Raw genomic sequence first — 69,794 nt, 5'->3', positions numbered from 1 at the left:
TTAACCACATACCCAATTGATCTGGTCAAGTCCCCGCCGTCATCGTTCCACGGACAACCGCCTGTCGTGCTTTTGACACTAAGGCCGCTGGTGCTAGCTATGCCACCAGCTTCACCGTCGATAAGCGCCGCGGGATCATCCTCACCAATCGACATGTTGTCAAGCCTGGACCTTTAGTTGCAGAAGCTATATTTGTGAACCAGGGGAAGAAATTCCAGTGTATCCTATATACAGGGATCCAGTCCATGATTTTGGCTTCTTTTGTTATGATCCTAGTGAAGTACAATTTCTTGTTATCCTCTGTTTTCCTCCTCTTCGAGGAGTTTCAGCAAACACCTTGCGTGCAAGGAGAAGGAACAAAGAAGAAACAGAGGGCGAAAAGAGTTCAATAGCTGCCAAGACCGGAGCTATCTGTATTTGCTTGCAATAGGATGGAGCTGGGTAGTACCACTGCACATGATTTGCAGGTGCAAGTGCAGGTGCAGGACATCAAGAAAAAGAGGGAGTGCAGCAACATTAGTAAGGAACAGAAAAAGTGGAAGCTCCACTCCACCTTCCATCGTACCCAACAACAAAAGAAGAGACAAAAGGAATAACAAGAAAGTGGAACGGGTTTGGTGGGAAATATCCCACACCCCATTGTCGGCCAAGGAAAGAAAAAGAAAAGAAAAAAAAGAAAGAAAAGAAAAAAGAAGAAAGAAAGAAAGAAAAGAAAAAGCAATGTCTGGAGAAAGCAAAATAAAAAATAAGATGCAGTGGGAGCAAAAGTAGAAAAGAAAAAGGAAAAGGAGGAAAGGGTCTGAAGAAGTTTGTGGAGATGGCATGCGCCAATTGCACACCAGTGAAGCAATCCAGCCACCATGTCACTAAGAAAGCAAAAATAGAAAAAGGAAAAGACAGAGACAGAGATAATGGATGGGCACGACCAAAGCAAGTGGGTTTGGCAAAAGATACCTTACAAATCAAGGTGGACAGAAAAGGAGCGGGGAGATCAAGAAAAGCATCAGGAAAAAAAAGAAAATAAAAGAGAAAGTAAAAGCAAGGAATAAACACCCCATCAGAGGGTAATATGTATAAACCCCATCAGAGGGTAAAAAAAAAAAAAAAAAACGGCAAAGCCCAAAGTAAATGGGCTGGAATGTTGTGTAGAGGGCGAAAACCCATAAGCCCAAAATAGCTCCAACCAGACGATCAAAAGTACGCCCAGTACTTCAAATCATACATGAACATTACTCATGTCAATCATACATAAACATTCATGAGCATCCCTCATATCAATCATACATAAACATTCATGAGCATCACTCATGTTAACATTCATGAGCATCACTCATGTTAACATCCATGAGCATCACTCATGTCAATCAACATAAACATTCATGAGCATCACTCATGTCAATCAGCTTCAAAGACTTCATTTACAGAGCTCTAGCTTCAAAGACTTCATTTACAGAGCTCTAGCTTCAAAGACTTCATTTACAAGAGCTCTAGCTTCAAAGACTTCATTTACAGAGCTCTAGATTCAAAAGCTTCATTTACAAAAGCTCCAGCTTCGAACGCTTCATTTACAGAGCTCTAGCTTCAAAGCTTCACTTGCAAAGCTTCACCTACAAAGCTTCAGTGCAGGGTATACAAATACCGCCTCCGAACAACCGCCACTTCGGCCCATACATGGATTCAATTTGAAGTCTCCAGCCAACAGACTCTATTGACCGAAGACTTGGGGGACTACATTATGTACCATATATTGGGCCTCAACTGGGCCTCATGAAAAATACTTGGGGGACTTAGCCCATTATCTATGTATTGAGGAGCGAGCCCTTATTCTATAAAAGGAACTCCCTCACTTTCATTAGAGAGCACCAATTGTTCATGTACTGAGGAGCGAGCCCTTATTTTATAAAAGGGACTCCCTCACCATCATTAGAGAGTAACACCGCCAGCTGAGCAACCGCCTCGCCGCGAGCATCACTCTAGCCCATCATTCATGTATTGAGGAGCGATCCCTTATTCTATAAAAGGGACTCCCTCACCTTCAACACCACAAGCCGAGCCAACCAAGGCAATATAAGCCACAAGCAGAGCGGCCTCGCAACAGGTGCTACTTCTAGTTGAGCATCATTTCAGATTGGGCACCGCCTCATATCAAGCACCAGTTCAAGACGACATCTAGTTACTTCGGCCCACACATGGACTGAATTTCAAGTCTCCAGCCAAAAGACTCTCTTGACTGAAGACTTAGGGGACTACTGTTTATACCATATTTAGGGCCTCGTATTTAGATCTCGTACAAATACTCGGGGGACTTAAATGTAATTATGGGATAAAGGAAGGGGCAAATATGTAATAAGTGAGGAGTCCTTATTCTATAAAAGGACCCCTCACCCTCACAATTGGGGGATGCCTCACTCTCACTCTCAGAGGCCATTTCTGAAGCCTCTCACCCCCTCTCAAAGCTTCCTCACACCCCCTAAGCTCTAAGCTCTCTCTCTCCCTCTTCAACAGAGAAATATAATACAATCAGTGTGGACGTAGCCCAAACCTTGGGGTGAACCACGATACATCTTGTGTTATTTACATTACTTGCAGATTCACGGTCGGATTTACGTTGTACCAAGACCATCCGGTTTTGTGCATCAACATTTGGCGCCGTCTGTGGGAAACGACACGAAAAGCTGTGTCAGATTCTTTCTCAATTTTTCATCTCACCACCGTGAATCTGCAAATCTGCAAAAACCGAAAAAACCAAAGGAATCAAATCTCTCCTCTCTCTGTCTAGTAGAGCCTTCAAGACCCACACGGACTCCAACCCGTCCAAAATTCCTGAACCATCACCAAAATCCCAATTCCAGAAGAAAACAAGCTTTCTGTCTCTGCAGGTGCGCCAATCCATTGTGCCCCAGTGGCAGTTTCGAGGCTCGGAGATGGAGCCAAGGATGGTTTCGAACCAGGCAGCAGCAACATCTCCAGATCTGGAAGAGCGCGAGCCCAAAGAATGGGTGGCCCAAGAGGAGCCCGAAGTTCTCATCACATTCGGCTCCCTGCCACGTGGCGGGAATGATCTTAAGAGCATTCGGTGCAGTCGAGAGGTTTTCAACACATGGCAAGCTCAGAGATCCAAATCTCTCATCTCTTTCCGTATTTTCTAACCCAGATCTCGCCAGTAGCGTATTCGGATCTCGGGTTCCGAATTCAAACCATCCAATCTGCCGCCCGAATCAGTTGATTGATCGCTGTTGCTGTTGGGTTTGCCTCCCATTTACGGATCCAATTGAGCTTTCGCGGAGCTTTAACCACATACCCAATTGATCTGGTCAAGTCCCCGCCGTCATCGTTCCACGGACAACCGCCTGTCGTGCTTTTGACACTAAGGCCGCTGGTGCTAGCTATGCCACCAGCTTCACCGTCGATAAGCGCCGCGGGATCATCCTCACCAATCGACATGTTGTCAAGCCTGGACCTTTAGTTGCAGAAGCTATATTTGTGAACCAGGGGAAGAAATTCCAGTGTATCCTATATACAGGGATCCAGTCCATGATTTTGGCTTCTTTTGTTATGATCCTAGTGAAGTACAATTTCTTGTTATCCTCTGTTTTCCTCCTCTTCGAGGAGTTTCAGCAAACACCTTGCGTGCAAGGAGAAGGAACAAAGAAGAAACAGAGGGCGAAAAGAGTTCAATAGCTGCCAAGACCGGAGCTATCTGTATTTGCTTGCAATAGGATGGAGCTGGGTAGTACCACTGCACATGATTTGCAGGTGCAAGTGCAGGTGCAGGACATCAAGAAAAAGAGGGAGTGCAGCAACATTAGTAAGGAACAGAAAAAGTGGAAGCTCCACTCCACCTTCCATCGTACCCAACAACAAAAGAAGAGACAAAAGGAATAACAAGAAAGTGGAACGGGTTTGGTGGGAAATATCCCACACCCCATTGTCGGCCAAGGAAAGAAAAAGAAAAGAAAAAAAAGAAAGAAAAGAAAAAAGAAGAAAGAAAGAAAGAAAAGAAAAAGCAATGTCTGGAGAAAGCAAAATAAAAAATAAGATGCAGTGGGAGCAAAAGTAGAAAAGAAAAAGGAAAAGGAGGAAAGGGTCTGAAGAAGTTTGTGGAGATGGCATGCGCCAATTGCACACCAGTGAAGCAATCCAGCCACCATGTCACTAAGAAAGCAAAAATAGAAAAAGGAAAAGACAGAGACAGAGATAATGGATGGGCACGACCAAAGCAAGTGGGTTTGGCAAAAGATACCTTACAAATCAAGGTGGACAGAAAAGGAGCGGGGAGATCAAGAAAAGCATCAGGAAAAAAAAGAAAATAAAAGAGAAAGTAAAAGCAAGGAATAAACACCCCATCAGAGGGTAATATGTATAAACCCCATCAGAGGGTAAAAAAAAAAAAAAAAAACGGCAAAGCCCAAAGTAAATGGGCTGGAATGTTGTGTAGAGGGCGAAAACCCATAAGCCCAAAATAGCTCCAACCAGACGATCAAAAGTACGCCCAGTACTTCAAATCATACATGAACATTACTCATGTCAATCATACATAAACATTCATGAGCATCCCTCATATCAATCATACATAAACATTCATGAGCATCACTCATGTTAACATTCATGAGCATCACTCATGTTAACATCCATGAGCATCACTCATGTCAATCAACATAAACATTCATGAGCATCACTCATGTCAATCAGCTTCAAAGACTTCATTTACAGAGCTCTAGCTTCAAAGACTTCATTTACAGAGCTCTAGCTTCAAAGACTTCATTTACAAGAGCTCTAGCTTCAAAGACTTCATTTACAGAGCTCTAGATTCAAAAGCTTCATTTACAAAAGCTCCAGCTTCGAACGCTTCATTTACAGAGCTCTAGCTTCAAAGCTTCACTTGCAAAGCTTCACCTACAAAGCTTCAGTGCAGGGTATACAAATACCGCCTCCGAACAACCGCCACTTCGGCCCATACATGGATTCAATTTGAAGTCTCCAGCCAACAGACTCTATTGACCGAAGACTTGGGGGACTACATTATGTACCATATATTGGGCCTCAACTGGGCCTCATGAAAAATACTTGGGGGACTTAGCCCATTATCTATGTATTGAGGAGCGAGCCCTTATTCTATAAAAGGAACTCCCTCACTTTCATTAGAGAGCACCAATTGTTCATGTACTGAGGAGCGAGCCCTTATTTTATAAAAGGGACTCCCTCACCATCATTAGAGAGTAACACCGCCAGCTGAGCAACCGCCTCGCCGCGAGCATCACTCTAGCCCATCATTCATGTATTGAGGAGCGATCCCTTATTCTATAAAAGGGACTCCCTCACCTTCAACACCACAAGCCGAGCCAACCAAGGCAATATAAGCCACAAGCAGAGCGGCCTCGCAACAGGTGCTACTTCTAGTTGAGCATCATTTCAGATTGGGCACCGCCTCATATCAAGCACCAGTTCAAGACGACATCTAGTTACTTCGGCCCACACATGGACTGAATTTCAAGTCTCCAGCCAAAAGACTCTCTTGACTGAAGACTTAGGGGACTACTGTTTATACCATATTTAGGGCCTCGTATTTAGATCTCGTACAAATACTCGGGGGACTTAAATGTAATTATGGGATAAAGGAAGGGGCAAATATGTAATAAGTGAGGAGTCCTTATTCTATAAAAGGACCCCTCACCCTCACAATTGGGGGATGCCTCACTCTCACTCTCAGAGGCCATTTCTGAAGCCTCTCACCCCCTCTCAAAGCTTCCTCACACCCCCTAAGCTCTAAGCTCTCTCTCTCCCTCTTCAACAGAGAAATATAATACAATCAGTGTGGACGTAGCCCAAACCTTGGGGTGAACCACGATACATCTTGTGTTATTTACATTACTTGCAGATTCACGGTCGGATTTACGTTGTACCAAGACCATCCGGTTTTGTGCATCAACATTTGGCGCCGTCTGTGGGAAACGACACGAAAAGCTGTGTCAGATTCTTTCTCAATTTTTCATCTCACCACCGTGAATCTGCAAATCTGCAAAAACCGAAAAAACCAAAGGAATCAAATCTCTCCTCTCTCTGTCTAGTAGAGCCTTCAAGACCCACACGGACTCCAACCCGTCCAAAATTCCTGAACCATCACCAAAATCCCAATTCCAGAAGAAAACAAGCTTTCTGTCTCTGCAGGTGCGCCAATCCATTGTGCCCCAGTGGCAGTTTCGAGGCTCGGAGATGGAGCCAAGGATGGTTTCGAACCAGGCAGCAGCAACATCTCCAGATCTGGAAGAGCGCGAGCCCAAAGAATGGGTGGCCCAAGAGGAGCCCGAAGTTCTCATCACATTCGGCTCCCTGCCACGTGGCGGGAATGATCTTAAGAGCATTCGGTGCAGTCGAGAGGTTTTCAACACATGGCAAGCTCAGAGATCCAAATCTCTCATCTCTTTCCGTATTTTCTAACCCAGATCTCGCCAGTAGCGTATTCGGATCTCGGGTTCCGAATTCAAACCATCCAATCTGCCGCCCGAATCAGTTGATTGATCGCTGTTGCTGTTGGGTTTGCCTCCCATTTACGGATCCAATTGAGCTTTCGCGGAGCTTTAACCACATACCCAATTGATCTGGTCAAGTCCCCGCCGTCATCGTTCCACGGACAACCGCCTGTCGTGCTTTTGACACTAAGGCCGCTGGTGCTAGCTATGCCACCAGCTTCACCGTCGATAAGCGCCGCGGGATCATCCTCACCAATCGACATGTTGTCAAGCCTGGACCTTTAGTTGCAGAAGCTATATTTGTGAACCAGGGGAAGAAATTCCAGTGTATCCTATATACAGGGATCCAGTCCATGATTTTGGCTTCTTTTGTTATGATCCTAGTGAAGTACAATTTCTTGTTATCCTCTGTTTTCCTCCTCTTCGAGGAGTTTCAGCAAACACCTTGCGTGCAAGGAGAAGGAACAAAGAAGAAACAGAGGGCGAAAAGAGTTCAATAGCTGCCAAGACCGGAGCTATCTGTATTTGCTTGCAATAGGATGGAGCTGGGTAGTACCACTGCACATGATTTGCAGGTGCAAGTGCAGGTGCAGGACATCAAGAAAAAGAGGGAGTGCAGCAACATTAGTAAGGAACAGAAAAAGTGGAAGCTCCACTCCACCTTCCATCGTACCCAACAACAAAAGAAGAGACAAAAGGAATAACAAGAAAGTGGAACGGGTTTGGTGGGAAATATCCCACACCCCATTGTCGGCCAAGGAAAGAAAAAGAAAAGAAAAAAAAGAAAGAAAAGAAAAAAGAAGAAAGAAAGAAAGAAAAGAAAAAGCAATGTCTGGAGAAAGCAAAATAAAAAATAAGATGCAGTGGGAGCAAAAGTAGAAAAGAAAAAGGAAAAGGAGGAAAGGGTCTGAAGAAGTTTGTGGAGATGGCATGCGCCAATTGCACACCAGTGAAGCAATCCAGCCACCATGTCACTAAGAAAGCAAAAATAGAAAAAGGAAAAGACAGAGACAGAGATAATGGATGGGCACGACCAAAGCAAGTGGGTTTGGCAAAAGATACCTTACAAATCAAGGTGGACAGAAAAGGAGCGGGGAGATCAAGAAAAGCATCAGGAAAAAAAAGAAAATAAAAGAGAAAGTAAAAGCAAGGAATAAACACCCCATCAGAGGGTAATATGTATAAACCCCATCAGAGGGTAAAAAAAAAAAAAAAAAACGGCAAAGCCCAAAGTAAATGGGCTGGAATGTTGTGTAGAGGGCGAAAACCCATAAGCCCAAAATAGCTCCAACCAGACGATCAAAAGTACGCCCAGTACTTCAAATCATACATGAACATTACTCATGTCAATCATACATAAACATTCATGAGCATCCCTCATATCAATCATACATAAACATTCATGAGCATCACTCATGTTAACATTCATGAGCATCACTCATGTTAACATCCATGAGCATCACTCATGTCAATCAACATAAACATTCATGAGCATCACTCATGTCAATCAGCTTCAAAGACTTCATTTACAGAGCTCTAGCTTCAAAGACTTCATTTACAGAGCTCTAGCTTCAAAGACTTCATTTACAAGAGCTCTAGCTTCAAAGACTTCATTTACAGAGCTCTAGATTCAAAAGCTTCATTTACAAAAGCTCCAGCTTCGAACGCTTCATTTACAGAGCTCTAGCTTCAAAGCTTCACTTGCAAAGCTTCACCTACAAAGCTTCAGTGCAGGGTATACAAATACCGCCTCCGAACAACCGCCACTTCGGCCCATACATGGATTCAATTTGAAGTCTCCAGCCAACAGACTCTATTGACCGAAGACTTGGGGGACTACATTATGTACCATATATTGGGCCTCAACTGGGCCTCATGAAAAATACTTGGGGGACTTAGCCCATTATCTATGTATTGAGGAGCGAGCCCTTATTCTATAAAAGGAACTCCCTCACTTTCATTAGAGAGCACCAATTGTTCATGTACTGAGGAGCGAGCCCTTATTTTATAAAAGGGACTCCCTCACCATCATTAGAGAGTAACACCGCCAGCTGAGCAACCGCCTCGCCGCGAGCATCACTCTAGCCCATCATTCATGTATTGAGGAGCGATCCCTTATTCTATAAAAGGGACTCCCTCACCTTCAACACCACAAGCCGAGCCAACCAAGGCAATATAAGCCACAAGCAGAGCGGCCTCGCAACAGGTGCTACTTCTAGTTGAGCATCATTTCAGATTGGGCACCGCCTCATATCAAGCACCAGTTCAAGACGACATCTAGTTACTTCGGCCCACACATGGACTGAATTTCAAGTCTCCAGCCAAAAGACTCTCTTGACTGAAGACTTAGGGGACTACTGTTTATACCATATTTAGGGCCTCGTATTTAGATCTCGTACAAATACTCGGGGGACTTAAATGTAATTATGGGATAAAGGAAGGGGCAAATATGTAATAAGTGAGGAGTCCTTATTCTATAAAAGGACCCCTCACCCTCACAATTGGGGGAGGCCTCACTCTCACTCTCAGAGGCCATTTCTGAAGCCTCTCACCCCCTCTCAAAGCTTCCTCACACCCCCTAAGCTCTAAGCTCTCTCTCTCCCTCTTCAACAGAGAAATATAATACAATCAGTGTGGACGTAGCCCAAACCTTGGGGTGAACCACGATACATCTTGTGTTATTTACATTACTTGCAGATTCACGGTCGGATTTACGTTGTACCAAGACCATCCGGTTTTGTGCATCAACATTTGGCGCCGTCTGTGGGAAACGACACGAAAAGCTGTGTCAGATTCTTTCTCAATTTTTCATCTCACCACCGTGAATCTGCAAATCTGCAAAAACCGAAAAAACCAAAGGAATCAAATCTCTCCTCTCTCTGTCTAGTAGAGCCTTCAAGACCCACACGGACTCCAACCCGTCCAAAATTCCTGAACCATCACCAAAATCCCAATTCCAGAAGAAAACAAGCTTTCTGTCTCTGCAGGTGCGCCAATCCATTGTGCCCCAGTGGCAGTTTCGAGGCTCGGAGATGGAGCCAAGGATGGTTTCGAACCAGGCAGCAGCAACATCTCCAGATCTGGAAGAGCGCGAGCCCAAAGAATGGGTGGCCCAAGAGGAGCCCGAAGTTCTCATCACATTCGGCTCCCTGCCACGTGGCGGGAATGATCTTAAGAGCATTCGGTGCAGTCGAGAGGTTTTCAACACATGGCAAGCTCAGAGATCCAAATCTCTCATCTCTTTCCGTATTTTCTAACCCAGATCTCGCCAGTAGCGTATTCGGATCTCGGGTTCCGAATTCAAACCATCCAATCTGCCGCCCGAATCAGTTGATTGATCGCTGTTGCTGTTGGGTTTGCCTCCCATTTACGGATCCAATTGAGCTTTCGCGGAGCTTTAACCACATACCCAATTGATCTGGTCAAGTCCCCGCCGTCATCGTTCCACGGACAACCGCCTGTCGTGCTTTTGACACTAAGGCCGCTGGTGCTAGCTATGCCACCAGCTTCACCGTCGATAAGCGCCGCGGGATCATCCTCACCAATCGACATGTTGTCAAGCCTGGACCTTTAGTTGCAGAAGCTATATTTGTGAACCAGGGGAAGAAATTCCAGTGTATCCTATATACAGGGATCCAGTCCATGATTTTGGCTTCTTTTGTTATGATCCTAGTGAAGTACAATTTCTTGTTATCCTCTGTTTTCCTCCTCTTCGAGGAGTTTCAGCAAACACCTTGCGTGCAAGGAGAAGGAACAAAGAAGAAACAGAGGGCGAAAAGAGTTCAATAGCTGCCAAGACCGGAGCTATCTGTATTTGCTTGCAATAGGATGGAGCTGGGTAGTACCACTGCACATGATTTGCAGGTGCAAGTGCAGGTGCAGGACATCAAGAAAAAGAGGGAGTGCAGCAACATTAGTAAGGAACAGAAAAAGTGGAAGCTCCACTCCACCTTCCATCGTACCCAACAACAAAAGAAGAGACAAAAGGAATAACAAGAAAGTGGAACGGGTTTGGTGGGAAATATCCCACACCCCATTGTCGGCCAAGGAAAGAAAAAGAAAAGAAAAAAAAGAAAGAAAAGAAAAAAGAAGAAAGAAAGAAAGAAAAGAAAAAGCAATGTCTGGAGAAAGCAAAATAAAAAATAAGATGCAGTGGGAGCAAAAGTAGAAAAGAAAAAGGAAAAGGAGGAAAGGGTCTGAAGAAGTTTGTGGAGATGGCATGCGCCAATTGCACACCAGTGAAGCAATCCAGCCACCATGTCACTAAGAAAGCAAAAATAGAAAAAGGAAAAGACAGAGACAGAGATAATGGATGGGCACGACCAAAGCAAGTGGGTTTGGCAAAAGATACCTTACAAATCAAGGTGGACAGAAAAGGAGCGGGGAGATCAAGAAAAGCATCAGGAAAAAAAAGAAAATAAAAGAGAAAGTAAAAGCAAGGAATAAACACCCCATCAGAGGGTAATATGTATAAACCCCATCAGAGGGTAAAAAAAAAAAAAAAAAACGGCAAAGCCCAAAGTAAATGGGCTGGAATGTTGTGTAGAGGGCGAAAACCCATAAGCCCAAAATAGCTCCAACCAGACGATCAAAAGTACGCCCAGTACTTCAAATCATACATGAACATTACTCATGTCAATCATACATAAACATTCATGAGCATCCCTCATATCAATCATACATAAACATTCATGAGCATCACTCATGTTAACATTCATGAGCATCACTCATGTTAACATCCATGAGCATCACTCATGTCAATCAACATAAACATTCATGAGCATCACTCATGTCAATCAGCTTCAAAGACTTCATTTACAGAGCTCTAGCTTCAAAGACTTCATTTACAGAGCTCTAGCTTCAAAGACTTCATTTACAAGAGCTCTAGCTTCAAAGACTTCATTTACAGAGCTCTAGATTCAAAAGCTTCATTTACAAAAGCTCCAGCTTCGAACGCTTCATTTACAGAGCTCTAGCTTCAAAGCTTCACTTGCAAAGCTTCACCTACAAAGCTTCAGTGCAGGGTATACAAATACCGCCTCCGAACAACCGCCACTTCGGCCCATACATGGATTCAATTTGAAGTCTCCAGCCAACAGACTCTATTGACCGAAGACTTGGGGGACTACATTATGTACCATATATTGGGCCTCAACTGGGCCTCATGAAAAATACTTGGGGGACTTAGCCCATTATCTATGTATTGAGGAGCGAGCCCTTATTCTATAAAAGGAACTCCCTCACTTTCATTAGAGAGCACCAATTGTTCATGTACTGAGGAGCGAGCCCTTATTTTATAAAAGGGACTCCCTCACCATCATTAGAGAGTAACACCGCCAGCTGAGCAACCGCCTCGCCGCGAGCATCACTCTAGCCCATCATTCATGTATTGAGGAGCGATCCCTTATTCTATAAAAGGGACTCCCTCACCTTCAACACCACAAGCCGAGCCAACCAAGGCAATATAAGCCACAAGCAGAGCGGCCTCGCAACATGTGCTACTTCTAGTTGAGCATCATTTCAGATTGGGCACCGCCTCATATCAAGCACCAGTTCAAGACGACATCTAGTTACTTCGGCCCACACATGGACTGAATTTCAAGTCTCCAGCCAAAAGACTCTCTTGACTGAAGACTTAGGGGACTACTGTTTATACCATATTTAGGGCCTCGTATTTAGATCTCGTACAAATACTCGGGGGACTTAAATGTAATTATGGGATAAAGGAAGGGGCAAATATGTAATAAGTGAGGAGTCCTTATTCTATAAAAGGACCCCTCACCCTCACAATTGGGGGAGGCCTCACTCTCACTCTCAGAGGCCATTTCTGAAGCCTCTCACCCCCTCTCAAAGCTTCCTCACACCCCCTAAGCTCTAAGCTCTCTCTCTCCCTCTTCAACAGAGAAATATAATACAATCAGTGTGGACGTAGGCCAAACCTTGGGGTGAACCACGATACATCTTGTGTTATTTACATTACTTGCAGATTCACGGTCGGATTTACGTTGTACCAAGACCATCCGGTTTTGTGCATCAACAGAACATATAACTTACATATCCTATTCGGGAAGATCCATACGTCAGATTCCCGATCCGTAAGTTTCTAATATCCTCAAATATTACGTATTATAACGTATCAAAGTTTTGTGACGATCCAACAGTCGGATCGTCGATTGCTATAATAATCAAGCGGCATACCTTAATGGAACTACATTCAAACGACGGAAATTTGTTAATCGGACCTCACAAATGGAATCAGGGTATTCAAATTTAACCTAGGAAGGTCAGGGGACGTCTTGGCCCACGCGCCGCCGCAGGTGGAGGTCGGCCGCCTCGACTTGCCGAAAAATTCAACTATTTCTAAAAATTCTCAAGTTTTACAGGAATGAAGATCTCAATGAGTGGAGCAACTTTCATACATGTGACTAAGGCCAATTTGGCCGGCAAAAGCCTAAATTTCATGAAAACCCGCCGAAAACCCTTAAAATTGGGTAGTTGTTGATTCGCCACCAAAACGAACTCCGATGCCTCCACCAAAGCTTGGGCCTTTCTTCTGGGGTTGAGAGGAGTCTTTTGGTGGTGATCATCAATGGTGAAACTTGCCGGAGTCACCAGAAAAAGGTTAAAACCGCCGGATGCCTGGGTTTGTGGCTTCGATTTGTGAATTTGGGTAAGAAATTTGGAAATCTAACACTATAGAGATGTAGGGCTCGTCAAGGGCTTTCCATGGACACCAAGATCACCTAAAACGAAGTTCGTACGAAGGAGATATGAGCAGGTCAAGTTAGCGGGTCGAGTGGAGAAACCGGGTTTGGCCGGTTCTCTCTTTCTCCCTTCCCTCATTTTCCCTCATTTCTCTCTTCTCTGATTGGCCACCCTCTCATCTCTCATTTTCAGATTAGTTCGGTTCCTCCCTCATTTCTCTCCTTTATACTCCATCTCAACCGCTCATTCTTTCTGCCTTTAAATCTGGGCCACACACACGTGGTTTTCCAAATTTGGCTCCAAAAATCTGGAGCTTTCCAGATATTAATTAATTTATTAAAATGCCCCCAACTTTAAACGTTAATATCTCATTAGTTATAACTTCAAATTGCATTCCGTTTGTACCCACGCATCTGTAGCGACGAGTACTATGAGGATATGCCAAGAAAATGAACCATACGTGACACGACACGACATTTAACAAGAGTCAACACTTTGCCTCGAAGGGCATTTTCGTAAATTCATTTATAAAAATCATAATTTTTAGGAACGGGTCGTTACAACAACAATGGCTTCTTAAAGCCTTACAAAGTAATTGAATGGAAATGCAACACCCACGATTTTACAGCACCTAGAATCGTGGTATTTGACTAGACTTTAAACTGAATGTGCAACAATACTTGGTCCTTAAAAACAGGAATTATTAACAACTACATAAGTAGACCTGAAAACAAGGAAGGCTAACTCTAGTGGCTAAGAAAATCCTAACAACTTTAACATCATCCCTTAAACTGAATGCCGTTGTCATTCAGTTTACTGCTGGATAAGAACAAACACCAAGCAAACCTCACAGCTTTAAGAAAACATCAAGCTTAAAAGGTTTTGTAAGAATATTTGCAACTTACTCCTGGGTTGAACACTGAACCAACTCCACAATTTCCTCATTCGTAAGATCACGAAGAAAGTGAAAGTGAACATCAATGTGTTTGTTACGACCATGCAAGACTAGATTCTTTAAGAGGTTTGATGGCTGATACGTTGTCATAATATAAAATTGTAGATTTGCATTGATCATGACAAAGTTCCTTTAAAATTCTCCTTAACCAGACAACTTGACAAGCACTAGATTCTACAGAAATAAACTCGGCCTCAGTGGTGGAAAGAGTGACCACTGGTTGTTTCTTCGAAGACTAGGACACAAAACTTGAACTCATCAGAAACACATACCTTGAAGTGCTCTTTTTGTCATCCTGATCACCTGCGTAATCACTATCCGTGTATCCCAAAAGCTTATGATTTCCTCTCTTCTGGTAAAACACCTCGAAGCTAATAGTTCCATTCATATACCTTAATACTCTTTTTGCCGCCTATAGATGCATCTCAGTGGGACGCTTCATGTACCTACTGATCAAACTAACTATGAATGTCATATCAGGACGTGTAGCAGTCAGATACATAAGGCTTCATGTAACTTGTTTGTAGAGTGTATTGTTTACCCTTACTCCATCTTCGTCCTTCATGAGTTTAAACCCATAAACTATTGGATTATTCACTGGATTGCATTGATCCATATTGAACCTGTCAAGCACCTCCTTTTCATATTTTCGTTGCCCAATAAAAACACCATCTGGCCTTTGCAATACCTCAATACCAAGAAAATACTTCATCTTTCTGAGATCAGTCATATTAAATTCAATCATCATGGACCGTTTGAAATCTTTGAACATAACTTCATCATTTCCAGTAAATATGAGATCATCAACATAAAGAAAAACAATCAAAACTTTACCTCAATCCACTGTTTTGATGAAAAAAGTATGTTCATATGGACACTTCTTGAAACCTTCATTGGAAATATAAGTCTTTATACGGTTGTACCAAGCTTGGTGAGCTTGTTTAAGACTGTACAAGGCTTTCTTAAGCTTGTACACTTTGTGTTCATGTCCCGTTTTCTCATAGCCAGGAGGTTGAGTAACAAAAACTTCTTCATTTATCTCTCCATGTAGAAAAGAAGACTTGATGTCTAGTTGATAGATCATCCAACCCTTCTGAGCAGCAAGCGAAATCACAACTTGAATGATGTCTAGCCTAGCCACAAGTGCAAATACCTCAGCATGGTCTACTCCATACTTTTGACTGTACCCTTTTACAACAAGTCGCGCCTTGTACTTATCTACTTCTTTATTCTCATTGAGTTTTGTCTTGTAAACCCATTTCACCCCCAATAACTTTGTTGCCAAGTGGTAACTTTGTAAGTTCCCACATATCATTTCTTTCTATTGCCTCGATTTCTGAGTTCATGGCTTGCATCCATTTCTCATTCTTTACTGCATCTTCATACAATATAGGATCATTGTCAGTGAACAAAGTCAAGTAAGCAATGTTTAAGTCTTATTCCTTGGAGAACCTTGCCCATTCTCATAATCTCTCATCCATGCTGGTGGTCTTCGTGTTCGTGCCTCATAGGGTGAGTTATCACCAGTCTCCTCATGAGACTAGTTTTCTTGGGCAACACTATGATCCGTTTCTTCACTGCCCTCATTTTCTTCAGTGCTGTTAGCTTCCAATTCCTCTTCATTGTCACTAACTTATGTACCCTCTCATTCATCTGTTTCCCATTCAAGGTCAGCCACAATGGCTTTCTTATAACAAGTCTCCCAATCCCAACTTTGATCTTCTTCAAAAACAACATCCCGGCTCACAATTATTTTCTGAGAAATCGGGTCAAATAATCTGTAAGTTTTCGACTTGTCACTCACCCCTAAGAATATGCATTTCAGACTCTTGTTGTCAAGCTTTACTTTTCTGTTATCAAATACATGGGCTTCAGAGATACATCCAAAAACTCTGAAATGACTCATTGATGGTTTGACTTCATTCCATGTCTGTTCTGGTGTATTGCTTCTCACGGCAAGTGTGGGGCTTCTATTAAGAATATGCACAGTCCAATTAACTGCTTTAGGCCCAAATGTTTTTGGAATGTGCTTTCCAGAAAGCATGCTTCGAACCATGTTCATAATTGTTCGTTTTGTTGAGGAGTGTATGCAGCTGTCAGTTGTCTTCGAATCCCATTCACACCACAAAAATTAGTGAATTCTTGTGATGTGAATTCACGTCCACGATTAGTGCGAAGGGCCATTATGTATGCTTCTGTTTCTTTTTCAACCCTAGCTTTGTAGTTTTTAAAAACAACGAAAGCTTCAGACTTTTCCACCAAAAAATACACCCAAGTCTTTCGACTGAAGTCATCTATGAAGGTGATGAGATACTGCTTTTTACAATTTGATGTTGGATTTATTGGCCCGCAAATATCAGCATGTACCAACTGAAGAATTCCAGATGCCCTCCATGTGCTTTCCTTTGGGATTGAGTCCCTTCGTTGTTTCTTACCAAGCAATCTTCACAAACTTTAAGAGGGCATTTGAACTGTGGCATACCCTCCACCATCTTATTTTGTTGAAGAACTTTGAGACCATTCCAGCTTAGGTGTCCATATTGATAGTGCCAAAGTTGGGATTGGTTTATGATAAGGGAGACAAGGCATTTTTGTTCCTTTAACTGACATCGAGCAATGATAATGAACATTCTGTTATGTGACATGGTAGTTTCCATGATTAAACCCCTCTTAGGATGAAAGATCTTGCAAGTTATGTGTTGCATGAGAACTGCAAGACCATTCTCCTGTAGTTGCCCAATGCTCAATAGGTTGTTCTTCAAGTCTGGCACATAGAACACCTCAGTAATCACATGCATGGTCCCATCTATCTCTATTTGAATGCTGCCATTTCCTTGTACTTTCAAGCTTGCGTCATTTCCCAATTTGACTGAATCCTTGAAGCCTTCATTAAGATCACAGAAGATCTCCTTCTTACCACACATATGGTTGCTGCACCCTGAATCCAAGAACCATATGCAATCACTTTTAACTTTGTTGTCATCCACATAAGCCATGAGCAGCGTTTCTTCACTTGTCTCGGCAAAGTTTGCCTGCTTTTCCTTTTTAGGGCACTTCCATTGAAATTAGAACGAAATAATAACTAAATATGCGATTGAAATGTTTTAAAAATATTAAATGGATTACTAGTGCACTAAATATCTATCTATTATATATAAGGAGAGAATAAAAGGTGAATAGTGTTTTGGTGTCACCAAACTTCAACAAAAAAATTGGACAAAAATGCCCCCAAAACAAAAACTTCAAAAGCATCAAATAAGGCAGGGCATTTTCGTCATTTAATAGTATTTTTTTAATAATTAAATTATTTTGTGGTTTTTTTTTTAATTTACCTCACAATAGGTTAGTAATAATTTGATTTAATTTATCTATTTCTAAATACGTTCAAAACATCTTAAGAGACATATAATGCTAACATACAATATTATCTATACTAAGGGGGAGGGAGGTGAGTTTAGCCTCACAATGGACTAGCAACAATGTGATTCAATCAGTTGTTTATTAAATATTATTTTCTCTATTTTAAACACGTTCAAAACATCTTAAGAGGTGTGTAATGCCGATTATAAAAAAAATATTTTGCACACGGATAATAATATGATTAAATTAGTTGTTAAATGATTTTTTTTTTAACAAACGATATTATTTACACTAAAGCGGAAGGGGTGAGCTTAGCCTTATAATGGGTAGCAATAATGTGATTCAATCAATTGTTTATTAAATATTATTTTCTCTATTCTTAATGTAAATTCTATAGAGGCCAATTTTATTATGTGAAGTCAGATGCTTTAATTGATTTATGAGACGTTTTTTCATTTAAGATTATTCATTTACTTCAAATATTTAACTTTTCTTTTGTTAATTTACACATATATATATATATATTTAAAATATGTAAGTCACATATATCACATCGTGTTGAAAAAATACATTCTGCTTGAGCGCATGCATGAAGGCTAGTGAGGAATAAAATGTAAAAAATTGTGTGCAATCGAGTAAATAGCCCTAAAAAATGTAAAGATTTATGCGAGTTATTCCTTTCGTCAGCATTTCGTGGAGAATCGTTAAAGGTGAAAAGCCAAGAAGTTGAAAAGACTTGCTAACTTCAGGCTGAAGGACTCACAGATCGCATCTATCCCTCCAACAAATTCCATCCATTTTCTAATATAATCAAATATTAACTTTCCTTTCGATCTCTCCTCCTCACTTCTCACTTTTCACCGTTTTCAACTGTTCAGTCATTTCCTTTCGTTTCTTCCAAAATTAACCGTAATTTCCCCGCCAATTACAGCGATTTAGGTCCAAGAAACTCCATGGACAATCGCGCTCAAGATGGCGACATCACCCGCGGCGGACGATTCTCCACGAACCGGGGAGGTCAAGCTCCACAAAGCCTCCGAGGCGGACGTTTTCCTACGAATCGCGGAGGTCAAGCTCGAGGAAACCAACGACGTGGCCGACGTTATCCTCTCGCCGCCGGCCACCCTTCCAATCTCCACAGCCCTGTAAGTTTATCGCCACCCCTATCTATTGACAGACTTGATTTCTTGGTTTTTTTTTTTTTTTTTTTTTTGCATCTTTTCTATGATTATGATCTTGTTAATCATGGGATTTTTGTGCATTTTATAATGAACTTTTGTTAGATTTGAGTGAAAGACTCTAATTTTACATGCTTTGAGATTTTTGAAATTAAATTGGAATGTAATGTGAGTTCTGGTTGAAAAGTTTGGAACTTTTTCTTACTTTTGCACTTTCAAAATGATTCATTTAGGGTTTTAGGGTTTAGAATGTGTTATGGGAACTGGGTGTTAGTAAGAGAATTTTCAAGCATGTGGTGGTCAATGGTTTAAAAGTGTTTACTTTGAGCAGCATAGGTGTTTAGACAAATCATAGTTGGTTTGTGTTTTGATTTAGTACGTTTGAGCACGATGGTCTACGAATTCAAGTCTGGGATGGGAAAACTGTTATAAATTTACGGCTGGTTTGTAGTTTTGATGTCTTGACTCAGCTCCATTCCTTGGTAGATTTAGTGGCATTTCATTTGTTTAGCTGCTCTTTTATGAAATGGATTTGTTTGGTTATCTTCGACGTTTATGTTGGTTATCCTTGCACATGATTTTGTGGAGTTGAGTTGATTGAACTGTGTTTATTCACACTGTTTGCACAAACAGCAGGCTGGGGTTGGAACTCGTGGAACATTTTCTAATGACTCCTCAGGTAACTATGAGTTTCGGGTATCACATCATTCTGAGCATAAACCTGCCACCAGTTCTGCACATCGGCAGGAATGGCATTCATCTGGAAGAGAGGACACGCATTCTCATTCTGAGAGTTTTAAGGAGGGACATAAATCAACTGAGTCCAGGGGTGTTAACCCGAAAGTTTCAAATTTGTCAATTGTCTCAGATTCAAGCTACGGAGAGCATCCTCCTTTGTTTTCTAATCTGAGTTATTCTGAGAATTTGCATACCGGGGTAGAGAGAATGCAGATTAGAGAAACCCCGAGTGAGATGACAGAGGATAGTGTAACTCTGCCCTGCAAATCTGAGGCCCATGGTGTGCCATTCCCTATTAACAGTCCTGTAAATGCAACCAACCAAGGGAAGCCAGAGCCTTCTGAACACTTGACTTTTGATTTATGTCCTCCTAAATCAAGGGGTTCTATTACCCTAAAGGCTCCTCTGCTAGTACAGAATAGAGAAAGGCGGAATGAAATCAAGCGCTCCAAGGAACAGAACAGTGGAAGTGTTTTGCAGTCTGGAATGGTTCTATTAAAAAGTTACCTTTCCCTCGATGACCAGGTGCTTCTTTTTGTTCTTTTACTTCTTCTAAATTCTGTGATTAGTTTTCATTGTTAAATCATTCTCCAACTGATAATTATGTTTCACCAATCTGAAATATGTGAATGGTATATGAAACTTGTAGACTAAGTTGATGGATTGTGAGATTTTCTGTTTTTGATTTCTTCTAGATGAATATGGTCAAGTTATGCCGAGACTTGGGTTTGGGTTCTGGAGGTTTCTACAAACCTGGTTACCGTGATGGAGCAAAGCTGAATTTGATGATGATGTGCCTTGGTAAGAATTGGGACCCTGAGACAAGTCAATATGGAGATCATCGACCTGTTGATGGTGCTATACCGCCAAAGATTCCTGATAAATTCTTTCAGTTGGTTGAAAGTGCAATCAAAGAGTCCCAGTCCCTTATTATGAAAGATTCTAAAACTAGCAATTCCGAAGGCATACTTCCAAGGATGATCCCAGACATATGTCTTGTGAACTTTTACTCATCCTCTGGGCGACTAGGTCTTCATCAGGTTAGCCTTATCTATTTCTCTGCAGTGGATTCATTTCTTTCTTCTAATTTAATCGTTCTCCCTCTGTCGTATGCGCATTTGATACAACTTTGTTAAGCATTACATCTGTAGCCGTCAGCCATCGAACTATCTGTTAACCATTTTGGATGAACAGCTGTCACTTTTATTTTATGCACTGAACTGCATGACATTCATCCGCAGCAGCTGCATCATCTTCCAAATCATCTATAACCCAAATGCAACTGTTGTCCACGTTAGTTATTTCTGTATCGTTTAGAATACTGAAGCAAAATTTCCCATATAATGAAATTCATCCTTTATTATTTTGTGAATCTTAAAATAAGTAAAACCTTACAAGTTCTGAACTACTTGATAACATCTCTTGACCATGCCTTCATGCAGGATCGTGATGAAAGTGAACAAAGTCTCCGCAAATGTTTGCCAGTTGTCTCTTTTTCCATCGGAGATGCTGCAGAATTCTTGTACGGTGAGCAAAGGGATGTTGACAGGGCAAATAAGGTTATACTGGAATCTGGAGATGTTCTAATATTTGGTGGAAAATCGAGGCATGTATTTCATGGTGTATCGTCTATAAAGCCAGACACTGCTCCGAAGACCCTGCTGGAAAAAACAAATCTCCGGCCTGGACGTCTGAATCTTACTTTCAGAGAGTATTGAAAATCTTGTGCTGGTGTACATTGTAATCTTCTCTAGTCAGAGTTAGTTCGAACGAAGCATGCTAGCTTCATGATGTACTAACTCTTTGTATTGAATCGTTTATATCAGTGAAAGTGGTTTATGTTACAATCAAGTACTTCCATTTCGGAATTAGGTCATTCGTTCTTTCAAACAGGGCCCTATATCTAGTTCTGATGCCTGCGATTCAAATTTCCTCAAAATCTTCAGACAAGGTTATGTTTTGCCCGATCTGTTGTCGAAAAATTGTACGGAAGCTTATAAAGAAATTGGGTCGATAGAACCGTCCATACCTATATTATAACTTATTGGTTGGAGAGTAGTTTCCTCCAAATAAAACTCGTTAAATTCAAATATTTTTTGTTCTCTTGATGTAACCCTATTTTTCTCTTTTCGCTGCCGAACTTCCAACGGTTCGAGCAAACTTCTGTTTGGTTCAACATACCTCTTGCTTCACTTACAGAACAAAAAATAAAAAAATTGCTTATTTTATAAGCAAAAGCAGAAGAGCAAACAACCCTACCACCACCAAAAGTGCTTGCCAACCTAGTAGGTGGGATCCATAGGCTCATCAGCTTTGAGCAGCATTAGGTATATCCACACAAGTACGGTTTTCAGCATATAAAATCCTTTATAATCAACATTATTTCCATGCTTCTTATAAGATATTTATTAATTAACCGTAGAAAAAAATATCTATAGGGAGGCCGCCAAGGGACGTTGGTGATCGTTCAGCCGGAAGTTGAGGGTGGATATAGGGAGAATGAGCCATGCTGGAGAAGCAGGGCACATGCTAGATATATCAGCATTGTCTGAGAATTTCGCATGTGCTCTAGCTTTCCATCTTGGACTCTCTCCCTTTCAGGCACAAAGTTGGCAGCAATGAAGGTGGTCAGTTTTTTCGGAGCTTACATTTTAACTTGTTTAACCGATGATTGTATCGCGAATTCATTTCCGAACAGATTCTAGTTCTGCAGTGCTGCAACGTCCTTAACAACACTTACATTGACATCCTTGATGTATTTTTTTATTTCTGTAATTCGTATGTATTTCTTCAAAGTTTATGTACAAAATATCATCATTTTATTGGAATTAATTTATACACAAGCAACATCCATAAATTATTTCATCATCCACAAGTTCAGTAACAATGCTTGGCTCAAATCACATTGGTTGGCAACAAAATCTATCTCAAATGTAATAAATTATTCGTGTGTTTCGCTGAATCAATTGCGATCGGATCTGTTTTCTAGAGCTGAAGCAGCAGATTCAACATGAACAAGTAAACAGGAATACACTTTTTGTTTCAACCTGTCAACGGTCTCCACCAATCCATTGTTCTCTGAGCTCTGACTGTTTTTCAGTTTATCCAACCACTCATTTCCTTTCTTAAGCTGTGATAGCGTCACAGCGATTTGATTCTCTGGCTCATTGCGGCGCCCAGCACTGTCCTTACCTTTCTTCTCTTGGGGGGTTTTCAGACGAAATCCAGAATCCAATGCCTCCTCCAAGAATTTCAAGAACCAAGATCTTGTTTTGTTTAAGAGAGCTTCTCTGAGTTCTGCTATCTCTTTCGCACCATCTCCTTTCGCCCATTCTAGTTTCTCTGCTCCACTTAACTCAGCGGGGACCTTCGAAGACTTCAATGTACCTTTACCATGAATTAGGCCTGTCTTTTTGCTCAACGTTTCGACATCTGGAGGTAACTGCTTTGTAGTTAAAGGAGTTGAATTATCCTTTAACGGAGCTGCAATATTTGGTTGGTCAATGAGCTGGTGGAGTATGAAAAACTTGTTCAGAGAGATGTGGGGATTGTCCGGCGAAGCAGATGAGCATAGATCGGCGAACATACTTGGAAAAAAAGAAAAGAAAAAGAGTTCACTGTGAGACAATTGTTAAGGTGATTCATACGTGTAAGATTATAGCTTACCTAAGGGATTTGACAAGAGTTGCAGCTGTAGATGCTTCTTTTTGAGCTTCTGCTGCAACCAAAGAAGCTAGATTTCTCCTTCTAAGCATTCCCTTGTAAAATTTTGACAAAATATACGAAATGTGTCACATTGTTATTCAATATATTGCTGCCTGGATCACATGAATGAGAGTCAATGAATATGTGTTGTTGCCTGGAATACCTTTCCGAGCTTCATAAAATTAGCCGGAAGAGAAGGCCACAAAACTGCCTCTGCTGAATTACTTTTATCTTTTCGGTTTGACAAGCAGTTAGTGTTCATGGTTTCCTGTTTGCCCGAAGTGCGTTTTGCAGAAGCGCTTCTTGAAGGCACAGCAGTCTCCTTGGTATTAGATACAGCCACATCTGCCTCTGATGCAAGCGCACGAGGTCGATTGCGGGGAGGAGCTATTGAGCGTGCCTGTTACACTAGTATAAATGACCATACTACATAACTGGTCAAAAGATTCAACAGAAATGTGTTTCCTACACTAGAACTTTGTTACATTTGTCAAAAAACAGTTATATACTTAAAACGGAAACTATGTTTAGCGCGCAAATCGTACCTGACCATTAAGCTCTTGCTGCTTGCCTTTCACCATGCCAACCTTCTTAGCACCAGTCTCATTATCATTGTTCTTCCCACCTCCATTGGAATCCGCTGCGCTAGCTTTTGAATTTGATGTCGAAACACCTTTCATATACCTAGATGCAACAGCCACCTTTTCCTCTTTAATAACAAGCTTTTGTCTCGGGTTTTCATCAAAGGGTTCCCTCGATTTGGAACTATTATTTGTTCCTTCATGATCAGCTTGGACTGGATTCTCTGATGGCTCTAACATTTGCATCAAATCCTTAGGGTTCCCCACGAAAGGGTGTCTTCCTGGAACTGGTCTGACTCCAACAAGAATAGGAACCGGTGTTCCTGCCTCCATTCTATCGACATAAAAAAACTGGCCAAGCTGCAACTTGTTATTCAATATAATCTCATTGTCTTCCCTCGATAGCGAGACATAAGTGGAATGAGAAGAATCGGAGACTTTTATGAAGAATCCTTGGTTAGGCCAGAGTTCCGAGCCACTCAAGGCAGGCACAATGCTGATCACTTGAAGCAGGACTGATCGGTATTCTCCTCGAACCTTCACGTTGGAGTTTATGCTCTGTAGAAACTTGATCAAAACTCCTGGTGTGAGGGAGGCCATTGCTTTAATTTCTTCTCTTCTTCTGCTAAACCCAAACTAACGAACACCACGCATTCGGAAACAACACGAATCAAGAAAATCAAATTTCTAACATCGGTTAGTTCATCGAAAACTAAGCTAGCATCAGTTACAAATTCCGAACCACAAAAACCAAGATAACGAAAACTAACTACGATCGGTTGTTCATAAATTTCTGAATACCTTAAGAGGAGATGCAGTGAAATCAAGGGAAAAATCCTGCATATGGTGATGATGAGGCAGAGAATAATGGAAGGAATATTGGCTTGTCCAAAAGCACTTCTGTAGGCTTTACTTTGCATACGAGGCACGTAAACATCAGCTTCTCTTGGCTTCAAAGTCAAGTTACAATAAAAACGCACAGAATTTTATGGCCTTTTTTGTTTATTAATCAACGATGATTAAAGGGCCAACATTAATCAAGATAAATGTGATTGATCACCCTTTTTATATATTTGGTTTGTTGATTAGGTCGTGGGTCTCTTTGTGGTTGCATTTCTCCTTTTGGGAAGAGTTAATTGAGACGGAAGGACTTTTCCAATTTCTGGGAACACAAATTATGCTTATATACAAAGTAGTAGCCTCATAAAGTATTTCACCATAATTTTTACATGTGATCATATAAACACTAGGCATCTTAATCAAGGATATTAACTAGTGGAGTACAACCACTTAGTACTACGGTCTAGTAGTATTTCTCTTCACTTCTAAGTGAGAGGTCTTAAGTTCGATTCTCACCAAAAGCGAGTTTGAACCAAATTATTGCTAGCCTATTGTGAGACTAAGCCTACCCTCTTAGTGTAAATAATATTGTTTGTTAAAAAAAAATAGAATACCACATTAAAATAAATTAATAAATAACGGTTTCACATTAAAATCTGCATTTTAATGCCTGAAAATCAGAGATGAAATTAACTAAGGGAGATGGTTGATCTATATACTCATTTTTGTCTTTCCCTTCCCCGCTTTAGGATTTTCTCATTCCAAGAAAGTAAACAAGTGGACACAAAAATGCGATTTCATTCCTGCCAAAATTAAAATATTACCTTTCTCATTTAGGAACTTGGGTACAAATACAATACAATCATGACATTTGACGACCATATTTGATTGTCAATAGGTGATTATATTAAGTACTTCAATGTACCCTACCGGGTCCCTATTATTTAGGTTTACTAACTAGCTGTAACAAGTTACTCAGTACTACGGTCTAGCAGTATTCCACTTCACTTGTAAGTGAGAATTCTTAGGTTCGATTATCGCCAAAGGCGAATTTGAACCACATTATTGCTAGCTCATTTTGAGGCTTAAGTCCACTTCTCCTTAGTATAGACAATATTATTTGTTGAAAACAAAAACAAACAAAAAAGTTTAAACCCTACCATTTGGGTCATTGAATGTACGTTGGTACATCAATTACAAACCGTATAACATCACAAAAAGTAATGAGAGTGTGGACCAAATAAATATTAATATGGATTGGCTACTTCTCTATAACTACAAGCATGCTAATCAATCTTCTCCATCACAAAAGTTCCAAGGGTAGCTTACAAGTTACATACTGTAATCAAAACGCATTGGCTTCAGTTTCTGCACGCACCAAGCTAGCGTACACACCGTTAAGGTGAGAGGCCATAAGTGCATCATGGCTCCCATATTCTGTGATGGCACCGTTGCTCATCACCGCTATCATATCGGCCTCTCGGATTGTCGAAAGTCGGTGAGCCACTATGATGGTTGTAGCCCTTTTGCTGATCTTCTTAAGTGCCTCTTGTATGTGCCTCTCTGATTCCAAATCCAGTGCACTACTTGCTTCGTCTAGAAGTAGTACCTTTGATTTCTTCAGTATAGCCCTTGCTATGGCAATCCTTTGCTTCTGGCCCCCAGATAGCTGGGTCCCACTCTCACCAACCTATTGATCAAAGGAAAGAGAAAACCATTATGGTGAAAGATATGCATCGCAGAAGACAGAAAATTCTGTGTGCATGACGCTTGCTCTTTAATTTGTTTTGTCGAAAATGTATTTGATAATATGTTAGTATGTTTTGTTGGAAACAATGATATTGACACGTGATATCATCGACGCTTGTCAATTATCCGAACTAAAGAGCATATAGTGCTATAAATTGAACTATATATACCTGAGTTTCATAGCCTTGAGGGAGGCTACTAATGAAGTTGTGGATATAAGCTTCCCTTGCAGCGTCTTCAATTTCAGACCATGAAGCATTAGGGTTTCCAAAAGCAATATTCTCTCTCATAGTGCCTGCAAACAATGTAGGCTCTTGACCCACTAGAGCTATTTGCCTTCTCAACCACTTCAGATTTATCTCCCTCAAATCCACCCCTCCCATCAGCACCTTCCCTTGAATTGGATCATAAAACCTCTGTATTAACCATATCACCGTCGATTTCCCGGACCCGCTTCCGCCCGCCAATGCCACCGTGCTACCGCCTTTGACCTTCAAGCAAAAGTCACTCAGCACGGTCACATCTGGCCTAGAAGGGTAGGCGAATGTCACCATTTTGAATTGAATGTCCAATGGTTTCGACCGGTCAAGCTTCCTTTCTTTTTCTCTGCTGCTGCTGCTGCTGATTAATGGCTTGCGAGTAATGATATCGAAAACTGCTGGAATTGCTATTGAAGCCATGGATGTGTCTGGTGCAAGACCGGCTAATTGTCCAACAGAAAACGAACTCAAAACAAGGATAAGAAAAATTTGATACACATCGCCGAAGCTTGCTTTGCCTTCTTTCACAAGGTAACCACCAAACCAAAGGGTTAAGGTGTATGCTCCATACATAACACCTTGAGAAAACCCTAGTGTTAGGCCCATGATTTGTGACCTCTTAACTGATTTTCTCTTTGGCCCCAATAAAGCTCTTTCGAAGGACTTAACCAACTGTTGCTGAGCAGAAAATGTTGTGACTGTCCTTATGTTTGAAACAGCACCAGAAGCAATGTTGCTCGCTTTCGCATAAGCATCATTGTCGAGTTTTGGCCCTAAATTTATGATCAAGCTCAAGTAACTTGCACCGAGAGTCAAAGGAGTGAGAGCAGCTGCCAAAAGAGTTAGCCACCTATTAATCCAAAGGGACAAACCAAGTCCCACGATGGCTGAACTCAAACCCATCAACAAGACTGATAATCGATCAATATGGACTGAACGAAAACTGACAGAATCAACTGAGAGCCTCGAGACCAGAACTGATTTCGAATTTTCTTCGGAGTCAAACCAACCAGGCTCTTGTTTTAGTATGGAACGAAACAGGAGGTTTCGCACTCTCAATGTGAGTTTTGTTCCAGCCCAGCCACACAACCCTTGTTGTCCTGTCATTAAGAGTATGTTCCCAAGGCCAAGCCCAACAAGTGCTAAACAAAGAGGGTCAATTTTTTTGTTAATTTTTGATGGGTCATTATCGAAATATATTTCAAGGGCTAGGCCGAGAATAAAAGGAAAGATAGACAAAATTGCACCTCCATTCATACCCAAGAAGAACCCTACTAAGAGCATTGGAACCTCTGGTCTTTGTAACAACCATATATCCAAAAGTTTAACCTTTTTTGGTTTTTGTTTTTGGACATCTTTCTCCTCTACTTGGCTTTTCTCTTGAGCGAATGGCGATCTTGACAAATCATGCATATCAGACACTGAAAACTGAGTAACTTTCTGATTATCATTTTGTTTCAACAAAGGTTTTGTTACACCATCAGCGGCAAGCTCAACAAGGCTATAGTAGGCACCTGCTTTTTCCATGAGCTGGCGATGATTACCAATCTCAACCACAGAGCCAGAGTCAAGAACAACGATGGTGTGAGAATTTCTTACTGTCGATAGCCTGTGAGCAATTACAATCGATGTTCGGCCTGAGGAGATCTTGTCAATAGCCTTTTGGACTGCAGCCTCGGATTCAGGGTCTAAGGCGCTGGTAGGTTCATCCAAGAGAAGGATTCTAGGGTCTTTGATCATCGCTCGAGCCAATGCGATTCTTTGCTTCTGACCTCCTGACAGCAGTGTTCCTCTGTCTCCAACCTGCCAAATGTGACAATGAAATAAGCATTGCACCATGAGTACCTAGGCATCTATGTATTTACATATGTGTATGTGCACGTAAGCGTTGTGTAAATGTTCTCTTGCCAGACAAGCGAGGATATGTGCTTCGAACTGTCAATCTAGATCATGGATTAAGTGAATTCTTGTTTAATTGCGTGGTCCAGATTTACTGTTGAAAACATTTCCGTGCATATTCTAACACTATAGCAAGAGAACTTTAAGAATATTTTTGCTGTTGAACCTGAGTGTCATAGCCTTGTGGAAGGCCAGAAATGAAGCTGTTGGCATTGGCAGCAATGCAGGCGGAAATCGCTTCCTTCTTGGTGGCATTCTCCTTCCCCATTAACACATTTTCTAATATACTTGTGGCAAAGAGTACGGGCTCCTGGCCGACCATACCTATCTGATCTCTTAGCCATTTCACCTGAAGCATCCTTAAATCATGACCATCCAATGTGATTGTACCTATCGAAACAAACATTCAAAAACCAAATCAGAGAAGGAACTAGAGTTAGTCCATTTTATCATAAGTTGTTTTTTTGAATATTGTTAAACCGTAAGATTATGATACCTTGGTTAGGGTCATAGAACCTCTCTATAAGAGCGAAAATGGTGGACTTTCCACCTCCGCTAGCGCCAACAAGTGCTACACTCTTCGAAGATGGGATAACCAGACTCAGGGAATGAAGAATCGGAGCATCCATACGAGATGGGTATGAGAAAGAAACGCCTTTAAATTCAATCCTTCCTCGAGTACTCGGCAGGGTCCTGCCTACTGAGCTGTAGGGGTCTATCTCCGGAACTCTGTCTATAATTTCAAATACCCGGCCCGCTGCTACTGTGCCTTGTGAAAACTGAGCGAAGTATGATAGGGACAACGCCAAGCCCCTGTGAAAATTCAGCCACATGCAAAATGTGTCAAGAAAATTGAAGTTTTACAGTTCCGGCTCTGTGCAGGACGTCATTTCTTTCCTGTCTTTCTTAAAGAAAGGACGTCCTGCACAAAGAATCTCTCCCCCACAATTTTAGAAATTCTTTATACCTTCCCCCAACATTGACGCCGAAGAAACAAGCAATGGCGGCGCCTCCAGAGATCTCTCCCTTAGAAACCAAAATACTACCATACCAGAAAGCCAACGCCCATGTTGAATACGAAACCAGATAGATAACTCCCACTCCAGCACCCTTAGCGAAGCCGATCCTTGCTCCAAAAGGCACCAATTTGTTCAATAAATCTGCGTATCTTTCAGCCAGAAGATCCTCTGCAACAAAGGAAAACACAGTTCTGATTGAACTGATCGCTTGCTCGGCTACATTACCAGCTTTACGGTAAGAAACCTGTGACAAATGCACCATAAAAGATTTAGGAAAATGTACAAGTGCTGAGAAAATTTAAGATCGAGGCCAACATAAACCGCGCTCTAAGCGATACCTCTTCTTTCGTAGCGAGGCCAACATAAACCGCTTTGTAAGCGATACCACAGAACATCATCAGTGGTATGACTGAGAGGACTACCAGAGAGATCTTCCATGACTTCAGAAATCCAACGGTGTATCCACATATGAAAGTACATATGTGGTGAATGAAATGTGCCATCTGAAATTATTCACAAAGTTCAAAATTCCCAAAATTTATCAGCTCCTAATCGTCGCGTAATAAAAAAAATTAGTTCAAAGAAAATTTATAAAAAGCAAATAGCAAGCAAACCTTCTCCCCCATAACTTCTTGGATTTGAGCAACATCACTAGAAATTCCATGCATAATGTCGCCGGCGGCGATCTCTGTGTCGAAAAAGCTAATGTCCTGCCGTAGAACTGCTCTTAGATATTCTCTTCTTATTCTTTGAGCAGATCTCTCCCCTACCATTCTCCAACAGGTAATCTCTGCATTTAGTGATCAAAAAAATACTTTTGGTATCAAACATTTGTACCACAAAGAGAAGAAAATATATTATTCAAAAGGACACAAAGAGGAAAATCATGATGTATGTGCATCTTACCCATGTATGCTCCAACTACAACTATTGCTGCTAATCCAACCATATCCAGGGCTATCTGAAATTAAATTGAAATGAAAAATGAACTTCCATTGTTAATCTAACCAAATATTTTTGCAGCTCTGTGTTCGAATACCAATATCGCTCGTATCAGGCAAAAAAAAAAAAAATTACATGCAGTAATATTTTTTTTAGTACAGTATACATGCAGTAATATTAAAAAAACGTTTAAAAATACCAACTTTTCTGTTCAAAAGGCTAAGCTAATAAGAAAAAAATTTAGAAATTAAAACATGTATGAATAGTTTTGACATACCGTTTCGATATCATCCATCATCTGAGTCTTGTCAGCGTACTTTGATTCAATAGCAATCTTGTTCACAAACGTTCCGAAAAGAAACGAGTACCATGGAAGAGACCCTCCATTAATAAGAGCACCAATGCATCCCAGAAACACAAGAACCATATCCCACTTTGTTGAATACTTGAACAAGCTGAGCAAACCTACTTGCTTTGGTGGCACGGCATCTTCTTCTTCATCATCCTCTTCATCGTAACCCGAACCTTGATCGCTATCGGCATACCCATCAACGCCGCCGTTATGTTGGCCAGAGACTGTTGATCGCCATGCATGATCATCATAACCGTGAAGATGATGAGTATGTCCCACATGTGACGACCCGCGACCATAGTCATCGTGTCCTATAATTTTTGACGTACCATGGTGACTGTGATGGCCATGATCGTAAAAATGACCACCAAGGTCATGACCCAAATTATGTGACATCCCATGACCCAAAACTTCGGATGCGTCATCTTCTGCCCGGTTTGGTGGATGATCATAGTCGATCAGACCGAGCACATCTTTTCTAGCTAATGGACCACTTCCGCTATAATTCCCACTTCCCAACTCCTTTATTTTTTCCAATCTTGGGGGCTTTTTATGTTGTGTACCATAGCTACTATTTGCAAAAATTAAAGATCTCTCACTATTATTATTCAAATTAATGTTGCCATTCCCATTATTAACCCTAGGAGGAGCAACATAGCTTTGAAGCTCAAGCCTGCCATCAGGGACAGAATTGTAATTTGGGTTATTCCTGGCAGCGCGTCTGCTAGTTCTTGAGAGGTAGTAGTAATTGGCGGAGCGGCGAACTATGTGGGCCTCGGAGGTTGTGCTTGCCGTGGCCCATGGGCTCAAAACTGAGCCCAAATTTCGCGTGTCGCTCCACCCGGTTGGCTCAAACTGCCACGAAATCTCGCCTTGCCACGACTTGTCGTTGTCTGCGGCAAATGGAGTCGTGGGGGGCGTGGTGTGGCGGGACCTCCGGCTGCCAGGGGTTCGGCTTTGGTTAAACTGGGAGTTGGAGCTGACCGGGGTGAAGGAGCTGGAGCTAAAGGGCGTGGGGTGGCGTGGCGGGCGGTGACTGGAGGAGGATTGTTCGAAATCGAAGGAGGAGTCTATACCGGCCATGATTTAGTGGAGTTTACGGAATGTTTGGCTGGTGAGAAGATTGTGTGAGAAAGTGTGGGAAAGTGGAAAGAAAAAGAGTTACCAGCTTTGTGGGGAAAGTTGCCAATTGGTGAAGTTGGAGAGGAGTGGAGAGGAGCTATCTCCCTTCTCAGTTGGATCAGTTGCACTTGTAAATAAAAGTGTAGATTGTCTTTTATGCTGCGATGATTTGTTGTTGTCCAAATATGTTTGGTTGTTGGTTCCATACTTCGTTGAATCCGTCTATGTTTCACTGCACTTAATAATGCTATTGTTTTAATCTTCCATGGATTAATGTCTAATTTTTCTAAAATATTTCTATGACTTTAACGATTGTTTACAATTTTTAAAATTATACAGCTTTTAGAACGAGTTTCTAGCATTTATCGTATTCATTATGCACTCAAGACCACATATTCGATACATTCTTCCTTGGTATTAGATTACTAGAATGCGTCTGTAGCGTAAAAAAAAAATCTATTATGCGCTATCAGGTTAGCTAATTACATTATACGAAAACACACAAATGTTGCTGTATCAAATTTAGCAGTTTTATTTATTTAATAAAGTAATAATTTAGGGAGTTGAATAATTTGTCTGTTTCATATGGAACAACAAAGTTGTGGTATTATAATCGACCAAGCATGCTGTCGCACTTAGGTAGTATCTACTGTCTGGCTAGCTAATAGAAGACACGGCACCTGCTGTTTCATCAACCCTCGTATAGACATGCAAACAACATGCAGGCCGAAAATAAAATTAAAGGCCGGCTGATATGTCGAGGAAGATCAATTAAATAAATAAATGTGTGTTTATTTATTGACTTACAAAAAATTTATTTACAAATGAGTTCATCACAACTCGTTTGACAATAAAAAAAAAAAAAAACACTTTAAAAGTTCAATTTTGGAGGTAGGAGATTTGTTGCTTAAGATATTTTACAGAATTTTATAAAATAAGTTTATCGTCGCCGTAGCGTATTAGCGACTTATACAAGATTCTGTGTAGGTTTCTCCAACTGTCATTGGCTCATGATTTACAAAGCATTTTCTTTTTTTATTTCCATTAGAAATTATCCTTTTTCTGATTAAAGCTCACCACTACCTGATCAAAATCTCTTTTTGGAGTTTTCACCAAGAAACATATGAACAGACCAACATTTTGGACTCACCAAATTCATTAGGCCTCAATACATTATCCTTTAATATCTTTTACATTAAATAATGGACTCAAATTTACTAATTCAGAGTTTTAGACATAGGGCAAATGTGTCAAATTACAAGAGAGACGGTCAAATGTCCATTTCCAACAACACCGATATTGTTTCCAATTTAATAATTATCACTTACAAAGTCCAACATGTGTAAATTTTATCACAAAAAAGCTGTTGTATTAGTTGAAGTGAGATTATGATATTAAACTCCTTTTGTTCTCTCTCTCTATTTTTGGCAAATGTGAAATATTTCAACAAATTGTTCTTTAACCTTTAGAGCTATTGAAGCTTTTGTTACATAATTCGAAATCTTAGAACTTCTATGATTTTCACAATGATTTGACATGGAATTTTCTTGTTCGTGATTAGTTGGCAGAAAGGGGTCTGAGACAGGACTCTAAATAATTGGTCTAACTATTATCTGCATGTGTCATTCACTATTTAATTTTTTTTTATAATAAATTTATATTAATAATTACCGGTCAAAAGTATCTAGCTTTCAAAATTGAGTTTATTCCATACTTCAACAGTCCAAAGTTTCTTTCATAATAAACAAGTCATTATGCATTTCTCTTTAAATTAGACACTTCAATTTTTTTTAACAAGCGATATTATTTACATTAGAGGAGGAGGATGAGCTTAGCCTTACAATAAATTAGCAATAATGTAATTCAAATTCACATTTAACGAGAATCGAACTTAAGATCTCTCGCTTACAAGTGAATAACAATAAAAATACCGTTAAACTGTGATACGAAGTGGCAATTAGACACTTCACATTTTGTTATGAAAGAAAAATAAACTTTAAAAAAGTAGATAAATGATAACCACTCTCTTTTTCTCGCCCTATAGAGTACACACTCTTGTCTAATCTCTTTTGTTACTTCCGTTTGATCTATTCAATATGATGGCGAAAAATTACGAGGACGCGTAGGAGAAGTAAATGATGGGCCCTACATAGGCCAAAAATTGACAGGAGAAGTGACAACACCACAAAAATGGTGGGTCTTTACAACACTCTTCTTAAAACTGTCAACAATGTAACGTTGATTCTAACAAAAGTTGAGATATACATCATCACACAAAGGCTAACCACATGAACAAAAAAAAGAACGCCTGTCGACTACCAAAAACACGATTACATTACGCCAACCATCGATTGACTCATCGTTCAATAGAATATACAACCATATATTTCCAGTACAACTACGTATATAGCTAACTAAATGACCACGCCTTCGTGAAGTGAATCCAACATATACATAATCCCACCGTAGAGTTTATATTATAGATGACCCAGTCGCACCTACCGAATCGTTCGTATCATATAATGCGGTCATCCCTTTAATCTACCTTGAAATGATCCAAGCACTTGCTATGTGGTTTTCTCTAAGTGGTAATTACCTCAGCTTTGAGTCGCTTCCCTTGTTTCGGAATGATGAGAGTGAGAAGAATGACCGCGGAGCTGTAACATAGAACCGTGAGTATACCATTATCAGAAAGATTCAATGCCAATGCCATAAATAAACATAAGCGTTTTCCTTGACGCAATCCTAAATGACTATGCCAAAATCTGAAAACGCATTCCGACTAGTGAACTAAAGCTGTCAATGATAAAGCCAACCAATTTCTGAGTTCTTAATAGCTTCACGTTCATCTGCCAAAACAGGGCTACTACACGAGAAATTTGTTTCCTCAGTTGAGACAACAAAGTACAGTGTACCACCGGAGATATACAAGGATGAACCTCGAACAGAGTAAACTAATCATTGCATTACTACCAAGAAAAGTAAAATAAATGACAAAACAAGTACATAGAGCATCACCTTTCAACGAGCTTCCCGATAAGTGATTGTCCCTCAGCTTAAAGTTCACTGGAGGTGCCGGGATAGAGGTCCGTAACGCTTGTACTGCATAGAATGTAAATTTGAATAATCAGCTCTTCATTCTTTTCTAAAAGGAGAAATGAAATAAGAAAACTTATTTTAAAAGAAAACAATTCACCAAGTTTGTTTAAAAACAAATCAAATAGGACAAATTGTTTAAATCGATGGCCAAAGATTTGCAAACTACTTGCTGTTTCATATGATTCTACGGTAACTTTTCCATCCAAACATTTTTAAACTGAAAGATCAAAGGTTATTGAAAATTTCAGTGGCCTTTCTGCTTAACAAGTACAATCCAAAGAAGGTCCTTCCAATAACTACGGATACACACGGAACACATTATATGTGTGCGTGTTTGCTGATCTGGAATAACACTCAAATACCAGCTGGATAAGAAAACAAGAAATGGCCACGTGGAAAGTTTAGCTGGGAATGGAAAGTGCAGATGTTGGGTTGCTTAAGGGTTCCTAGTGCTGTTCAAGGATCATTAGTAACCCATGGCAGCTTTCAGCCACTTCGGTTTTCTCACCCTAAGAAGAAAATGGTTGGGACTCGGTCACTCATACGAAGAAAGTTAAGGTTCCACCATAAAACTAATTGGCATTATGAGGAGTAGCCCAACTTACTTATAAGCCCATGCAAGGTCTCTCGTCTCATCAATGTGGGATTCATTCTCAACATGCCCCCTCACGTGTGGCGAATTTTCAAGCCTAACACGTCGACAACTCAAGTGGGGTGATATGAAGTGCGTGTGGCCGTTTGGTTTTACACATGGGACAACCTGCTCTGATACCATGAAGAAAGTTGAGGTTCCACCGTAAAACCAATTGGCAATATGCGGAGTAGCCCAACTTACTTATAAGTCCATGCAAGGTCTCTCGTCTCATCAATATGGGATTCATTCTCAACATCATATACTCCAGCATACAACAAGTTCTATATATTAAAATAATTGGAAATTAGGATATCCGTTAGTTACCCTGTTCATTGAACTCGCTTTCATTGAAGCTGTCATCAGGACCCTGCGTGAATCCCATTCTTGACTTCCTAAAATCTTCTGATAATCGGTTTGCAGGATCTCGCCCATCTTCTGTATCATCATCCCCTTCAGAAGTCGTAGCAGAGATCCAGTCACTCATATTATCTGTCCCGCGACTTTTTCTTCCAAACTTTAATAACCGTTTAAATCCTTTTGTCACATCCTTACGTGACTGATTTTGAGATGAATTGGTAGCAAGGATAGGTTTCTGAGCACTTCCCCATTTCTTTCTCATCCGAGCTGCATCAACATCTATTTGGGTAAGACCATGAGAATTCCAAGAAGCAGGGCTCCCAATTGGGAAGTCTACTGAGGCATCAACATCTGAGGCCTCGTGAGGGTAGGAAAAGGAATGATGCACGTGCAAGTTCCATGAAATGGGGCTTTCCCCAGGTGAGTCTGGTAGAGACCCCAAAGTATGAAATGTTGAGGGTGCAGCCGCAGGCAATTCAGCCATTGAAGCAAGGTCCACTTGAGAAAGAGATCTTACGGAATCGACATTATCAGACCTTTCAGAATCCTGGCTCGGTCTTCGTTTCCCATTATCCACATCCATATCATCACCATCTTCAACTACCATATCCATATCAACACCATTTTCAAGCTCTTCCTCTTCTTCTTCTTCCTTGGCTGTGTCAATTGAATCTTCTCCCTCAACTTCTTCATTTGTTAAAGAATCAGAAGAAATGGATCCTTTCAGCTTGGAAAAACTAACTCCAGAACCAGTGCCTATGCCATTACTCTTCCTAAAAAATGACTTCGACTCCATATATTTAGCAAATTTATCATAGGAGTCGTGCTTGGTTTGCTCTTCATCAAATGGTACCAAGACAACCCCATCAGAGAGTAGAGAAGATAAGTTGTTCAGTTCTACAGGATTTGCAGAGCTTTTCCTCAAGGACTGAGAACGTTGTGGCTTCTCTTCCTTGGCCATTATCTCTTCACTAGTGCTCTTGCTGCGGGAAAAGCTTTTGACCTGTGAACGAGCAGGTATTTTGCTAACAGCTGGTTTACTAACTCCAGAAGAGGGCTTTGTGTTTTCTTTCCTGAGATCAGGAAAGTTGGGAACTGACTGTGCTAGAGGATTTTCTAACTCTGGTCTTCGCCGACCTGAACTAAGGTTGGAAACTTTGCCTGATGACCGTGGAGCTGGTGCAGTTGGTGTCCAGGGGATGGACGAAGGCAAATTTCTATTGGGAAAAAGCTTTTTATTTTGAATGCTTCTAGAAGCACCGTCTCCTAAAGATGCCTCGTTAGAGAACCTATCTTCTCCGTACAATTTTTGGCCTGGAAATTCAGAGAGATCCTCATCCTTCTCCCAATGAATGGAATCTATTGGCTGTTGTCAAAACAGAAAACTATTATCCTAAGATACAAATACCAACCAGCAACACAAATATCTTCAAAGGTTTGGTCAGAAAAAAAAAAGGAAAATGGGAAAAATCAAACTTTCCAGTCATCAATTTTACACCTTAATTCATGATAACTTAAATTGAATCAGTACCTGCTCCCTCTTCATACTAGATCCAAAATTGAATGATCTCAGCTTGTCTGCACGCCTACGAGCACTAGATGCTGAATCCTGTCTGTCTGCTGACCCTGAAAACTTGGCTTTTAATTCTGCCTTACTTTTCTCAAGGCTATCTTCCATGGCCTTCAACTTGGCTTCCTTCTCTTCTCTTTTAGAACCCCATTCTTCTCTCAGTTTAGCATCTCTTTTTTGCATGTACCTCTCATAGAATTTTCCTTTAGAATCAAGAGAGAAACCATGCTCTGAAAATTTTTGCCTCAGATTATCACCGTAATCTTGGATACCGGCTATCTTCATTGGTGGAGTAGTATTGAAATTTTCCATCTCACTAGAGCTACCCATTGGTTCCAACACTGTGTTAGCCGCAGGAAATTGTGCAGGAGCAATCTCCTCCGCTGCTGGTTTTCTGTTTTGTGAACTTACTGCCTGTTCCTTCTTCTTTGCATCCACGGGCTTGCTTCTTCGAGCAGAACTAGACAGATCCCCAGGAATCCGAAGCTTGTGCTCTGCAAAAAGCTTTTCAAGCTCATTCGCCTTCATTTTGAGCTCATCATTGAGCTCTTGATTTCCCTTGGTCTGTCTAACTCTCTGAACTTGCTCGACTGGTGTTGTCGGTATTGTAGCAAAGCTCTCTTCATTCCTTAAAACTTTGTCACCTGTAAAATCCAACTTGCTTTCTTGACCACTATTGCTTTCATCTCTCCTTCCCTGTGGCTTCTTAATTTGTTCGCGACTGGCAGAACCCGGTTTCTGGAATCTCATTTTCTGAGCTCCAGAATCTTCCGTTCTAATGTGTTTCTTATCAGATGATGTGCAGTCAACTTTACCCACCTCCCCAATTTCTCCAGAAAAAGATCTAAAAAGTGGCTGGGGAGGGAGTTGATCACCCTCAAACCCTTTGAGCTGTGCTGAAGAAGCTTCTTCAAGTTTTCGTCCAACACCACCCTCAAACTGCCCTGAAAAAGATCGGGAATGACCCTGGTAACCCCTAGGAAGTAACTGAGTCATTGGCTGATCTCTCGGTCTAGAATCCTCTACCCTACTTCCAAACCCACCACCAGATATTGCACCCCCAACCAGGTTCTTCCCTCCAACAACCTCTGTCCGACCTGAAAAACCCTTGGACTGTGTCTCAGAACCTGATTGATCCTTAAAACCACTGCTTTCTTCGCTATCCGAATAAATCCCTTGATCACTTAACCCAACCTGCTCTGTTCTTCCACTAGAAGTCCTGGATTGAGTATGAGAACCCACCTGCTCCTTCTTTGCCTTTGAACCCACCTCCTCCTTTCCTACAAAAACCCCAACCCGAGTCTGCCCCTCAGCTTCATCTTTCAGCTCAACATCACCAACTCTACCAGAAGCACTCCTTCCCTCAACCTTACAAATATCTGTCGAGTCAGTTGACCCCTTCTGGTCCTTATCCACAGTCACAGCAGATATTGTATTCGCCGCCACCTTTGTCTGAGAAAATAAATGAGAAGCAGAGGAAGACGATGGTGTGCACAAGGGGCTCTCTGTTTCTTTCTTCTCCCCGCTCAAATCAATGCTCATGTCACTGGCACCACTCCATCTTCGTAGCACGGCCTTCTCTGCAACAGCAGGTGCAGACGACACATCAGAGGAGAGCCTTTTGAGCTCCCCAGGTTTGGCAGACAACACGTCAGAGGAGAGCCTTCTGAGCTCGCCAGGTTTGGCAACAACCGACTTTCCACCACTGCCACCTCCAGAACTCTCCTTCTGTTTATTCTCAAAGAGGCTGATACGGTCCTGGACGCTGAGCCGCCTCCCGGGTTGACTCACACCCAAAGGAGTTGTCGACTCGGTCTGGGATTCAACCTTCTTCTCCACCTTGGCCTTGCCTTCCTCTTTGTCTTTCTCAGTTACGCTGTTACGTTGTTGTGGAGGGAAGTTGGCGTTGAGGAACTCGGGTTGTTGACACGTGGAGGGCTTTAAAGGGTCTTCTAGTTGCTCCTGCCTATTTTGGGGTTGGTTGTGGGGCCCAGACGAGTTTTCAGTGAGGCCATCAATGGACATGTCAGACTCACATGAGGATCTAACAGCTCTGTCGTCCGCACTTGGCTTCCATTGGGAGATCACGTCGGATCTTCTTTGGCATAGCGAGATGAATTTGCTGCAAGCTTCGCTGCACAGTTTTCATAAAATAAATAAGTAGTTATATAAGAATAATGTATTTATATATACAGATAAAAAATTACAGAATTAAAATTCATAATATTTTTATTAGGTAGAAGTACATGGCAGTTGAGATTTGAGAAAAACAGAAAAGACCATTGCAACTACCATATTGTGACGGACTGCTTTACTATTTTTCTAAGTTCTACCAACCTTTTTTCCCTTAAGCATTTTACAGTGGGCCCAACGTGGCCCACTTAATGTACTTCATATATAATGGGCCCATTCAATGTACTTCACATGATCACCAAACACAGAAGAAACCAAGTCCTATAGAAAGATTACTAAATTCAAATCAAGTTGGTACTAAAGAATTAAAAAATGAGTATAAAATAACATAGGAAAAAAAAACAATTTGTTCTAAGAACATCCTTGTCAGTTAATAACAGATATGAAGGATTTGGAACAAAAGAACCAAATATTATATGCAGACAAGCAACATGGAGTCACATTTTCTACGAAAAACTTCCCATCTTTAATCATTTAAAAAGTTCCGATGGCATGCTTTAATCAAGCCAACCTGTTAAATTATTTTTCCATTTAAGAGTTGCTATTTTCAAGTTTATCAGATACCCGAAGGGTTGTGATAGCATATCGCTTTCAGAATAATGCATCAGGTTATGATTGCAGAACCTGGAATAACCTATCGACATTGACAAGAGTTAGTCCTATAGTACTAATGGAAAAAGTAGAGCCTAAAAAGACCACACATTGGCAAATAGGAAGAATGATTATATACCATGAAGGAATAACCTGGTCAACCGTTATATCTCATTTCTCATTCCTTATGCAGTTGATTCTTGAGAGAATTGACCCAAGTTAAGTTTCAAGACAGTTTCCTCCAGATTTATATTGGATTTGTGTTTGTCACAACTAAAAACCGGATAAACTCATCACTAGTACCAAGATGCAGGCATGGAGGTAAGAGCATATGCTCGTGAGAGCATGCACACGCACACGGAGAAAGAGATACGGCAGGGGCACGGGGTATTAAATAAGACCCTTTTTTCTTTTGGAGAGGGTCAGTTTGAGATAATATAAATTAAACTTGATGAAGCAGCGAACAGAGAGGATTTCAAGAATCTTACTTTAAGCGATGGGCACCAAACTGATCGGCAAAGTGTTGTAGTTCAGAGACTGTATCAGGGTTGAAACCAGCCGCAGATGCACGAGCACAAGCTGTGGTTAAATCCTGCCTAACTGCAACAAGTCGTACATCAATAGCCCTCAAAAGCTCCTTCCTGTACGAATTGTATTGAGAGAATAACAATGAGACATCAATTTTGCGAGGGAGAAGGGGGTGGGACGCTCTAAAGTAGAATATGCATCTTAGATTATTTACTGCCATCGGTAATGATGATAGCAGAGCTATGGCGAACTGTTCAAATTAACATGTGCAGTCAACTCCTATCTTTATCTTTAACTGCTAACTTCACTTAGTAATTTAGACTTTGATACAGATATTATGACTATATTTCTTTTCCATTTTAATTTTTGTCAAACAGCAATTCAATATTTCGCATAAAATATACATTCCTAAACATCTTAAACCATAATAACTTCATATAAAAGAGGTTCCATAACCACATCTCATGGTAATGACCCAATTATTATCACCACCAACAGATCAACACTTTAATAAACTAAAACAACAAAGGGAACGTTAATGAAAAGCTCCCGGTACTGTTTACTTTAATGAAAAACCACATTTTTACACTAAAAAGTCAATCCTGGTACTATTCACTTTACCCTTTATTTTGTCCTTATCATTAAAACTCAAAGTTTTCAAGCCCCTTTCATTAGTTTTCTCCCACTGCTGACTTCAAAGTTCCAACACAAAGAAAAGTTCAAAATGAGGACAACCTAAAGAGTTCAAGGGCTCATTTAAGAAGTGCTTTTTGATGACTGAAAGCGCTTTTAGAGAAAATATTTTTGGGTTTCAAAAGCACTTTGAAGTGCTTTTCCAGGATTAACTTGCATTTTTATTAAGGATAGGTTGCAAAAACATTTTCACTCAAAGAGCTTTCAGTTATTTAAAAGCACTTCCTAAATTTTCTCCTAGTGCTGCAACTTCATTATAATTCTTCCAGAACTTAAACTCTGATCAAATTTAATGAATAAAAAATTAACTGCAATCTAAGGCAACATTAAGTAAATTATTAACGAATTTAAAATTTAACAGAGCATTACTTTGTTGCATCTGCTGCTGCTGTGGTACCTGTTCCATCCCCACCTGAGCAAGTAATTCAGCATTGTGATAAAATTCATGCTTTGATCAATATCCAGATGTGAATGAAATAACACTAATAAAAATAAAGGTTTCAGATGTACAATGTCACAGGAAAAAAGATAATAACATTCCGAGGAAATGAAACTAATCTTTTCAGCACTTTCTTCACTACCAAGTTGATGAATTTAAGATGCCAAGTCAGATTAGATGTACATGACTATTACGAAAAGTATACAAGAACAATTATGATAATAGACTGAGTTCTTTACACTGTTTCAGAATATTATATTATGACATGCCTAATTGCTTAGTCACCTAAGTCACATGGTAGAGGTACATTACAGTTGTTGCAGTTCATTACACAGGCTTTTGAAAGAAATGTCTTCCTCTATACACATTTTAGTTACACCTCAAGTATATTGTTCAGAAACAACCTTAAAGCATGCACTTTTCATTTCACTGATCACCCACGGTATCCATGCTATCCATAAACCAGGCATAATCTCATCTCACTTCTTGCCATGCCAGGCTAGCTAGGAAAGATCCTGCTGGGCCAAGTTAACACCACTCAAATCCTAAAATTCCTGGTGCACTAGCAGACACCCAACCGTTTTTTAATGAGAACAAACACCTAAGCATTTACGATAAGAGCAAATACCTAACCATTGCCATCAGCAGATCTGCCTCTGCACTTCCCAACTTCAAGTTGGAAAATGTCTTCAACACAACCAATATGATACTTCCTCACTGCATAATGCATACCCCAGTTTTCAAGGATCAGATGCTAACTTGCATGAACTGGACACTGAAACTTCCTGAAGAGAAAGGGACATCAAACCCCTATTACTCATAACACTCCCCTATTTGAGTTTGGAACTCGGGCCAGACCATGAGTGGCACAGAATGAATGCAAGAAAAGGATAGGGCGGTGGCAATCTTCAAGCCCAAAAGGGAGAAAACTCTGGAATCCACCATGGGGCCCTCGGAATTCATAACAAATACAAGGAAGAGATACCCATATGAGTTTTATTATTTAACTCATACAGAAGAATCTGATTTAAAAAGTTCCCAAAAGCCCCATTTATAATAAACTAGTAATCCTGACTAGGAAACAAATCAATAACAAACCCAGAATGGCAAGGATGATTTGCTTGTCTTGGTTCTGTTGACTTTGGACCTGGTACCTAGTTTGTTAATCACAAATTCAAGGGCCACCATGTTTGGTTTTTCACCTTTTCCAATGTAAGTTGAAGATTTCATCATGCGTGACAGCCCTAAGGTTTGGGATTAGCACTAAGTCCATATCCCACCCTAAAAAAAGAATATTGTAATTGCATAAAAACCTAAGGACACTAATTTCTTAGCAACCAAGTATGCTGTATAATGACACCAAACCAAAGAGTTCTGGCGAGAATAATATTACTAAAAATATTGATTAATCCACTAATAAAAAAAAGCAAGTTACTGCAACTACATTCAAGCTACAAAGTAACGAGGCAGACAGCACAGAGACATCAAAGACTGAAAAGGTGAGAGAACAAACATAAAGGGTTTTTTTGGTTGGTTTCTGTTCAGTAAAGTTGCATTGAAGCATGAAGCAGTGTCAACTGCATTTCTTCGAATGAGGACCAGAAAATTCCAATGTGCAATTATACGGTGGAAAAAAAAAATCATTAGTATTTTCTTTTATGTATATGTGTGCATTTCAATTCCTTTTCCTATATGACTTGTAGAGATTGTGGAAGAAAATCTACAAGGATATGCAGCCTGATCTTGAAAATTATGAAGGGTGTGATATTTAAGTGCTTGTCGCTCTCCCCTTACACATTTACTAATCATAGTACTTGTTCAATCTGACCTAGTTATAGCAAACAATATATCTGACCAAAATCAGTATTGCCATTGAAAATAACCACAAACGAGATGGAAATCACTAATATATCTTCGACGTAGTCTCAAAATTTTCATATATTTATTGCTTTAAATATAAGGCATGAACTCCCAATAAAGTATGAAATTACATAGCATTTTTCAAATAAACATACACAATCCCTGACCATCTATATTTGTGCAAGAAACTTAATGAACTTTCCTAGATGAAGAAACTAAGACAAACAAATGGTGAGCCACCTCTGCACCATCAATCCTAAATTCTCTCCTATTTCAACCACTCACATAGATATATATATATACACACACACAAACAGTTATAACAAAGAAAGTTCAAAAGGTCAAAGTCATCCAGTACTGAAGCAAATAAAATCAATTACAAATTATACAAGATGCCATAAATCAAGTTTTGTTGCATTTAAACCAAGTCAAGTTGAAATACAATCAACAATCAAAAGTGAAGTTAGTAGAGATGAACATACCTAATGCGCCAGCATGATGACCTCCCATCCCCTGATTTGAAAAAGTTCCCAAGTTCGATTAAAACAGAAAAATGCGGTCTCATTACCATTAAAGTTACTTAACAGATAAATGACCATTAAAGTTACTTAACAGATAAATGGCCATACCTGAGAATATATTCTCCATGCCGCCTCCAACTGGGACATCTCAGCATCAAATATATTGACCAGTTCCAGCACCTCAGGTGTGCTAACAAACCGCACAAACCTGTTAACAATATTGGTTAATCAAGTTAAAGAAGTCTAAATTATTACAACATAAAAGGCTAGCACGCTTTAGATAACTAAAATGATATATCCCATTGGCAACCCGAAATAACCTTTCAAGCGTTCCTTTTGTGAACCATGTCTCAGTATATTTACGTTTGTCAACCTCAAGTTTGATCGACTGAATTGCAAGTGCAACCTGCTCTTCTACAACTTTTAAATGAGTAACAAATGGCTTAACTGAACCAGATGCAAGTTTCTCAGTGTTCCCATCACTATAAACAAACAATTCACATCTGCCAAAACAAAGTACATATCTGATCAATAATCTAAGTGGAAATATTAAAAGAACATGAATACGCAAAGAGTCAATATAAGCGTGACACTCACCGTGAGTGCTTTGGTGACAATTGGAATACTGCATAATCAATATGAGTATCAGATTTCATTTTCCCCTTCACACTAGTTCCTTTATCTCAAATGACCCTTCATATAACAGATGTAGTTTTCAAGCCCCCAAATGCCCGAGATCCTCACAGTTCTGATTAATTAATTCACAGTGCATAATCTGAACCAAATGAAAAACACAAAAGTTTTAGAAACTAGTTATATCAGTTCTTGCAAGTCAGCATGATTGTGCAAGTTGAAGTTATTAAGGACTTGACAATGAAACTTCCATTAATAGAATCAAATATAAGAATACCACATCACTAATCCGCAATCGAAATCAACAAGGGGTATTCCAAACAAGGATATGCCCAAAGAAAAAAGCACAACCCCAGTAGCTAAAACTTACTACTTTTAGACCAAAATACTACCACAAAGACACTACCAGATCTCAATCCAGAAACTCTAGCCAAAAGCAAAATGCACCAAATACGGAAACCCCAATGCTTCAAATAAGAATTCAAACATTTCCCAGATCCGATTTCTGCAAATTCCAAATTCAAATGCAAAACATACCAAACCCCAGATACAAAAATGCCCAATTCATCCCCAAAAAACAAATTCAAATGCGAAACCGTAACCGACGCGACCCATACAGATAAACCGACTCACCCACATTTAAATGAAGCTCAAAATTGCATGTAGTAAATGCAAAATCCACACCAATCGCCCCTAAAATGTAAACCCAAATGCGAAACCGATCGTCCGTACAAGAACTTACTTGAGCTAGCTCAATCTCCCGGGAGATCTCCGATTGCCGTAACCGGATCCTCTCAGTCGCTCACTCCGGTGCCGGCATTTCACTGCCCCTTTCTCTCTCCAATTTTAAACGCGTCCTCCTCCTTCTGGGTCTCTGGGATTAGCTTTTCGTTTTTCAAATTTTCCAATTGGGTTCTTATTTCAAATTAATATTTGGGCTTTTGAGAAAAACCCTAATCAGCAGCAATGACAATATGGTTTGGTTTTTGCTTTTACTCTTTCTTTGCCCCCCCTTTCCCTTTTTTCTCCAAGTGCTTTGCTCTGTGTTTGCTTTCTCTCTCTACACTCTCCCTGTTTAAAAATACACAGTTGAGAGAGAGAGAGAGGAGAGAGAGAGAGAGCAAGAGAGAGAGTGAGTGTATCTGTGTTTGGAGCTTCAGACAAAATTTTGGTTTAATTTGTAAAAATTAAAAAAAAAAATTAAAAAAAAAAAATCTTAACTAGAATTGGAAGACAGAGACTCGTTGGTGGTGCTGACGTAAATTTACCGAAATGGACTTGACTGTGGTTTGACTCCAAATTACCATGTTTGCCATTCTTTTTTATTTTTTCCCCAAATTTAATCAGTATATTTAATGCAACTTTATTTGTTGCAAACTTCGATTTAAACCTTAATCTGATCTATTAGTCAAGAGTGGTAGAAAAAAATCATAACTTACCCATTATTTTGAAATTTTGAGCACATTAAATAAATTTTATATCAACAGATAGCTTACTTAGCGAGATAGATCATTTTTTTGACAAGAAATAAGGATTAGTTGTGTTTGTACCATACTTAGAGCCTCCGTATTTAGATCTCGTATAAATACTCGAGGGACTCAAATGTAATTATGTAATAAAGAAATGGGCAAATATAGAATAAGTGAGGAGCCCTTATTCTATAAAATGACTCCTCACTCTCCTCATTAGGGAAGGCCAATTCTTAGGCCTGAGGAGCCTCATTCTCACCCTCAGAGGCCAATTCCTAGGCATGAGGTCTCTCATATTCAGAGAAAGCCTCCTCACCTTATAGGCTTCACTCTCACCTCACAAACTCTCTCTCCCTCACAGATAAATACATAATCAGTGTGGACGTAGCACAAACCTTAGGGTGAACCACGATACATCTTGTGTTATTTACTTTACTTACAGATTCACGATCGGATTTATGTTGTTCCAAGACCTCCGATTTTGTGCATCAACATTTGGCGCCGTTTGTGGGAATCGACACGAAAAGTTATGTCGGTTCTCTCTACTTTTCCATCTCATCACCGTGAAACCCTCACAACCTCCACCGTGAATCTGCATAACCCAAAAGTTGGAGACTTACGACTTCGCAAGGAACGAGAGAGCGACTGCAGTGATCCGAGATTCGTACACCATGAGAAAGGTTAACGGAATCGCTTTACTCACCAGAGCATCCGTCCCTATGGGCGGCGCGACCACAACCATCTCCGCAACTCAACACCGCCTGGTCCAAGCAGCGATGTTAAGCTCGTGCTCGAATTCGAATACGTTGTGGTTCACACAAGGGCTCCGCGATCGCTTTGGCCTATCGACACCTTCCTATGTGCCTCGCTGCGCAGGAGGGCACATGTACTTCTCTGCTAACACCGCCGCGTCTGTGGCTCAAGAGGTGCACCCCCACGTGAAGTCCCTCCCCAAAGACGTCGTGCTCAACCAGTACAAAGCTTACCCTTTCTGCAATAAAGTTAGAGTCTTCTCGGATTACTATAACATTCCGTACAAAGTTATAGAGGTTAACCCCATCAACAAGAAAGAGATAGAATGGTTTGATTACAAGATGGTGCCGACCTTGAAAGTCGACGGCGAACAAATGGTTGATTCTTCAGATCATGGCAAAAGTCGGACCTAATGCTTTTGTTTCTCTAGCGGACTTAGCTCCGCAGCTGCCGACCACAAACCCAATTCCGGCTCTGACTTCAACCTGGTCCCCGACAGTTGGGGTGGGTATGTGTACCCCCGGATCGCTGATAAAAGCATATTTATGCGACTGAGTTAGCTTGTTCTCATGCATTTATGTTGTTATTTCTTAGTTAATTATGTATTTTAAGCTATTTTCGTGTGTTTGTAGGTCCATAGGCCTTATAAAGCAATAAGATGCATTTTGGTGCATTTTGGAGCAGTTTTGGGCTTGGAATGAATAGCACATGCATGGAGCAAGGTGGATGGACGAAATTGAAGACTAAAAAGGCTAGGAATGTGTTAAAGAGAAAGAAGAATTAATGTAAAAAGGACAAAGAACTCAGCCACAAAGGGGTGTCACTCCACCATTCACCTTTCCATCATTGTCGTGCACCACCATTGCACTCCCTTTGAATTCCTATGCCGTGTATCATCATCCATGTTCCCTCCATTGACTCATTTGTTGCATCATTCCACTTCATTTCCTTTGTCTACCATGTGCACAATATACTTTCACCTCATTGCACTCATTGATTCACCACTTACTCACCTTTCCACCCATGCCATGCATAATCACCCTTGTCCCCTCCATCATTTTAGATTCCATGCATCATTACATTGAATCATTGCACTCAATTGCTACATCATTCCTTGTTCCCTCCATCATTTCAGATTCATGCATCATTACATTGAATCATTGCACTCAATTGCTACACCATTCCTTGTTCCCTCAATCATTTCAGATTTCATGCATCATTACATTGAATCATTGCACTCAATTGCTACACCATTCCTTGTTCCCTTAATCATTTTAGATTTGATGCATCATTACATTGCATCATTGCACTCAATTGCTACACCACTCAATGTTCCCCTCCATTGCCATGCACTTCCTCTATAAAAGAAAGTGTGTGTAACATAAATTTAGTTCATACTTTGTTAGATCATTCACTCCCATTTCAACACAACCTTCATCCAAACACATCCATTCATCTTCACATCCATTCCTCCATACAAACAAACCTTCAAACACTCACCAACACCTTGTGCCGTAGCAAAGGAAGGGAAGGAAAGTGCTTGGACGTGCTTGTTGTCCAACTTGGATCATTGGAGCGTTTAGGTGTTTTCTTTTTTTTTGTTTCTAATGTTTAAATTCATTTCCTTTCGTTTTGTTGTAAATATGAGTGGTTAAACCCCTCTTGGCTAGGGTGATTTCAAAGCCATGATTATGTGTGCAATATAATTTGATAAATTCCAATTATGAACTCTTGAATCGTGAATGCAATTGGCTTAACTATTTGATTGATAACTTATTTGTATTTGTTAATTAAGGGTCGACACTTAATTGGCATGCATAAATCCGTTGCTAGAATATAAGGAAGTTTCACATAATCGTTACAAACTTATATTCACATGTAGTGAAGGTCGCTTATAAACGATCGCGTTAAGTTCAATTCCTAGCATGAGTGACATGATGTCATAGTTGCAAGTGCTTTGTCAATGCTTATGATTTTCATTAAACGTAATGATATTTGATTGTATCTCTATTATGATGTCATGTAGGGAACTTTATAAGAATGTTTTGGGTTGTCGAATGATGTCATCCAATCCAATAAAACAAGGAAAATTTGAGAGTTAACTAGTGATGTCACGATTAATTTGGAGCATTGTCGTTCATAATTCAATGAAGTAGTAACTGGAAATCGAGTTATTTGCATACATGTCATGTGTGGAGAAAAAGCCTCTAGCTATCCCATCCATCATCTAATTTCTTAAATTTATTTTACAATCTGTCTAATTTTTCATACTTGTTTGTTTGTTTCAACTTCATCCAAATCAAAACCCCCCTTTTAGTTTCTTGTTTCAAAGTGTTTCAAATTTGTTTTAGTTTGTGTTTTTAAGTGTTTTGATTCAAGTAAAAGTCAATTTTCGTCCAAAGTCATTTCTAGTGTCTAGTTTAAGTTTATTTGGTTGTTTTAAGCTGTTTTGAGTATTTTAAGTATGCTTTGAGTCTTGTGAGTCTTGTTAAGTGTTTTTAAGTTTAGTTTTATGTTTTTGAGTCAGTTTAGAGGTTATTAGCAAGCCCTCCTAATCCCCGGTCCAGAACGATCCCTACTTATACTTATACTACAGTTGTCAAAAGAGGGTTAAATTTGTGTATTAAGTTAATTTTCGCATCAATCGCCGCCATGGCCAACGCATACCCTTAGCTCGAAGAGATCAAACTCAAGAGGATGGTCGTCACCGATGAGACATTGGAGCTGATTGCCAAGTCTTTCAAGAATTTCAAGCTCCTCGTGCTTTTGTCCTGTGAGGGGTTAAGTACTGACGGGCTTGCCGCAATGAGCATATGGGCCATATATGGGAATAATTAAGTACGGATCTGTTTCTTGTGCTCTGTTGGGGATTATCTAGTCAGTCTTTCTTTTCTGGTCTTCCTCCCCCAATCGTCCCCCTCCTCCGTCACCCCCCTCCTCCGACGTCGTCTTCTTTTTGTTTCCCTTCCCTTTTTTTGATATTTTTCTTAGGCAGACACAGACCGACGAGGGTGGATGGAGGGTCAGCGGGCAGTTTTGTTTCAATGCCAGCGAATTGGCTGCAACGCCATGTTTTCTGAGAACGACAATCCCTAAGGCTCCTGTCAATACCATGATTCAGGACCTATATTTCATGATGGGATTAAAGAGTGAAGTTGTTGCAAGCAAAGAAGTCATGATTTCACCTTATTTTTAGAATTACCAGGATGTAAGATAGGTAAACACACAACAGAGAAACCAGTGTTGGCCAAGCCGAAGCCTAAGGATCCTGTTTCTGCTCCTACTACAGCTCCTGCTACTGATGCATCGTCAAAGCAGTCCTGCTCTAGGTGTCGCCAAGGTTTCTTATGTTCTGATCATGAAATTGCTGACACAGAGAAGAGAGCAAGAGCTGCAACTGCTATTGGAAATTCAGCGGTAGCTTATAATGCCAATTATGGGAATCTTAAAAGTTGCAGGGAGTGGGAGAATGGACCAATTGCTCTAAGACTTTGACTGCTTTTCCACCTCCTCTATTTTCTCCACCAAGAACTAGCAACAGAATAATTAAAGTGGAAAGCAAAAGCAAAGCAAAGTACAAGAGCAAAGTAGAAAGCATGGCTACCCTTTCAACATGAGATCTGCGGTGGAAAAGAGCAAAGCAGAAAGCATGGCTACCCACTGAGATAATTACAAAAGCAGAAAAGAAAAGAGAAAAATAAAAGCAAGGAATAAACACCCCACCAGAATGATGTAATTTATTATCTTTCAGAGACATCTGTATAAACCCCTTCAGAGGGTAATATGTATAAACCCCATCAGAGGGTAATTAAAAAAAAACGGCAACGCCCAAAACAAATGGGCTGGCATGTTGTGGAGGGCGAAGGCCCATAAGCCCAAAATAGCACCAATCAGGTCATCAAAAGTACGCCCAGTACTCCACAATTATTCGGCAACCCGCCGCTATTACGACCAACCATGTCATCAAAAGTACGCCCAGTACTCCACAATTATTCGGCAACCGGCCACTATTACCACCAACTAGGTGATGAGATGTACAACTCGTACTCTAATTTGGAAATTACCCATTCATGCCACCAACCAGGTGATCAAAAGTACGCCCAGTACTCCAAATTATACATGAGCATTACTCATGTCATTCATAAATAAACATTCATGAGCATCCCTCATGACAATCATGCATAAACATTCATGACCATCATTCATGTCAACATTCATGAGCATCACTCATGTTAACATTCATGAGCATCACTCATGACAACATCCATGAGCATCACTCATGTCAATCAACCATTCATGAGCATCACTCATGTCAATCAGCTTTAAAAGCTTCATTTACAGAGCTCTAGCTTCAAAAGCTTCATTTACAAAAGCTCCAGCTTCGAAAGCTTCATTTATAGAGCTCTAGCTCCAAAACTTCAACTTGCAAAGCTTCACCTACGAACAACCGCCGCTTCGGCCTATACATGGATTCAATTTGAAGTCTCCAGCCAACAGATTCTATTGACTAAAAACTTGGGGGACTACACACACCATATATTGGGCCTCAACTAGGCCTCATGAAAAATACTTAGGGGACTCTAGCCCATTATTTATGTATTGAGGAGCGAGCCCTTATTTTATAAAAGGGATTCCCTCACCATCATTAGAGCAGCATCAACTCTAGCCCATTATTCATGTACTGAGGAGCAAACCCTTATTTTATAAAAGAGACTCCCTCACATTCGTTAGAGAGCAACGCCGCCAGCTGAGCAACCGCCTCGCCGCGAGCATCACTCCTAACCCATCACTTATGTATTGAGAAGCAACCCCTTATTCTATAAAATGGACTCCCTCACCACCATTAGAGAGCATCGCCGCCTACTAAGCAATCGCCTCACCGCGAGCATCAACTCTAGCCCATCATTTATGTATTGAGAAGCGAGCCCTTATTCTATAAAAGGGACCCCCTCACCTTCAATCGCCACAAGCCAAGCCAACCAAGGTAACATAAGCCACAAGCCAAGCAGCCTCGCAACATGTGCTGCTTATAGTTGAGCATCATTTCACTTTGAGCACCGCCTTTTATCAAGTATCAGTTCAAGATGACATCTAGTTAATTCGGCCCACACATGGACTGAATTTCAAGTCTCCAGCCAAAAGACTCTCTTGACTGAAGACTTGGGGGATTACTATTTATACCATATTTAGGGCCTCGTATAAGTACTCGGAGGACTTAAATGTAATTATGTGATAAAAGAATGGGCAAATATGTAATAAGTGATGAGTCCTTATTCTATAAAAGGACCCATCACCCTTACAATTAGGGGAGGCCAATTCCTAAGGCTCCACTCACCCCCTCTCAATGCTCTCACTCTCAGAGCTTTATTTCTCCCTCAAATAAATACAATCAGTGTGGACATAGCCCAAACCTTGGGATGAACCACAATACATCTTGTGCTATTTACTTTACTTGCAGATTCACAGTCGGATTTACGTTGTTCCAAGACCTCCGGTTTTGTGCATCAACACCTGTTTGTACCATACTTAGGGCCTCCGTATTTAGACATCGTATAAATACTCGGGGGACTCAAATGTAATTATGTAATAAAGGAATAGGCAAATATGTAATAAGTGAGGAGCCCTTATTCTATAAAAGGACTCCTCACTCTCCTCATTAAGGGAGGCCAATTCTTAGGCCTGAGGAGCCTCATTTTCACCCTCAGAGGCCAATTCCTAGGCCTGAGGTCTCTCATATTCAGAGGAAGCCACCTCACCTCAGAGGCTTCACTCTCACCTCACCTCAGAGGCTTCACTCTCACCTCACAAACTCTCTTTCCCTCACAGATAAATACATAATCAGTGTGGACGTAGCCCAAACCTTGAGGTGAACCACGATACATATTGTGTTATTTACATTACTTGCAGGTTCATGATCGGATTTACGTTATTTCAAGACCTCCGGTTTTGTGCATCAACATTTGAAGCCATCTGTGGGAATCGAGACGAAAAACTATGTCGATTCTCTTTCATTTTTTCACCTCCACCGTGAATCTGCAAAACCCGTTTCAAATCTCCAAACATCACTCAACACAACTCAAGAAAACCTCAACTCATCATTGTTTATTTCGCAATGAGCTTCTCTGCTGCTTCAATCTTTGTCGTTCATCACGGTAATAAACACCAAAACCCAACTTGTGGAGCTCAAAATGTGCAGAGAGACGAATGATCTGTTTCTCGAGCTCGATCAGATGGTCCAGAATCCTTCAAAATCCCAGATGTTAGTACTGTCCCACGTCGTCGACTCCTCGCAGTACGATCTCCTGCATTCCCCGGCACTCCTCGACGGACGTCGCCTCCCGTCCGCGCAGAAATGAATCGTTAGGTGTGAAGATCCGGCGCCGGAGATCTTCTGTTGGAGAACTGATAGTCCCCGAGGGCACGTCCCGATCTATGTCGGCGACGAGATGGAGCAGTTTGTGGTCAACATCGAGCTCCTGAACCACCCAATCTTCATCGAACTCATCAACAAATTAGAGCAGGAGTACAGCTAGGAGCAGAAGGACATCATCCCGCCCCTTGATCCACTCGGTCGCTCAGGCTCTGCAGGAACGACTCTCTCTCGACCTTGCTCTCTGTTTTCCTCTTTAACACCACTTCCCATTACTAACTCATTTATCATCTCACACACACAAGAGACCAAAAAGCGAGTGGTTGATTGAGTTCGTCCGAAGTATGATTCAAAACCGATCTATGGTTGCGTAACATCCTTCTGTGACGCTGCTACCAAGATTCGATTTTTCACCCTCTAACTTTCACCATGATTGCAGGAAAAGAAAAGTAATTGGGATTCGGGAAGAGGTTCAAGAGTCACCAGCCGCTCCAACTCCAAGTCTCTGAAGATGGGTTTGGCCGCCTATGACACTATGTGTAATCCAATGTACTAATGTGTTTGCTAGAATGAATTGTTTGCTTCTATATTCTGGTAGGCCTTTGAATTTTGGGCTTATTCCCCGAGGTACTGATCAAAGTCCAGCCAAGAACACCGTCGATCTCGATGCTTATTCCCCTCATCGAGAGCTTCTTCAAATTATTCCCCCAAAGTCTACCATCAAAGGCTCAGATTCTATTGTTGTTGCAAAATTCTTCGCCCACATGCTTAGCTTGGCCAACTTGGCTAAGGAGGTCCAGATTGCTTACCGCAGACGAAACATGCAGATCCGAAGGTTATCAACGCCTAGGAACTCATAGAGGGGCTCGAAGAAGGACGAGACATGCAGTAACAACAGCATGCTGATTAAGGTTTTGGATTCGATTGCGCTCGACGCCAAGCTGAAACAATTAATCGCAGAGTAAAAAAAATAGAGTAGCAAAGCACGACGAAGAAGGAAGCAGCGAGCAACAGATATGGAGTTAGGGGCAGGAACGGATAGGTAATTGGGCACGGGCAGGGTACATGATGAGCACATCCCTCAGCTGCTTCACCTCATTTCTCTCTCCCCCGGTGCCAGATCCATCTGCTTTCTTGCCTACGACGGCGCTCACGTTATCGCCTTAACCTCAGGTGGGAAGGTACTGACATGGGGAAGGGATGCAGAGATCTTTTCACGTGCGGAGATGGCTCGTTTGGTCAACTCGGGCATGGTGATTTCCAGTTGCATAGCTATCCTGTCTACCTTTGCTTTTGTCGACCACCGAAGAAGATGCCCACACTTTCATCATATGCAGGTTCCCATTTTTTGAGAAAGCCAGAGAAAAACAAGTGGGTGTTGTCAAGGCTGTCCAGGTAGCTATTACGTTTTACAGGAGAACATGCAGGAAATGCAAAAGAAAAAGTAAAAACAAAAGAAAAAGCAGAAAGCAAAAAGCAAAAGAAGCAGACATAATTGCAGTGGTGATGACATGCAGAAAATGGAATTATGGGCGTGACCCATTGAGCAGAGGGTCAGATTGATTTTTGAATGATGTAATTTATTTTTCGTATCTTTCGGAAATATCTGTATAACCCCATCAGAGGGTAATAATAATAAAAAAAAACAACAAGCCCAAAGTAATAGGCTGGAATGTTATGTGGAGGGCGAAGACCCATATGCCCAAAAAAGCCAGGCCCTATATTATCACCAACCAGGTGATCAAAAGTACGTCAAGTACTTTAAAATTATTCAGCAATACGTCCAGTACTCCAAAATTATTCGGCAACCAGCCGTTATTACCACCAACCAGGTGATCAAAAGTACGCCCAGTACTCCAAAATTATTCGGCAAGCTTGCCGCTATTATCACCCACTAGGTGATCAAAAGTACGTCCAGTACTCCAAAATCATACATGAGCATCACTCATGTCATTCATACATAAACATTCATGAGCATCACTCATGACAATCATACATAAACATTCATGACCATCATTCATGTCAACATTCATGAGCATCACTCATGTCAACATTCATGAGCATCACTCATGTCAACATCCATGAGCATCACTCATGTCAATCAGCATAAACATTCATGAGCATCACTCATGTCAATCTCGCTTCAAAAACTTCATTTACAGAGCTCCAGCTTCGAGAGCTCCAGCTTCAAAAGCTTCATTTACAAAGTTCCAGCTTCAAAAGCTTCACTTGCAAAGCTTCACCTACAAAGCTTCAGTGCAAGGTATACAAATACCACCTCCGAACAACCACCACTTCGGCCTATACATGGATTCAATTTGAAGTCTCCAACCAACAAACTCTATTAACCAAAGACTTGGGGGACTACATTATGTACCAAATATTGGGCCTCAACTAGCCTCATGAAAAATACTCGGGGGACTTAGCCCGTTATTTATGTATTGAGGAGCGAGCCCTTATTCTATAAAAATGACTCCCTCACTTTCATTAGAGAGCACCCATTATTCATGTACTGAGGAGTGAGCCCTTATTTTATAAAAGGGACTCCCTCACCTTCATTAGAGAGCATCGTCGCCAGCTGAGCAACCACCTCGCCGCGAGCATCACTCCTAACCCATTATTCATGTACTGAGGAGTGATCCCTTATTCTATAAAATGGACTCCCTCACCATCATTAGAAAGCATTGCCGCTTACTAAGCAACCACCTCGCCGCGAGCATCAACTCTAGCCCATTATTTATATATTGAGGAGCGAGCCCTTATTCTATAAAAAGGAACTCCCTCACCTTTAACGTCACAAGCCGAGCCAACCAAGGCAACATAAACCACAAACAGAGCAGCATCCCAACATGTGCTACTTCTAGTTGAGCATCATTTCAGATTAGGCACCGCCTTGTATCGAGTACCAATTCTTGACGACATCTAGTTACTTTGACCCACACATGAACTGAATTTCAAGTCTCCAACCAAAAGACTCTTTTGACTGAAGACTTGAGGGACTACTGTTTGTACCATACTTAGGGACTACTGTTTGTACCATACTTAGGGCCTCCGTATTTAGACCTCGTATAAATACTCGAGGGACTCAAATGTAATTATGTAATAAAAGAAGGGGCAAATATGTAATAAGTGATGAGCCTTTATTCTATAAAAGGACTCTTCACTCTCCTCATTAGGGGAGGCCAATTCTTAGGCCTGAGGAGCCTCATTCTCACCCTTAGAGGCCAATTCCTGAGGTCTCTCATATTCAGATGAAGCCTTATCACCTCAGAGGCTTCACTCTCACCTCACAAACTCTCTCTCTCTCACAAATAAATACATAATCAGTGTGGACATAGCCCAAACCTTGGGGTGAACTACGATACATCTTGTGTTATTTATATTACTTGCAGATTCACGATCGGATTTATGTTCTTCCAAGACCTCCGGTTTTATGCATCAACAAGTTGTTCGACTCATTCTACATTCGTTTAAAACGATTTATACCATCTACTATTGTTTTTGTGAAAGAAATGGGTTTGTTAGACTAGTTAACTACATATTACACATTTTATGATATTCTCCCTGCCTAAAATATGTAACAGGTTGAAGTTTATATTAGATGGTGTAACCCCTGCATCCATTTTTCCCTTTCACACATTTCATGTTAATTTCCATCATTTGATCATTTTCAATTTATTCGATCAAACGGACAGAAATTGAAAGGAGTGTGTGGAAGGTAAAATTTGGTGTGTAAATAGTATAACTTGTTAAAGAATGAGCATAAGTGTATGTCTATTTTGGCCAAATGTTTGAGTGCAAATCGGTTTAGAAAAGTCTTATTGGATGAGGTTTGGATGCTTTAGTTTATGAACGATTGAAACTGAGAATTGATCATATAATTACTCACTTATATTAAAACTAGGAGACAATGTTAGATTCCTACAAGGATTATGTTGATGCACAAAACCGGAGGTCTTGGAACAACGTAAATTCGACCGTGAATCTGCAAGAAAGTAAAGAACACAAGATATATCGTGGTTCACCCCAATGTTTGGGCTACGTCCACACTGATGTATTTCTCTTCTATGTATGAATGTATGAATTACAAGTGTAAGAGGGAGTCCCTCAGAGAAAGAAAGAGTTTGAGAGAGCTCTCTGTCTGTGAGGATGAGAGCTTGGGCTTTGTGAGGGTGAGAATGCCCTTTTATAGAATAAGGGCTCCTCACTTATTAGATATTTGCCCCTTCATTTATTACATAATTACATTTGAGTCATTCGAGTATTTATACGAGATCTAAATACGGAGGCCCTAAGTATGGTACAAACAGTAGTCCCCCAAGTCTCCAGTCAAGATAGTCTTTTGGCTAAAGACTTGAAATTCAGTCCATGTGTGGGCCAAAGTAACTAGATATCGTCTAGAACTGAATACTCGATATGAGGCGGTGCTCAATGTGAAATGATGCTCAAACTAGAAGAAGCACATGTTACGAGGCTGCTCGACTTGTGGTTTATGTTGCCTTGGTTGGCTCGGCTTGTAGCCTTGAAGGTGAGGGAGTCCCTTTTATAAAATAAGGGTTTGCTCCTCAATACATAAATGATGGGCTAGAGTTGATGCTCGTGGCGAGGCGGTTGCTCAATAGGCGGCGATGCTCTCTAATGATGGTGAGGGAGTCTCTTTTATAGAATAAGGGCTCACTCCTCAATACATAAGTGATGGGCTAGAGTTGATGCTTGCGACGAGGCGGTTGCTCAGCTGGCAACGAGGCGGTTACTCAGCTGGCGACGATGCTCTCTAATGATGGTGAGGGAGTCTCTTTTATATAATAAGGGTTCGCTCCTCAGTACGTAAATAATGGGCTAGAGTCGATGCTCACGGCGAGGCGGTTGCTCAGCAGGCGGCGATGCTCTCTAATGATGGTGAGAGAGTTCCTTTTATAGAATAAGGGCTCGCTCCTCAATACATAAGTGATGGGTGCTTTCTAATGAAAGTGAGGGAGTCTCTTTTATATAATAAGGGTTCGCTCCTCAGTACATAAATAATGGGCTAAGTCCCCCAAGTATTTTTCATGAGGCCCAATTGTGGAAGCCCAATATATGGTACATAGTGTAGTCCCCCAAGTCTTCAGTCAATAGAGGTTGTAAATGAAGCTTTCAAATGAGGCTGTAAATGAAGCTTTGTAGGTAAAGCTTTGAAGTCGGAGCTTTGTAAATGAAGCTTTCAAAGCTGAAGCTTTTGTAAATGAAGCTTTCGAAGCTGGAGCTCTATAAATAAAGCTTTCGAAGCTGGAACTCTGTAAATGAAGCTTTCGAAGCTAGAGCTCTGTAAATGAAGCTTTCGAAGCTGATTGACGCGAGTGATACTCATGAATGTTTATGTTGATTGACATGAGCGATGCTCATGGATGTTGACATGAGTAATGCTCATGAATGTTGACAAGAGTGATGCTCATGAATGTTTATGTATGATTGATATGTGTGATGCTCATGAATGTTTATGTATGATTGATATGTGTGATGCTCATGAATGTTTATGTATGATTGACATGAGTGATGGTCATGTATAATTTTGGAGTACTGGACGTACTTTTGATCACTTGGTTGGTGATAATAGCGGCAAGCTGCCGAATACTTTTTTGTAGTACTAGACGTACTTTTGATGACCTGGTTGGTGATAATAGAAGGCCTAGCTCTTTTGGGCATATGGACATTCGCCCTCCACATAACATTCCAGCCCATTATTTTGGGTTTACCGTTTTTTTTTTTTTTTTTTTTTATGATTACCCTCTGATGGGGTTATACAGATGTCTCCGAAAGATAAAAAATAAATAAATTACATCATTTAAAGTAAGGAACTCTTATCTTCCTCCTGGGTCTTCTCGTAGCTTTCTCAGAGAATGGGCAGGGAACATGCATTCCCTTTCATGATGAAAATTTCATTGTTGGTAGGCATTTTCTTTGGTGGTCGACAAAATGTTGATGCACTGATAATAAAGATAATAAAGTTATCTTATTCCAGTGGTCGACATCATTTTTTGTTTATGGCTTTTCACATGTTATGGCATAATTTCCCACTTCCTTTCTTTTCTCTTTTTGCTTTTGCTTTCTCTATGTTCTTTCTGCTTTTCTTTCTGCTTTTGTTTCCCACTCCATTTCCAGACATCTTTTGCTTTTTCTTTTCTTTTTCCACTGCGTCTCTCTCTGTCTCTGTCTCTGCATTGCCAGAGATCTGGCTTTCACTTGAAGAGCTCAGACCAGAAGTCCTTGCAGATGAACTTAATTGCATCCAGATGATCAGTAAGCTGAGGCTGCTCCATCGTGTAGCGTTCGGAGAGCTGGTGGCCGACCTGGTAGCCACTGGAAATTAGCCCAACAAAAAATGAACAGTCCAAAACAATTACCTTGTTAGAAACAATAGGTACAATCTTCAGAATCTGAGTGGCCTTATCAAGAACACCAAGCGCATGATTGCAGTACTGGTCACTCGTGGCCGCACCAGTATAGCTAGTCCCGACAAAATCAACATTGGTCCCATCTAGGTGCACCACAAGCTCGACCCGTTTGGCTTGGTTGGCGTTTCGAAAGAGCTCGGTTTTGGTCGAATTGGGGTCTGGCTTCTTGGTAGGGTCAAACCCAGATGAGAAATGGGCCACTATAGGTGGGTTTTCTCTGGGTTTTCCGGGTAGACTTGGACGGCGACTTGGACGGTTGGAATGGTTGGTACGGTGACTTTCTTCTTCTTCCTCTTCATTTGCTGCGACATGAGGCTGAGTTTTTGCTCTTTTAATTTATTTGCATCCGTATTTTCTTTATTTGCATTTGCACTCTCTCTACAAAGCGTAGAACTCAGCTTTTTGGAACTCTCACTCACCACCACACCTTCAAGTGGCTTGGATCTGCGGGTTTGGAGAGGCGAGCAGAAGAAAAAGACGTCGTCTTTGGAGATTTCACTGGTGCTTCTATTTGAAATGGCGTCACCGTGGGTGAATTGAAGCAGCGAGTCGTCTTCTCCTATGATTTAGATGAGTAGGACGTCGGACTCCATCTCTTTCTCTATCTCTCTGGATATCTAGAAAGATCGAATGATCGGAGGAAGTTGTTATGGATGGCAGAAATGGTCGAATCAAATGGGTGTGCAAAGTAGAGTAATGAAGTGTGCAAAGTTTATGTTTCTGTATGGGTTTTGCAGATCCACGGTGGAGGTGAAAAATTGAGAGATAATTGACATAGCTTTTCGTGTCGATTCCCACAGACGGCGTCGAATGTTGATGCACAAAACCGGAGGTCTTAGAACAACGTAAATCTGATCATGAATCTACAAGAAAGTAAAGAACACAAGATATATCGTTGTTCACCCCAATGTTTGGGCTACGTCCACACTGACGCATTTCTCTTTTCTGTATGAATGTATGAATTACAAGTGTAAGGAGGAGTCCCCTAGTGAAAGAGAGAGTTTGAGAGAGCTCTCTGTCTGTGAGGATGAGAGCTTGGGCTTTGTGAGGGTGATGATGCCCTTTTATAGAATAAGGGCTCCTCATTTATTAGATATTTGCCATTTCATTTATTACATAATTACATTTGAGTCCCCCTAGTATTTATACGAGATCTAAATACGGAGGCCCTAAGTATGGTACAAACAGATTCTTATAAGAGAATCAATGGGATTGTTTGTCAATATAAATGTAGAAATAGTGAACCCTATTCTCACATATAAAAGACACTCGTTATTGGTCCACAGACATATTGTTTGGTGAAGCATTTTGTATTTGATAGAGAAGATAAGCTTCCTATTGAAATCGGTCATGACTTCATCTTTTTAAATTTCGTTCAAGTCAGATTTTGTTCTTTCATGTGGTATCAGAACTTAGATTGGAAACTTCGGATCATACAAGTATTGTATTGATGATGACTTTAATGTTATGAATGTAAATAATATTCCAGTTTTGGTTAGACCAATTTTAATTAATTATGGTTATGGTTAAGGTATTGCATAGTTTCTAGCTGAAACTTTATGGTGTGCAGTACAGTTACGACTGTGTTGGCATGTTCCTAATTATCTAACAACATGTATGTTTGAATATTTGGGTTTCAATTACATGTTGATTGTTGCTAGTTGATACTATTAGTTTGAACTGTCATTCAAAAGAATGGTCATGAGTAGAACTTATTGTTGTTTATAATCTGTTTTATTATACTTGTGAAAATGATAGAGTTTTAAGATACTTCGCTCATGGATTGGGTTTTGTGACTTTACTCGATTTTTGTTACTATCGCACGAATATGACTATTGGAACTTTAAAGAAATTAAATTTATTTTATGTCGAAATTTTGTTTTTCTTCAAATATAAGTTCTTTTGTTCCTCTTTTGATATATTTGTGATTTCGATTATGATTCATGCTTCCAATATTTAGATTGGAATCGCAAATTGAGACGTATGTTGTGTCCATTTGATTATCTCTTAGGATTTGTTGATGTATTTGAAATCTAGGTTTGTCTTTAAAAAAAATAAAAAAAGCTAAATTTTAGTGATTTTCTATTTACTTGAACTCATTATAATTCATATAGTTTTTAGCATAATACATATTTGATTCTTGCACATTCAATATTTTTGTAAAACTAACTTCTGCATAAAGATGAATTTTGAGTTTTGGAGAAGAAGTAGTGGTCATGATTATCTCGTTTTAATCAATACATAATATTATTGCGATATCTGACTAGTATCAAAATTTTGGTTGATTTTGTTCGATGGATATGAACCAATTAGAACTAAATTGAATACAAAAATATTATGATTGCTTTTAAAATTTTGGTCGTTATAGGAATTGGTGATTTTAATTTATGTGAGATGAGTTGTTCTGAAATGATTGAAACTATCTTTTAATACATAAACAGTTTGAATAATGGAGTATGATTTGATCAATTAGTTCAATTTCAGATAATGCAAGAACTATAAAAATAAATTCATCATGAACAATTGGTTCATGTCTTTGATTTCATTATTAATTATGATATAGCTTCAACTTATGCTTAAGTGGGAGAATGATAAATATTAGCATAAAGTATAAATGTTAGATTTATTAAGTGGACTATAACTTCATTTTTTTTCTTATGTTAAAGGTCAGATTTATTTCTTAAATATAAACATATTTAATATATACTAAAACCCAAAACAAACTGTTTTACTGTTCATAAGCACATTGTGCTTCCCATTTTACCCCTATCAAGTTTGGGTTTAATCTGCAACTTGATGTGTTTGGAAAGGCTTAGGACACTTTATATGCGTGTATGGAGAAAGAATCGAACAAAAAGCAGACCTAAATCACGTTGAAGATCTGTGGTATCCAGTAGAATGCAAAGCTTCGAGGGAGGAGTTTGTCAAGCACTACCGTACTTCTTGGGTAAAATCCGATATCCCTAATTCTCAAATTTCAATTTTTATTCACATTGATTTTGAGTTTATACAAGGATTTGACTTGCTTTACAAGATAAAACATTAGAATCTACTTTCAAGCAAGATTCGTTTTTGTTTTCTTAATTTTATTTAAAGATTACTGTTCTCATATTTAGTTTTTTTTTTCCATTCCCTGTTTAGAAAACAATCAAAGGTATAAATATTTTGCATCATTATAATTATTCTACTTGGTTAGCTTATACAAAGATATGACTAATTGCTTTTTTGTTTTTTTGTTTGTTTTTTTTTTTTAGTTTTTTTTTTTTTTTTGTGTAATACATTATCAGCTTTTGATTTGATCTCATAAGTTTTTACTTATTTGTAAGCGAAGTATTTTAGTCACCAAATTGTTGGTTTTTGTAGAGACAATGTGTTGTTCACCAAATTGTTGGTTTCATAGAAAGAAGTTTTGTAACAACAAAGTTGCTCCTCAATATATTCCCATACAAAATCTAATAGTGTGCATTTCATGCCTTCAAATAAGAAATGATCATTGTTTTCTGTGTAGATCTTCTGTTAATGCATTGTTGACAACTATCATAATTCTTCTGTTGAAAAGATAAAATGCGTTGGATGATAACTTCCATCATGGTTTAGTCTAGATACAGTTTAAGATTTCTACTTATATGACTAATTTAAACTAGATTCACATGTTATAGTATGTGGTCAGTTTAACCTCACTTTCGAATTCCTCAAGTCCTTGAGTAGATGTTTTCGAAAGTCTTTAATGTTATTTCCTTATCTGTCCACAACTTACCCTAAGAAAACCAACCACACAATTTATGTGTATGTGTGTGTACATATATTATATACAAGTTATATACGAGTTATATACATTACCAATGTCGGTAACTTGGAAACCCCATTGGATAGCCGCAAACTCCTAAACCCTCCTCCAACACGTTGCATTGTGAAGGAGAAGACAATGAAAAGGGTTGAAAAAGGAAACAAAGTTGTCGACTCTATCTCTTTCTCGGTCTCGGTGGAGTCGGTTGAAAAATATAGAACAATAAGAAAATGGTGTGAAAGGTATGGTTCAGGCATAAGAGACCTAAACTTATCCTTTTAGAAGTTGTTGAGGGATGTTTTGTCCGATAACAAGATCCAACTCTACGCTACGTATATGAATGTCTTACCACTTCACTTTGCATCCTACATTTTAGTTGCTTCTCATTGCAGTTTCTACCGTGCACCTTGGCGTTGGGCCTCCCACCCCAGGAGAAAACACCAAATGGTCACCTAAGAAGGCATAAATATAGCGGGAAATGATTTCTGCACTTCCTTATTAGCTCATTGCATTCCTTTTTGTTTCGATATTTTGAGGGGAATTTTTTTTTTTGGGTCAAATCAAAGAAAATTATGAGATCAAAACAAATGAAAGAATGCAAAAAGAGAAAACGAGAATGTAAAAAATCATTCCTTAATTTAACACCCATATCAAAATACTATACTTTTCCAATACTCACTGGTTACTAATCTCAAGCCCCATTGCTTATATGTAAAGTATGTTTTGCGTGCAAACCAATGTTGCATAAGTTTTCCGTTCAGTCTTAAGGGAACTTTAGTAACATGTTCCTTAGTTTAATCCCAGTTTCTGCATTCCTTTATAATTCAAGGTCTTCAATTCCCTCGAATGCTAATTAACACCAACAACCACAACTATTGCATCTTAGGTACAATTAAACAACCATAATTCCCAAATTTTGATTTTTTTTAATTAATCCGCTGCCTTTTAAATACGTAATCACACCATCCATGTTGATATGAACAACCGATGATGTGTGTGTGTTTTTTTTTTTTTTTCTGTTGAATGTAATTTTTTTTATTTTTTTGGGTTTTTTTGTTGAGTTTCTTTATTTGTTTGAGTCGGTTTTTGTTTGCTTATGCCTAAGTGTTTGGTGACTTTGTATTGCTATTGAATATTTGATTGTTGAGTATGAGATAAAAATGTAAGCTTTCACATAAGTAAAATATATTTTGCTTCCAGTTTTGTGTTGTCATCTGAGTGTTTTTTATGATCATCACTTCCAGAATATAGATTTAGGCAATGCATGTTCAATTGGAGATTGGCCACTTACATAAAGTTTATATTTCCATTGAAGTGATTTTGTTAGATGTTATACCAAGCAATCGTTTTATATTATAACCTATTCTAAGATTATAGAATACGAGTAAGTAGGATTCTTTCTGACCAGATTAGGGCAAGAAAATGCTGATGCATTTTCTTTAAATTGTCATTAAGCTTCTACACATTTGGTTTAAAAATTTATTTGCATCTTAATTAAGATTTTGTATTATAGCGTATGTTAGTATGTTTTTTTTCTTCTGGTTTTTAAATACTATATGCATCAAACAAAACATTCCCAATCAGTACTTGAATTTCATTTTTCAAGCAGAATATTTTCAAATTGTATTTGAAAATAAGGTGTCTTACATGTAACATGATTCAATTGTTGCAAAAGATTGCAATGGGGTTAATAGGTTTATTGTATGACTAAATAGCTGAGAAAGATAAACATGCACAACACATAGGCATGGAACTTATGGCATGTTTACGTAAGGGTAATCGGAATAAAGAAAGAGAATTGAATTCCGATTACGGAGTATTCCGATGTTTACTAAATATTAAGGAATAAAAAAAGTGGTGGAGCCCACACGAAACAAGGAATCCAATTCCTGAAATTGGAGGAACCGGATTCCCTAGTTTTGTGAGGTATTTGAATTCCCTGAGGGCAAGGGAATCGGGAATGCATCTTTTATTCCAATTATGCCCTCACTTGATTCTTATTATCCCAACATTGCCCTTCATTTGACACTCATTATGTCATTTTTAATAAATAAATAAAACCTATTTATATATTTTTATATAGATAATTTTATTATATAAATTTAATTAAGAATTTAATTTAATTAATTAGTGTGAAAATAATTTATTTATGTAAGGGCAATTTAGTCATCAACTTAGTTTTCATTCCGATTGAAGTGAATTAGTAAAAAACTTATATGAACTCAACATCATTTTTACCATTTTTAATAAATAAATAAAACCTATTTATACATGCTTATATAGATGAATTTTATTATATAAATTTAATTAAGAATTTAATTTAATTAATTAGTATGAAAATAATTTATTTATGTAAGGGCAATATAGTAATCAACCTAGTTTTCATACCGATTGAAATGAATTAGTAAACAACTTATATGGACTCAACATCATTCATACTCCGATTCCTGACAGTTTTAGTAAACAACTTCAACAGGAATCAGATTCTGATTCCATCTCATTTCAATTCCTCATCAATCCAATTCCCCCTCAATCCAATACCTCTTAATTTGATTACGGATTAGTAAACGCGCCATTAATTCGTCCAAGAGTAGTTTATAGCCTGTTTGGTATCCTATTTGAAAATTTTTATCATTTCTCAAAACATTTTTTAAGAACATTTCTTGCAAACAGTTTTCTTGAAGACTAAAAAACTTGATTGGTTTCCGATTTAAAATTTTTAAATCTTACGACTTAAACTATAACAAAGAGATCTAAAAAGAGGGGGTCGCAATAGATGTAGAAAGAGGAGAGAGGAGGAAAGAAAGTAAGAGATGATTTAAGGAAAAAGAAAGAAGAGAGAGAATCGGACGAGATAAAGAGAAAGATAAATGAGAAAAAGAACCTAAAGAATGAAGAGAGCGAATTGGAGGAGAGACGAAAAAGATTAAAAAAAAAGGAGAGAGAGAGAAGAAAAGAGTGATAGATTTGGAGTGAGAGGGGAGGAGAAATAAAAAAGAAAGAAGTAAGTTTAAGTTTAAAAACTCTAAAAACTCACTTTTTATGTTTTTGGAGAATAGACTATATTTTTGAGTTAGTTTTGAGTTCAGTTTTTGAAAATAGTCATACCAAACAAGTTTTTAAAGCCTAAAACTTCAAATTTGTTTTTGAGTTAAAAAAGTTGGATTCAAGTACACTACCAAACAGGCCCTTACTTTTTGTTGAGATATATAGCTTCCCTCTTTTTATGTAATTAGTTTCATATCTACCTAAAACTAAACAGGAGGTGCACATGGATTTGATGACTTACATATTTTGGTAGAAAAATCAGCAGCCTCAAAAATCTATGATGAATTGGGTTTTTTTTTTTTTTAGCAAATTGGGTTTGAAAGTGCTCAACCTATGGTGAAATCATTGTTCAAAAGGCTTGGTGTGGAGCCGATCGTGATTGAGTTGGATGAACTACGTACGGATTTTTTATTGTCTAATACATGGCAATGCTTCAGTTTGCGGTTCAGTTTTTAGATTAATGTAAATTGAATTTTGTCATATTTCTGAGCCCGTTGTTTTATCTTTGTTGGGATTGTGAACGAATTTTTACTATAAATTAGTATGAGAAAATCTATATACTATGAACTTTGTCAATAACTTTCATATTGATTTGTTATGATTAATTTAGAATGGTTGGTTTTAGGAGCCAACTGAGAATGAACAAATTGATGATGAAGGAGATACAGCCTATGACATTGTGGAGCTCATTTGGAGTCTTGGCTTGATGTCAGCTACTCCACATTCTGTTTTTCTTTCTGCCACTAGTGTTTCATCTTTTGTTTAAAACAAAAGTCTTAGTTCAAATAAAAATGTTAACCTCTTTAACGCTTTGTATATGAATGAATCAGGAAAACACACCCCGACCTGGAATGTCTGCTAAGACTCCGTATAGAGCCGTGTTGGCCGACACCTGGAAGGTGACGAAGCCATAAAGTGTATTGATGTGGAAAATGAGAATAAATTTAAACCTAAAAGTGTCTAAATACAAGAGTGCGCTGGTGAGCAGGAATGAACCCATTTCACACGTGATGTCAGAGCATAAGTAAAATACAGTAAAGTAGGATGAGAATTATACCTTTAAAGGTAATCTCCAATACCAAGATTTGCCAAGAATCCTCGTCGATATGTAAGCTCAGCTACTGAAACCTGGAGGGGCGAAAAACAAGGGTGAATGGGCTTAAAAATAAAGTTTTATAAAAACCTTTTGAAAACGTTATAACCCCTCGCCATAAAACAAGTATAGTTTCCAAAATATATATACTACATGTAGTAAGAAAAATACCTACTGTAGCCTGCAAAATCATAAGATTGCCATAAGTCGCAGTATTGCGTAAATGAACATATAACAACCAATATCACATAATCTCACATAAGCAAACATATCATATCAGGTGCTCATTGACACATGTTGACACGTGAGTTCATGCAGAGGTATTCTGACATGAACATGACTAGGTGTAACAATAATATACGCTCTGGTGCTACAATCACGTGAAGACTGGCACTATTCGCGATCACATACAAGTTGGAGTTGCCTATTGCAACATGTACGGGACTGGCACCTAGCTGGATCCAAGGCAAGGGTGCGGTGCGGATGTGAACCCAAGGAATATTCCAAGAATATTCCAGCCCATCACAAAAATTAGGCCGACCTGGGACAAAGTCTCAAAGGTTGGGTCAAAGATTTTTGGGCCGGGCTTTTGGGCTTCAAGCCTTTTTTTTTCCTTCCTTTCTTCTCCGGCCGGTTGCCATTACAACCGCTGGATTCTGGAAATCTCGTCAGAGAACAAAACGGGGGCCAGTCGACATGATTTCTCAACTATTTTCAGCACACGATATGTGGATTTAATGGTATCGAAGAGTATATTAAGAATATGCCGATATGGAGCTAAGTTGTGGCTGGTAATGGCCGAAAAATGGCTTGCAACCGTGCGGACTTCGAAGGAAACTGGGGAAAACTCCCCGAGATGTTTCAGTTTCAATCTCCCTCCAAATCAAATTACAAGGTCAGGAATGATACTAGATCATGATTAAAAAGGAGAATCTAAGAAATCCTGAGGCTTACCTTGATCAGAGAACCGAGAAACCCCACCAGAGTTGGTCTAGCTAGGTTGGGTTTCGCTACTACTTGCTTTATACCAGCTGAGGTAGAGAGAGATAAGGTAAAGATAATGAAGGAGGGAGAGAGGGTCAGATAATGGTGGTTCATATGAAACACGTCGGAGGATGGTGGTTGCGTGGTGTAACTTGACAGCTTGAACAAACGATGACGATGGTTCGTTTTGCAGAGAATAAGAGAATGTCTGAGAATGAGGAAGGGCAAAGAGAGTTAGAGGGAGAGAAGTGATGTGGCAGCACATGAGAAGTTAGAGAATTTAAAAAAAAATAAAAAAAAAGAGATAGAGAATGTTTCAGAAAGAAGGGAACATAGGAGTGTGGGGAGAGAATGGGTTGTGGGCCCCACGTGGCACACAAAAAAAATATCTCTAAATATGAAATTACTAAATCTCTCTTCACGTTTCTTAGTTTTGTAAAATCTTCATCGTAGCTCCAAATTTGTTTCCGCTTGCGCCTATGCGTTCGTATCGTCGAGTACTTCGAGAATACGGTAAAATAGTGGCTCGTACATATCACGAAATGATGGTCAATAACAATCAACAATTCGCCTCCAGTGGCATTTTGGTCAATTCACTCTCTTAAAATTTATAAAATTGTAAAATTAGGGACGGGTTATCATAATCTACCCACCTTAAAAAAATTTCATCCCCGAAATTTGAAATCATTTGCTATACATAATAAACTCCAAAAGGTAGGAAGAAAGTACATATAAGGGAGAAGTCAAGCTAGAGTGGTTGCATAAAAGAAAATGTCATTCTGTCGCGATTGGAGTGTGGTGATTCCTCTTTCATGCCCCCAAACTCATACTTTCCTGCTCCTTCAGTACAACAATATAATATACTA

The 69,794-nt window shown here is 39.8% G+C and overlaps 5 protein-coding genes across 6 annotated transcripts; 2 read left to right on the top strand and 3 right to left on the bottom strand.

Annotated features, from left to right (window-relative positions):
- Positions 1-18,216: 18,216 nt before the first annotated feature.
- Positions 18,217-21,257, top strand: LOC103443657 (DNA N(6)-methyladenine demethylase ALKBH1D-like). 2 transcript variants are annotated; one of them, XM_008382547.4, is made up of 4 exons: positions 18,217-18,635; positions 19,305-19,931; positions 20,102-20,446; positions 20,849-21,257. In XM_008382547.4, the coding sequence occupies exons 1-4, from the start codon at positions 18,444-18,446 to the stop codon at positions 21,122-21,124; spliced, it is 1,440 nt and encodes a 479-aa protein (XP_008380769.1). In that variant the 5' UTR covers positions 18,217-18,443; the 3' UTR covers positions 21,125-21,257. The 2 variants fall into 2 exon arrangements, with proteins under 2 accessions (XP_008380769.1, XP_008380768.1); XM_008382546.4 differs by having other exon boundaries at positions 19,302-19,931.
- A 945-nt stretch (positions 21,258-22,202) lies between these two features.
- On the bottom strand, positions 22,203-25,521 carry LOC103443658 (uncharacterized). Its single transcript, XM_008382549.4, has 5 exons — positions 24,494-25,521; positions 23,657-24,328; positions 23,275-23,511; positions 23,073-23,164; positions 22,203-22,993 (listed from the first exon to the last, which is right to left on the bottom strand). Exons 1-5 carry the CDS (start codon positions 24,533-24,535, stop codon positions 22,369-22,371), a joined length of 1,668 nt encoding a protein of 555 aa, XP_008380771.2. The 5' UTR covers positions 24,536-25,521; the 3' UTR covers positions 22,203-22,368.
- A 106-nt stretch (positions 25,522-25,627) lies between these two features.
- On the bottom strand, positions 25,628-31,836 carry LOC103443659 (ABC transporter B family member 19-like). The gene is made up of 9 exons (XM_008382550.4): positions 30,679-31,836; positions 30,366-30,420; positions 30,074-30,249; positions 29,798-29,962; positions 29,408-29,703; positions 28,937-29,253; positions 28,607-28,830; positions 26,452-28,344; positions 25,628-26,222 (listed from the first exon to the last, which is right to left on the bottom strand). The coding sequence occupies exons 1-9, from the start codon at positions 31,834-31,836 to the stop codon at positions 25,878-25,880; spliced, it is 4,629 nt and encodes a 1,542-aa protein (XP_008380772.2). The 3' UTR covers positions 25,628-25,877.
- Positions 31,837-34,191: 2,355 nt separating this feature from the next.
- LOC103443660 (uncharacterized) lies at positions 34,192-46,155 on the bottom strand. Its single transcript, XM_008382551.4, has 11 exons — positions 45,736-46,155; positions 44,958-45,135; positions 44,681-44,863; positions 44,469-44,568; positions 44,322-44,352; positions 41,910-41,952; positions 40,808-40,960; positions 37,497-39,669; positions 35,933-37,331; positions 34,894-34,977; positions 34,192-34,532 (listed from the first exon to the last, which is right to left on the bottom strand). Exons 2-11 carry the CDS (start codon positions 45,014-45,016, stop codon positions 34,468-34,470), a joined length of 4,290 nt encoding a protein of 1,429 aa, XP_008380773.3. The 5' UTR covers positions 45,017-45,135; positions 45,736-46,155; the 3' UTR covers positions 34,192-34,467.
- Positions 46,156-47,133: 978 nt separating this feature from the next.
- On the top strand, positions 47,134-47,628 carry LOC139187789 (uncharacterized). Its single transcript, XM_070804383.1, has one exon. It carries the CDS (start codon positions 47,134-47,136, stop codon positions 47,626-47,628), a length of 495 nt encoding a protein of 164 aa, XP_070660484.1.
- The last annotated feature ends 22,166 nt before the right edge of the window (positions 47,629-69,794 follow it).

Source organism: Malus domestica, chromosome 09 (assembly GCF_042453785.1).
Source record: "Malus domestica chromosome 09, GDT2T_hap1".
NCBI classification, from domain to species: Eukaryota; Viridiplantae; Streptophyta; class Magnoliopsida; order Rosales; family Rosaceae; genus Malus; species Malus domestica.
Note: the sequence above shows the minus strand (reverse complement) of the source record. Positions and strands in the feature narration are given on the sequence as shown.

Bases quoted from the DNA above. Each gene is read 5' to 3' on its own strand.
- LOC103443657 (XM_008382546.4), top strand. From the start codon at position 18,444: ATGGACAATCGCGCTCAAGATGGCGACATCACCCGCGGCGGACGATTC. The intron at 18,636-19,301 runs GTAAGTTTATCG...TTGCACAAACAG, and splicing joins CTTCCAATCTCCACAGCCCT to CAGGCTGGGGTTGGAACTCG. The intron at 19,932-20,101 runs GTGCTTCTTTTT...GATTTCTTCTAG, and splicing joins ACCTTTCCCTCGATGACCAG to ATGAATATGGTCAAGTTATG.
- LOC103443659 (XM_008382550.4), bottom strand. From the start codon at position 31,836: ATGGCCGGTATAGACTCCTCCTTCGATTTCGAACAATCCTCCTCCAGT. The intron at 30,421-30,678 runs GTATGTCAAAAC...ATTTAATTTCAG, and splicing joins TGATGGATGATATCGAAACG to ATAGCCCTGGATATGGTTGG. The intron at 28,831-28,936 runs GTATCATAATCT...TTGTTTCGATAG, and splicing joins GTTCTATGACCCTAACCAAG to GTACAATCACATTGGATGGT.
- LOC103443658 (XM_008382549.4), bottom strand. From the start codon at position 24,535: ATGCAGGATTTTTCCCTTGATTTCACTGCATCTCCTCTTAAG. The intron at 23,165-23,274 runs GTATTCCAGGCA...AAATTTTACAAG, and splicing joins ATTTTATGAAGCTCGGAAAG to GGAATGCTTAGAAGGAGAAA. The intron at 22,994-23,072 runs GTAAGCTATAAT...TTTTTTTCCAAG, and splicing joins ACTCTTGTCAAATCCCTTAG to TATGTTCGCCGATCTATGCT.
- LOC139187789 (XM_070804383.1), top strand. From the start codon at position 47,134: ATGAGAAAGGTTAACGGAATCGCTTTACTCACCAGAGCATCCGTCCCT.
- LOC103443660 (XM_008382551.4), bottom strand. From the start codon at position 45,016: ATGAAATCTGATACTCATATTGATTATGCAGTATTCCAATTGTCACCA. The intron at 40,961-41,909 runs GTAATGCTCTGT...CAATTCGTACAG, and splicing joins GCAGCAGCAGATGCAACAAA to GAAGGAGCTTTTGAGGGCTA. The intron at 34,533-34,893 runs GTGATGCTCTAT...TCTATGTTACAG, and splicing joins ATCGGGAAGCTCGTTGAAAG to CTCCGCGGTCATTCTTCTCA.